Source organism: Triplophysa rosa, linkage group LG1 (genome assembly GCF_024868665.1).
Source record: "Triplophysa rosa linkage group LG1, Trosa_1v2, whole genome shotgun sequence".
NCBI classification, from domain to species: Eukaryota; Metazoa; Chordata; class Actinopteri; order Cypriniformes; family Nemacheilidae; genus Triplophysa; species Triplophysa rosa.
Genome location: NC_079890.1, coordinates 26,066,009 through 26,137,533, shown reverse-complemented (window position 1 = coordinate 26,137,533; position 71,525 = coordinate 26,066,009). Strand labels below are relative to the sequence as shown.

Genomic DNA, 71,525 nt, shown 5'->3' with positions numbered 1-71,525 from the left:
TAGTTAGAGTAGTAGTAGTAGTAGTTTAAAATAAAAAAGACGACGTCTCACCCTGAAACGCTGCCCTTGAGCATCACTGACTTTGTTGGCAGTTTTTTAAATGCGAGCAAGCATGCTAACAGGACTTTAAGCCCACAGGCTAATTTCTTAAATGCCTGAACAGTCTACAGCCATATGCCTCGCCTGCATTTATCATGCTGGAGAATCTTGATTAACAGCCATATGCTTCACAAGTCCACATTAAGTGCTTATCAACAAACGAAAGCAAAGGGCTTGATGACCTGTCTCATTATTCCTGGTTGCATGTAATCAACAATGATACATTTTCTGTTGGAACAGGTGTCGAATAAAGAGCATTCTGGTGACATGGGTATCACTCTGACTGCTCTTGCGAATGCGCAGCCCCTCTAAAGCTTATTTATAGTCCGGCACTTAAGCAAGCGCATTGATCTTCTTTAAAGCATTTCCTCTGTGACCAGCGTCGACCGTGTTCTTTGAATATTAAACTGCGAACGGATGCGAGGTGTCTGGTGCACCGACCCTTGTAAACACGATTCTCAATTCATCATTCTTGGAGAAGCATCGAAACAAGGTTAAGGGCCTTACAGGGTCACTGACAGTATATTCTTGGAGGCAAATGGCTGAAGAAGGTGTGGATGCAGTTTGGTGATAAACGGCTGCAAAATTACTTCATCAATTAATACAGTGGTGTTTTATAGTACACTGGTTTCTTTTGCTACAGAGCTCAGTTTGAGCCGTGGGGATTAGAGACCAGATAGTGCCCGTCATCACAGATGCCATAGTCGTGGTGCCGGCACATCACCATCTGTAGATCTGAACTGACCTGCAGAGCCTGGATCAGAGAAGACGTGTGATGTTTGATAGCTTGATTAAATGTTAAAAGTGATACTGAATAAGTGCAGACTTCGGAGCCTCAGACTAATCCGGTTAAGCTTAAATCCTTTGAGAGATTCAGGGTAAGATTCAAAACAATTACCCCTGCCAACAGCCTGTGTCAACTATGATTATGTTGTTATTGTTTGATCGGGCCACTCTGAGCAGAGCTGCAGCTACACAAAAATATACTCTGTGACAAGGCATGCAGGCAAATGCAAACTCGGTAATGAACTCTCTCGCCGGCTGTACGACAAAACTTAAAATGTAACACCAGCCGAAATAAAAAGCACTTGTGCATAAAAAAATCACATTTAGATGAATCATATTTAGGGAGTAAATCAAACAAGGTTTGTTCAAGCAAACTGTTTTTTATTTGTTTGCTTGATATTGTTTTTGTTTCTGAACTAAACAATTTTAGTGTTATTGTTGACCTTTCAAACATTGATATGACTGAATTGCTTCTGTCTGGAAAATGTGAAGCTATACAGACTAATCTGGTTATTAGGAGATCGTGCAGTCAGGAGAATTTATCTTTATTAGTTTAATGCATTATGTTTTCTCTATAAATGTCTTATATTTTGTCCTATGAAGATAGATTTGAGCTTGTGCACAAAAAGCTTGTGTTTAAAAAACTCTTGTGTATTTAGCAATGCAATAAAGCACAGTAGATCAATGAATTCAGACTGCTTTAGAAGTGCCGCTGAAGTTTTGCTTTGGTTTTGTTCTATTGTGCTTTGTATTGTTATTTACAGAAATTTGCTGCAGCAAATCACTGCATCACAGCCAATACGAGGGATAAAAAACAGATTTACAGCCTAAAGCACATTAATGATTTATAGCTCAGGCCTCTGTAAAGGCTGGGGAACAGAACAAATGGAAGTCTAGGAGAACAGAAATCAGTGAACTTGCACAGTGTTTACGCTTATAAATAATAGATGTCAAATTACAGAGGAATTATGATAGCAGTGTACTGTCTAAGCAGTTTACAGTTCAATAAATTGGATGGAAATGTACAGTCGTGTTTATTTTATTTATGTTATATTTATTGGCACTTATTTTACTTTGTATCCTAATGAATAAATAAAAAGGTAATAAAAAATGAACGTCATATTCAGTAAATATGAACATGGATATTACTGCTACAAATTTCATGTATGATGGAAGCTATGGAGGTATTTAAACCAGCAAGTTCAGGCAGTGAAAAATACTATTATCATTTTTTACATTTTAGTTTAAGGTCAACAATTAATGGGAACTAAATTGGAGTTTCATAAGTTATCACATTTTAAAATCTCTGTCTATCTCCATATTTTGTGGTATTTTTTGTGATGAATCATTATCACCCTTTAAAGGTCCAGTGAAATTTAGCAGCATCTAGTGGTGACGTTGTGAATTGCAACCAACGGCTCACTTCACCCCTCCCTTTCGAAGCACTATGAAGGCTGATGCAGGGCTAAGATGTTGTCACATTTTGAAGTCATGGGGATTGTCTCTTCCATGGTCATTGTATATTGACATCGCTTTCCCTGCCCAACCCAAAACATTTTTACCCAGACAAAATAATTGTTTAGGATTCACTTTAATAATTTGACCTCAGGGGGAGCTGGCTTGTCGAAAAGAATAGTTCAGGCCCTTAGTCTCCCACTGTGTTCACACTATTCAGCACAGACTGTTTCATACGGTGCATATGAGCTATGAAGATTCTTTGTAAGTTTTACAAGACATTTCCAAGCATAAGGTAAGGTAGCATTTAAAATCCAGAACTGCTTGGCTCTTTTCTTATCCAGTGGAGCTTATTCAGCGATCCCTTACTGACATTCTAACTGCAGCAAAACTACAAAAACTGATATAGAGACTTGGAAAGTTTTCTCCTCTTTCTGTCACTTGAGTATGAACATTAGGTGATTATGTTGACCGTGGGTGATATTGTCAGCAGTCATTTCACCAGCTCGAGGGGAACTGCAGGAGACAGCAGATAGAAAAGTGTTTGTGCTGGAATGGCATATTCTCGTCCATACCTCCATAACAAAATTAAATCTGTTTCCACTATAGACTCTCAAGGCCTCTCGAAGGCCCTCATGTCAGCCAGTGAAGGAGGAGCACATCATACAAGACGGCCCTGTTTATAAAAACCCTTCAGCAAGCTTCTGTTTTTTTTTAACTTTGTCTGTTTCAGCACTTTGTTAGCAAGAGATGACAGCTGCACATCTGTTTCCACTTTCGCTTTAAAGAAATCGAGCAGTCAACAGTTTAACTCCACCAGCTGCCTTTTTTAAAACACGAACTGAAAGAGAAAAGACTCCTCACTTAGATCCATGATTGAATTAATCAACTTTCAGCTCATGTTATCACCTCATTGTCAACAGATGTTGAAAATAGCGCCGGTGCTGCAGAGAGCCATATTGATGTGGTCTGCAGGCAGTCAGAAAGCATTTGGAGCCATCTGTTTATGATTTAAACTGGTTGATCTGCATGCTAACCCAGCTTAGTCCAGTATCTGACAGATTGAGTTATTCAGTAGTTGACTGGAGCGCTGCTACTGTATTTATTCATTAAACGCTTTGCAAAGTAGGCTATTTCTTCGCTTTTCCCAGAAGGAGTTTGTGGTCAAATAAATCATTATGTAACATCATAAAAACTTCAAGCATACCATACTGTATGACTTTATGAGCATAGTTGTCAAATAGTCCATTTTTAAAGATTATATTTAGAATAGGGCCAATATGACTTCCCTGCAGTTGGATAAAACTGATTTGACAGAATTGAGTGCCAATCTTTCTCTCTCTCTCTCTCTCTCTCTCTCTCTCTCTCTTCCTTCATCCCTGTCTAGTCTCTCAGCAACTGTTTCTAGTCGCAAATTCTCAAGGGAGCTGTACACCACCTACCTAAGCACTTAATGAGATATTCTATTTAAGAGATATTAATTTGTTTCCATTTTAATATGCTTATTAAAATCCCAGACTGTCCGCAGGCTCTTAAGAACAGCCCCTTTAATTTAATTTAGACACGGTATACATGTTTTATGTCATCACAAAATAGAATTAAGCCTTAAAAATGTAGTCTCTAAATGACAAACACGTTTTATGTGTGTATGTACAGTATGTCCTATAAATGGAATTATAGACTATTGGAACTAATCCAAAACTTTGGAAAAGTGTATGTGCCAGAAAATCTGGCAAAGTGCATGTGCCAAAATACGACTGTTTCTCTCCAATTACACAAGCATCCTGGCAAGTTTCTTCTGATATCAATGCAATGCAAAATCTCATCTTGTACAAAAGGGCAGATCAACGTTATGACTCATGCATGATAAACCTGAATGCATTAGTGTAAACAAAGAGCTGCTTAACCCGGCTTATTAGATCTCGATACCACAAAAACCCTCATATCACAGTCCAGCTCAGCCCTGCCATTCGATCTTTGGCAAACTAAAGGGCCATTTAGTAGTCATGGGGATTGTCTCTTCCATCTGGTCATTGTATATTGACATCGCTTTCCCTGCTAAACCCCTCTTTCTCTACAAAACTGGCTTGTACCACTTGTTGGTCTATAAAAGTAGCTCAGTCACCTTGTTCTTTTATTTTGCCTTAAAGGACCCATTGTATGAAAGTCAAATTTTTCTGTGTTTAAGTGCTATAATCAGGTCCCCGGTGCATCTAGCAACCCAGAAAACATGAAAAACAAGATCCCAGTAACTTTGTTTTGGTAAGCCTTTCTCTGCAAGCATGTGAGAAATCGAGCCGTTCAGATTTCGCTCCTGATGTGACGTAGACGTGCGCTCTTATTATAATATTACCGCCCCTTAATCTACACAATTCCACCCATGGCACTGCCACCTTTGTTGTTTTCACAAGCGACAGCGGTGTACGTGACGCCATGGCTAAAGTTCGTGGACAACATGCAATGTAGTCGCTACACAGAGTCCTAACCTCGGAAGAGACAGGAATGGATTTTTTTATTTTTAGTGGAAATCCCTCAGAAACCATAAGTAAAAACCTGCTTGTTTGCACGAATCACTTCAAGCCGGGGTGCTTTTTCAACCTAGGACAGTACAAGCAGGATTAGCTTCAAAGTTATTCCTCAAGAGGGATCGAGACCAACTGAACGAGACAAAGCTGCCGATGTAAGTAATATTTATCAACAGTCTGAATTGACGTACATGTACCGTATATATAGGAGGATAACGTTAGCATACGATAGCGAAGGGAGCTAAGTCAGTCACGGGCTATGTTCATACATTATGTGCGTTAATATGCTCAGCTGCGGCAAGCTGTTTGTTTTGCTAATGAACAGGTGCGATGCGAACACTGCGGTTAGCTTAGTTTTATACGTGTCAAATCATTCGTCCTTAAGATGAAAAATCTGTCACAGCATAACGTTACTAGTTATGCTCTCACGTTGTGTGTGTAATGTTATAACTTGTCAATGACAAGTGCTAAAATCCACATATTTCCGTTGAGATCTGCAGGTGCGCATTCCGTGGATTTTAGGCAAGCATACACGCACAACGTGAGCGCTGTTTGCTGTGACGGATTTTTTAGTCTCCGGACGAATGATTTGAGACGTTTAAAACTAAACTAACCGCAGAGGAGTTCATGAAACATAATTTAGCTAAACCATGGCAGTACTACACGTGTGTTGTGTTGACACGCCGGACAGAAGGTGGGTGGGGTGCGCTGTAACTCATTATCATTTAAAGGACATGCACCAAAACGGGTTGCTGTGAGCATAGCTGTTTTTGACGAGGCAAAAAGGGTTTTGTTTACACAGCCATTGAGTGTTTTTAAGCAAAAAATGTTCCAGACATTTCATGAAGACCCTAATAAATCATACCAACTGGTTGAAAGTGCTCATTTTATGAGTCCTTTAAAGAGCCAGTCAGTTAAATTTAGCGGCATCTAGCGGTGAGGTTGCGAATTGCAACCAATGGCTCACTCCACCCTTCCCTTTCGAAGCACTACGATGGCTCACACAGCACCTAAATGTCGTCACGTTTTCGCTTCTTTGGCGATGAAGATAACATATTTAGGAAACGCGCTCTGTAGTTTGTCCGTTTAGGGCTACTGTAGAAACAACATGGTGAATTCCATGCAAGGGGACCTGCGGTGTATGTAGATAGAAATAGCTCATCAAAGCCCTTCTTTAACTAATAAGCTAAGTTACTTAAAGCATACAAGCTCCTATTGTTCTACAGTGAGTTTACTGAAAGAGCTTTATCAATGAGAATTACATATGATATTTTAGTGGGTTATTTCTCTTCATTAGGACGCAGCGTGCACAGCCGCCCATGCAGCCATGGAGCGCGTGAGGAACTGAGCTTTTGATTGCATCTTATCTGGTCTCTGATGTGACATGGATCGGGGCTGCAGAATCTGGCATTAGTGTGACTTTATCTATCGTGGTATTTCACATTCTGAAGCCCATAATTGGTCTGTCAGTCTTGTGAGAAAAAGCTCTCCAAAGACTTCATAGCACTCATTGATTTTATGATGTCAGACATTTCCAGTCGTTAAAAATGCCTTTTCTTTCCTGAGTCTTGCATCAGGCACATGGGCTTTGCACTTCAGTGGTCGTACTTGATCTGTCTGACCGCTAATAGGAGCTGGAGAAATGTTGTCGTGCTGATTTTCAAAAGAGTGTTACAGCACACTTTTTCAATGACATGTGCAAGCAAGTAAAAACATAATATGTACAGTGATGGACAAGTCTAAAATGAAATACTGAATTAGTGTGCCAGAGCCACGGGCATCTTTCAACAAATGTGCAAAAGACAAACGGCCCTGCTGGCCATGTTCCTCCGCTCAAGTTCAAAGGGTCTTGTGCCAGTCATTTCAAGTGAAATTGCTGTCTACTTTAATAAATAAATCATATCCTGGCTCCAGGAGTGCTCACTGAGAGAATATTAGAAGAAATTAGTTTATCCCGTTGCACCACCCATACAATTGCTAAACACATTGTGACTGAATTAATATTTATTATTTTATTGTATAACATCCAGTTTTCAAAATTATTTGTATTATATATTTTTTCCCTATGATTTCGAAAACTAGATGAATAGCATGATATTAGTTTTTTTCTGTAATTGAAAAAATTATGGCCCCCGATCCTGTGGTACTTATTGAACAAAGGTGCTTTATTATTTAAGACCCCAGTTTGGTACAATATTGTTAAATTAGTTTTTCCTTTTAGAATGATCTCTTTTACAGTAAATAGTAACAGTAGATATTGTCTTCCACCGTACGTTTATAGATTTTTCTTTCATTAGAATAATTTTGTCATTGACATAAACCACAGCTCATAATGCCTGCAAGGTACAGAGACCAGAGTGAAAAGAACAGTAATCCCATTTCCTGTCATTAGACTGGAGTATTTTCTTCTCTCTGCGGTCTCCTTGGCTCTGTGAAGCTCTAATCCTTTTACATCCTTTTATCAACCTGATCTCTCCTCTAAGGCTACACAGCATCCTGGTGTGCAGCCATCAACAGGCTCGATTCACTCAGAAAGAGCCACAGGTCTCTGCCAGAACAACTGTTTCTCATAATTCAAGTCAGGGGCGTAATTTCCACTGGGGACAGGGGGACATGTCCCCCTCACTTTTGAAAATCCCGTTCGTGTCCATCTCACTTTCAAATTTGTTTGTAATGGTTTTTTAACCACACGCCGTCATCGCCACGGAGAAGTAGACCGAGCATGACACAGAGAGTCTGCCTCGATGCGCGAGTCGCATGCACACGCTAAAAAGATCACTGAAATATTATTTTCAATCACGTGGTTTTGATTTGAATTTAATATAAATTTGTTTTTACGTTGTCGTTGTTTCGGTAGGCTAAGCGGTTTCCTTACAATGGACTTCTATGGGGAAGAAACGCAACGCGTGATTTATTACTTTTTTCGTTTGATAAGGACTCGTTCTTTTAACAGCAGTTAGGGTGCGTTTATATTTTGCATTAACATGCGATCTGTATCTGGATGTTGTCCACATACACATTGAAAAGACAAGTAAACGCGCTTCTGATCGGAATGTCATCCGATCAGCGTGTCCTGATCCAGAGGTAGTCGGGGACGCATTGTGATCGGATCTCAGTGTAATGTAAACGCAATCCAGACAGTTTATCTACATTTACCGGTACAATTTCACAGAAAACCCCGCCCGCTATCATTATTCTCTCGTCTGTCCGAAACCTCTCAGACTGCGGAGCAGCTGTCAAATGCAGCGGAAAGTTTGCTCACGAACGTTGCACAGTCGTTCGTTTTCCCACGAAATTATCATGGATACTTTAACCTACAGAGGATTTATGTCAAATCACACCAGATGTTTTACTTGACCACTTCAGCGCCACCTGTGTTTTAAAACGCATCATTTGTTTATTTTCATGTCACAGACACGAATTGCAACACTATACCAGCTTGTTTCTAACATAGGCCTACGTGTGTGTGTTTACTGTAGCCTATACGGCGTAATCAACTCTCCGGTTCCCCGAGGGCTGCTGTCGCTTGTGTCTCTTACGGCTCTCACTAAATCCTTGGTGTTTCGAGTCTGACGTCATCACCCAAACGTGTTTTTTCATCAATTTTAACAATCATAGGTAGTTTAGATGGTTAGAGTAAGGTTAGGGTTAGGGTGTGGGTTTGGGTAAAGGTTTCGTAAGACTTGAAACACCAAAGATTTAGTCAAAACCAACAAGCCACGCCCACGGATCTGACTCGAAAGTACCGTCCCCGGAAGACAGATTAAGCGGCAGACGGGTAGCTTGAAACGGAGCACTGAATACACCATATATCATTTACACACAGAAACAAGATTGTATAGTGTTGCTTATAGCTGATGTCAGTAAGCACGATATTTAGGGCGCAGACCAAAGAAACAACGCGCTGTCACTTTCAGCCGAACCAACCCAAATAGACGAGAACGATGTAAGTGGTCGCTTTTGATCATAGGAACTTCGGCCTGCGTGCCTGTGCGAGTGAAACCCGCCACAGCTCAAGTACAAAAGCTTGTGTCATTTTACAAACGTCCTCTGCTTATACTTTCACATATATGATCATTAATCGTTTTAACCATGGTTTACTTCCCACCGCTGCCTCGAGTTCAACATGTATCAAATGTGTAACATGCTCAACCTCCCCGTTATACTTGTTGTGTGAAATCTCCCGGCACCGGGGCTATTTTTAAATTGCAGGCTTATTAAAATAATGGGCGGGAAACTATAGAGATCCGATCAGTTATCCAGATGTGGAAGCCACTTGATGACAAGTGTAAACGCGCTGTGTCCTGATTGTCTGAAGATCCGATCTGCTTGTTCGGATCACCGAGATCGCATGTTAATGCCAAATATAAACGCACCCTTAGTGTTTATGACAAGGCTTGACCGAAACGTGGCCTTCCCTGGTCGGTGTTTAGGTACGTTAAACCTCGTTAAGCATTTTAGAAAGTCATCCGGCTCGTCCCCTTCTGACCGCAGATCCAGGTTTACAAGCCAAGTTTTTCCTCCGTTTCTCAGTCAATGCTCGCATTTTCCCCCTTCATGAACATTAACTTTTGCTACACAGTAAAAACACCGTTTGGTTTCATGGTTTAATCAATTTAAACAATCAAAAACAACGCAAAACATAGATATTTTTAATTTGTAATAGGATTCAAATCAAAAACATTTTCCGCCATCTTGTGTCCCTCCCATTTCTCAAACCAAAGTTAAACCCTTGATTCAAGTTAACCTTAAATGTAGACATTAATATCACAATAGCTTGTGACTGGCCCTAAAATAATAATGGGAGCTCCACTGAACAGATTTTCAGAAATCAAGTAGCAAAGTTAAAGGAATGTAATGTAGGAATGCAGGACGTTAGTGGACTTACATAAGACAAGCATTTTGCATTATAGCATCTAGTGAGAACTTAAAGGGTGTTATATCAAGCAGAAAGAAGAACCGCAAGGGCTGCAAAATGCTTTTAATTTCATTTTGGTGAAAACACACGCCTCCGCTTTTATTTTTACCTGTCTTCAGAGCTGAGTCATTTCCATCTTCCATAAAGTGGCCATCTGAAAATTCATTTATCCTGGACCTTCACTATTAGATTCATCTAATCAATTTGTCCCATTTTTTCTGCATGTGACAGTGGCAGAGGGAAATCAGGCCTGTAGTCTAAAGGCTTTTGAAAGCGGTGAGCTACTAATGGTGGAGATGATGTATGAAAAGTAAGTGCCTGAATCACTTTGTTCTGAAATATGTAACCTATTGACTTATCATGATCAGATGTGCAGGTGCTCAGCTGGAGTGTTTGGATGTCAGCGTTCGGTTAAGGATATGTGGTGGGTACCTGCTGTTCTGTGTAATTTAATAAACATCACCCAAGGTTTGTACATTGGAAATGTTCTGAGAGATGGTAGAAGACTGATTGTCTACACATGTACGGTACAATAGTGGAGCATGTTTGTTCATCTCATGCTGCACACACACACACACACACACACACACACCAGTGTCATCTGCACTGAGATGTTTGATCGTGTTGTCTGTCTTTCATTTGATTGCTAGTGGCTTTGTTGTACAATGCCATTCAGTGCAGAATTGAAGAGCACCTGTTATTGATACTTATTAAAGCAATATAAAAAACAAATGAACACGCTTACAGTTTTTTTCAACTGCTTACACACATTTTCAAAAAGCTGCCTCTTTTTTTCAAAACTTTACACACAAATCCAAGAATTGCACACACAAAATGCAAAATTCCTCACATCTCTTTCAAAACGAAGCACTACATTAAAAATATCACAAACACATTTCAAAAGCAAACATTTGTCTTCAAAACCTAAAGCTCTTAGTTCATGAGCTCCTCTGTACATTTCTGTACAAGATTGAAAGAAATTGGCAGAGAGATGTTTAAAATTCACTGTAAAAACAAAAGCCAAACTTTTTATTTCTTGTGTTTATTTATGTTTTTGCTGGTTGTGAATACAGTATTACTGTACACGGTACGGGAAAAAAAATTCTGGAGGACACGATGTATTGTTGAGGGACTCACAGCATTTATGTTTGCAAAAATTGTGGCATCATTACAGTAAGCATATGGTTGCGTATATTTCACGAATTCTAAAAGCATTATTGGCCAAAACCAAATTCACGATAGCCGTCTCTTGCTCTTCAGTGAACATGAAACCTTCGCCTTTCCACTCTGTAGAAGATTCAGGAACAGTGTGAGTATGTGCCATAAACTGTAACATACAGTTTTTGTCCATTGCTTGAACACTTTTTGCAACACTTCGGCTCATTGTGTCAAAACTTTACACACAAGCACACAAGACACAACACTGGGAAGTAAACCATTCACATCTATGTCGAATTGAAACTCTGCTATCAAAACCTAACAATCCTTTGTCAAAATCTCACTCTGATGGCAAAATGATACACACTTGCATCATATGAATACACTTTCAGATTAGCAGCAACACACTAGTGTACTTTATATAAAACACTGCAGTCTTTAATGTTCACTGTTTTATTCAGTTCATCAGTTATCATTCTGTGAAGCTCAATGCAACACTTTCAGTTTTTGTTATGTTTCTTCTCCAACAAAGGTTTTCACAACAACCAAAAATGAAAGTACCGAAAGGTTACAAATGACATCACCTCAATACTGTACATCACAGTACTACACTTTACAGTACAGTACAGTAAATGCAGTAACGCAAAAATAAAACCAAAAATACACTACTGTAAATGAAAAACAGGCCAATTGTGTGTGGGTGGGATTATGGATCCTGCCGTCTGTTTGGGTCTGGCCACGGGATCTCATCAACATCACAAGTGATATTTTCTCCTGCTAAGCAACGGGGAAAATATCGCCTTGTGTGCCGAATCCATCCATGGATTGACCTTACCTCAATGTCTCCGCATGCCTCTTCCATTGCCTGTAGAAGAGGCGTGCGGGCATGTGGTTGGCGGTCATATACGTGCCATCTCCAAGCGGAAAAAATAGGGTTTAGAAATGGTCAGAATAGAATACAGTCTGGAGTAGAGAGTTGAGGACATACCTGTTTTCCAGTCTGAATGTCCTTATGATGGATGCAACTGTGAACCGGCTTAGATGTGGGTGGACTCTCTGCCCAGCTTCCCTCATTGTCAGGCCTTGATTTGTCACATGATCCACCAAAGTCGCTCTAATATCATCTGAAATACTGTTCCGTGCATAGCCTCTTCGACCACGTCCTACTCCTCTCTCTCTTTGTCTTCCTCTACCTCTTGCTCTCCCTGCCTCCATGCTTGCAAAGTTCTCAAAATGGCTCAACTGAGGCGTATTTATGGCTGGCTGATTGGTGTTCAGTTTTGTAAGTAAGATTTTTCAGGTGTGTGTCTAATTGTTTTCAATCACCCAATGTGTTTTGTATTTTGAATAGATGTGTTTTCCCAATGGTACCCATGAGATTTCATTTATGAACGAAGTGTCTTATGTGTGAAATAGTGTGTAGTGTGCAGAAGCAAGTGTGTTGCAGAATTGCAACTAAAGTGCAAAGCAGCGCTTTTGTTTAAGGTTTGGTTACACTGTGTTTAAGGTATAGTAACAAACGCTTCAAGTTTTGTTACTTTGGTCTAAGCATGTGTCTATAGTGTTCAAGCAATGGGCAAAAACTGTAATATACTATTTTATACAATATGGTCAGAATGTCTTCTTACAGTTGGCTGTACTGCTGTACAGTGTGATACCTCACCAGACTGTGACCAATGCAGTGCACCGTAGTAAATGAATGCAAGGGTACTACTGTAAAATACTGTATATGTATTATAGCCTATACTGTTTGTGTACATTAGATCATGTGTACATAACAGTAGATTGTTACATACCTGTTCTCATTTCTAAAGGTTCAAATTATACCTGCCATTGTAAATCGACTCAAATTGGGCTGGACTCTCAGTACAGCCTCTCTTGTTGTTACAGTAAACCGTGGTTTATCACATGATCCCTGATCTCATTCGAGACCACACTTCTTGTTCCTCGTCTTCCTCCTCTTCTTCCGACTCGTCCTCTAATTCGAACTCTGCCTCGTCCTCTGGCTCTCCCTCCAACTCCCCTTACTCTGTCTACATTGTTTGCATCCATTGTTCAAAACCTATAACTTGACCCTTGGCCTATTTATAGGCCTCTTCTAAAGTCATGATTGGTTGGTGTTAAGTAAAGCAATGTGTGTTTGCACATGTGAGGAGTTAATGTGAGGCACTGAGGAATTAGTGTGGCATTTTGATTGGTTGTGTTTGAAAAAGGAAATTAATATACTTCCTGTAAGATTTTTGTGTGTTACATAGATAATTGTGTGTTGTGTTTTGCAAAAAGTGTTTTATGAAACTGAAAACTGAGTCAAAGGTCGAGAATTAGTGATTGGTTTTGCCGATTTGGTGTGTGGTTCTGGTGTTTGAGTGTCAGGTTTCAGAAATTGTGTGACAAGTAAACATTTTGTGTGTAAGCAGTTGAAAAAAACTGTAAGATCAACATTGTTGGATGAGAAGAAAGTGGTGCACCTATTTGAGAAGAAAGAGCTTATGGAGTCACTCCAATTATAAATGTGTGTGTGTGTGTGTGCGTGCGTGCGTGCGTGCGTGCGTGCGTGTGTGTGTGTGTGTGTGTGTGTGTGTGTGTGCGTGCGTGTGTGTGTGTGTGTGTGCGCATGCATGCATGCATGTGTGGTCTCGGTGAACCCTATAGTGTGGAGACCAAATGGCAAGTCATTTTTGACTCTTTGGGGACATTTTTGGTCCACTTGAGAAAATCACCTTATAAGTCATTTAAATGGTGTTTTTTTATATAAGATACAGTTCAACATTTCTCACAGTATCACAGTTTATTCACATTAGTTTAGGAATGATAATAAAATATGACAATATGACTGTGTCTGAACAAATTAATCTTGATAATGTCAGATAACTTTGATTAAAAGGTATGTAATGGATTAGGTTGAATAGCTGTCAGCTGTTAAATATACAGTACGTACACAATTATAACAATAATGATAATACCAATTTAACAATCATAGCATTGCTTCGTTTTGTTTAGTTTGTGGTGTAAAAATGTTGCATTAGCAATTAAAGAAAAAACACTATCAAAACATGGTCAAAGTGTCTGAATAATTTTTGGTCCTAAAGTTTGATCAGTTTTTCTGCTAGTCCACTGTATGAAGAATTTTTGGGTATAACATTTACTTTATTTTACTTTATTAAAATATCAAAAATGATATAATGGTGTCTGAATAATTTTTGACTGTTTATATATAATGCAGAAAGGTTTCTGTGAGATTTAGGTTTAGGGGTAGGGTAAGGGATAGAACATACAGTTTGTCTGATATAAAATTCATTATGTCTATGGAAAGTTGCCACAAAACATGAGGACCCAACATGTGTGTGGGTGTGAAGTGAAAATGAGAAGTCCATTCACAAAGCTCATCCAAAAAGAAAATGCTTCTTGCCAGTCTGTTTATACACAAAGGAAGCTTGGCTGGCACAAACCAACTGTCATCTGTGTGTGTCCTTTTGGCCATATGTCTCATATCTTATAAAGGCCAGAAAAAAGAAAGAACAGACTCTGTTGAGGAGCATAGGAGTTCCTGGGTCTCGCTGAGATCAAAACAATCAATGACTGAGCAGTAAAAGAGATTTAAACAAGGTAGTGTTTGGAGCTGTATAAATAATAGATTTGAGAATTCTGGTTCCATAAAATAAAAGGAGTATAAAGATAAGGCTTTTAATAAACAGTCAACAGTTATGCTTTTAATCAGAATCATAAGAGCTTTATTGCCAAGTGTGCTTGCACACACAAGGAATTTTCTTTGGTGTTGGAAGCTTCTAGTACAGACATTCAACACAATGACAATACAATATAATACGATTTACAGTCTAAAAGATTCTAAATTGTGCATATATAAAATAAAGACTATTTTACAGAAAATGGGTGCAGTGATAGCCGTAAATAATTTTTGGCAGGGATCTAAAAGTGGCCCCTGCTCAATATGCTAAACCAGCGATTTTTATTCTTCCAATTAAACTTGTACATAATGGTCCACACATCTCCATGTAAACACAAGCATAATGGGCCTGCAACCACTTTTAAACCTTGCGGGGAGGGGGGGATGTTTGTTATGTTTGTGTGCGTCCTGCGTGATTCCCTAAGGTATCATGCCCTTTGTCTTTAATCTTGCAGAACATATCTTAAAAATGTTCCAAACATACTCTCATTTATCTCAATGGTCTTTACTGTATAAATATAGCATTTATTTCATATACACAGCCTACTACCATTTATTACTTTGACATCTCCACATTGCTAACATATACAGATCATATATAAAATGTGTCTCACAATATATCATTTCTTATTTATGTGCATTAAAATTAGATTAATTACATTCACCTTATAAGGCATTTCTATAATAAATATTATCAAAAATAATGAACAATCATCATAAACACAGAGAGGAAAATATTATAGTTCTGATTCCTGAAACTGGAGAACAAAATAAAATGAAAACTGTGACTCCTTGCTCCGTGCCCAGTCAGCTGAACCGCACAATAAACAGCTGCCACCGTCTGTCCAGTCTTAACCTGATTCAGCCTGTCAACCCCACTGGAGAAAGAAATCAGAAATATAGTGACATCGCCAGTGCCAACACCCTCAGCACTTTCCCTTAGGACCCTCACATCCAACCCATCTCAGTCCAAACTCTGGGTGGCAGTCAGCATGTTTGGCACACAACTGTCTGAAGGAACATCATTCAAGATTGAATGTCAAAATTAATACATAACACTTCACGCGTCTTATTGGAGGATGGCATTGCCTTGAGGTGACAGTGTGAGATGACATGCTTGATAGGAAAAATCTTACATAACGGTAGTGTCATAAAATGTAAGATGTAATTGGATAGTGCTGCAAGAGTTTAACTTCTTATCAGCATCATTACCTCTTCAAACAGATTAGTAAGTATCAAATACAAATAGCGAGTTCCAACGAGTGTGTCTCCAGTTGGCTACCCACCAGCTAATTGAGTCTTTAATCAGAAGTGTGGCTGAAATCCAGAGTCAACAAATGATTCAAGTTTTAGACTGAATATCCAAAATGCCGTCAGCAAAACATAGTTTTACCCTTGGGCACTCTGAGAGAGCATGCGACTTGCAAATATTGTTTAAAATCTCAGTCAAAGGAATTTGCAAAGCATAAATACGAGACAAAAGTGAATTTGTGAACAGCTGTGACATTATATAAGGCATCTGACTTTCTAACTTAATGAGATGGGATACTGGCTAAAACTATTATATGCTCATAGTTTATTGCAGCTTTTTTAATAAATATAGGTCAGTACTGCAGTATTTGTGTGATGCGCGTTGCCACACTAATCTTCTTTCTGGCAACCTTGGTAATGATATTGCAATCTATTACGTTTGTCCTACGGTATGTATTCTTTCATCTATTGTGCTCTACATCTGCTATATGATAATGTTCACTTTTTATTCACAAATACTGGCCATTGCAAGCTTGGTTGCTTAGCCTTTTGCAGGATTTTTAAAAGTCTCCCTGCGAGAACTTCTGAACTTCTGTTATTGTAAAACAATAACATATCTCCTTCCACTGAAAATGCCAAAGGCACTCACCAGGACCAGATTCAAGTATTATTCCTGAGCCCTGTACAGACCAAATGTCGCAAGAGAGTGCAAATGACCTTCAGGATGTTTTTGTGGAGAGCATTGTGTGTACAGGTGTAGCTTCCATTGTGGGGACCAAATGAGAAAAAAAGTATATGTGTCTGTGTGTTACAAATCTCATCGACTTCGGCTTCTGTCCTAAACTAACAACTGAGTCAATCGTGTCTCTTTATCTAACAAGACATTTCTTAATAACAAATCGGAATATCTGTATATGAAAATGCAGTAATCTGGGCATTTTGGAAAGAAATTGAGATGGTTTAACAGCACCTTAAATAATCATTTTATTTGTATTAAACAAATGAAGAAAAGGAATGATGTCAGAGATTATCTGTTTTCTCTATCGAGTCGACTGGCATTAAATTTAGCTCGGATTACTGCAATCTTTATCATAAAAATAAATGGAAAGTATGCCATGGTGTAACAGTGCCCCCTAGTGGGCATTGCGTCTGCTGTCTTGCGCACCTGCATAAACTGAATTTAAAAACCTGCATAAAAACTAAAGTTCATCAAATAGAAGCAATGCATTTGTCTCAGATTTTCATTAGGCAATATCTGATATATATATATATATAAATAATACATAAAACTATATAAAATCTAAAATAAGGACAGAAAACTAGATCAAAACTAAATGTAATTTAAACACAGGTCGTATTTGCAGCAGTTTTTTGCACCGTAAAGCCCACTAAAGCCTAGTATGCATATTACAGTTAACTACAGTACCTTCTGACATTCCCAGAAACACAGAAGAAGCCAGCGGATGATAAAAATGCTAATCCTTTTGCAGGACAGAGCAAAATAGTGCTGCCAGATTAAAAGCCTTACTGGCTGGAACAGGGCCTGCAATAAAAGCACTTGTCCATTAAATATGGCATGTGATCTTTTTGATAATCTCTTTGTCTATAAATCCTTTGTGATTCAGTCCCTCAAGAAGAGGCTCATTATAAAGTAGTATCCATAAACATATGTTCTGAAATGAATCTGAATTAGTATTAATTTAATAATGCATGCACTAGATTACATCCTCAAAATGCCAAAATATTAATAACATAATAATTCAAATAAGCTAAATGTATTTAATCAGAGCAAAATAGAATGATAAGGAAACAATGGCTTTATAGGAAAGATTAATTAAAATATTGTTATTTATTCCTATCCGTAAATAAGCATTCAACTTTATTCGGTATTCTAGGGGTTTAAAAACACAGAAAATGTCAGATTACTGTTTGTGCTCATGTGAGGCACCTACAGCCACCTATAACAGAAGCAACTTTTTGACCATGGCTGTGCCATGTCAGTTATTTCCTCGAACTTGCTTTCTTAAACAAGAGCAAGGAAATGGACAGAATAATACTTTAATCTATGATTTTCTCAGATATCCCAAATCTATCAAATAGTTTCAAAGTATAGCTCATTGAATGCCACACCAGACTTCATCGGACAGATCAATTTTTATTTAATTAACTAAAACATATGTTTGATGTCTGCTTTTGAGTATTAGCAAATATAAAATTATAGGTGTATATACTATAGAAATAAAAGTTAAAATGTATCATAATAAATAAGTTTATTATTGTTATTTTATTATTAATAATAATAATATTATCACCACCATTATTATTTAATAATAATGATAATTTTGCTGTAGAATCATTTTTAGCGTGACAGCCAAAGGTTTGTTATACCTTTTATTTTGAAAAGCTTAAATAGTGCTTCCGGTTGTTCAGGAAATGCGACAGTTCCTTGCTTGTTTGTGCGTTCCTTGATATATTACTTTACTAATATCGCAGTTTGTTGCATTTTCACTATTATTATCGCTCTTACGACAGCGCAGTAGAAAAAGTCCTCTTTTCAGCGGATTGTTTGTTTCCAGCGGATTGTTTGTTTCCAGCTAACTTATGTCGAGTGGAACGCGACTAGAAAACGCAAATCCTCTGATATTTCAGCGATCAGGAGAGAGACTCGTCACAGCCACTGATGAAGATGAGGATGTGGCTGATCCCATCGATGACAGGGAGATCTTTGATATCCTTCCACACATTTAACTTAAGCTGTGTTATTAAAGCTGTCCTGACAAGTCGGCATTGTAGCATGGCACGAAAATTAGCGATTGTGTTTTACTACTGTTAAAAACCACAGTCCCCACAAGGTGCATGGTCTAGGAACAGGAACCCTACTTAAACTATATTTGTAGTAAAACTAAGGTAACTTAATACAGACGCTAATCAATCCTCCATCAACCCTACCATACCTTTTCTGTAATAAAACCATGGTTCATTTCATAAGGGGACTTATTTGTCAATTTGACAGTAACTCTTAGCGAACTGGTTTTAAGAAGTAGGCTCTAAAGAAAACAAAAATCATTTGGAATCGCACCTTAATCCCAAGAGTACATCTAATCAGGTCGATTAATGATCCGGAGCACCCACTGTCCCTCGAAGAACTGAATGTTGTGGAACAGATGCGTGTTATTGTAAGTCTGATCAATAAGACATTTCCTTTAATAGTTTTGAATCGTTTCTATCCATTGGTTTATATCGTTGTAGATAACCTATCCATTTATCAAATTTTGGTCTGTGAGCAGGTGAATGATCAAGAGAGCACAGTGTCTGTGGAGTTCACTCCTACCATCCCACACTGCAGTATGGCCACCCTTATTGGCCTGTCCATCAAAGTCAAGCTCCTGCGCTCCCTGCCAGACAGATTTAAGGTAAGTTTAAAAGAGATTCTTTAAAATCAAAATGGATTTGTTGGATTTGCTTTTCTCATCTAGGGCATTTGTCTCTTTCTTTGTTAGATTGATGTCCACATCACACCTGGCACACATGCCTCTGAGGACGCAGGTAAACATCCATGAAAAAAAATGTTGAATATGTTCACCCCCAAAAAATAGTTCATCAGAACCCTGCAACGTTGTCAGAATTTTATCATCCTTAAAGGCGGGGTGTCCGATTTCTCTTAGCCGTTGTTGATGTTCAAATCACCAAAACAAACACACCCCTACCCTCATCTGTCGCTTTCGTCAGCACTCGGCTCGGCTAATGTCCGTCCTGTGCACTGTGCACCTTACTGCTGATTGGCTACAATGTTGTTTTGGTACTCGGCCCGACTCAGTTGTCTAAAGCGTAATTCGGAAATCGGTTACCCCGCCTTTAAAGGCAGTCATCATTTGGTGGTTATTAAAATTAAGTTTGTCAGTAAATCACTTGTGTGGACTAATTTTATGGCGCTATTGTCATGTTTTTTTGTGCATTTATTTACTCTCCCTTAAGTCGTTACAAACCTGCTGTTTTTTCCCCCAATAAAGACAGATTTTGGGGTGAACTGGTGAATAGTATTTTGCATTTTAAACTCACCAGTAAAGTTTGTTTGACTGTTTGTTGTTCTACGCCAGTTAATAAGCAGCTTGCAGACAAAGAGAGAGTGGCAGCAGCTCTGGAGAACTCTCAGCTGCTGGAGGTGGTCAACCAGTGTCTGTCCAGTAGAGTCATGTGATCAGAAGAAACCCTACAAGCAAGATCTGTGGTAGTCACTTTTGGCAGACTTTCCTGTTATCTATTATTTGTTTTTAACAGCTCATGTTAGCTTATGTAGTTAACTACTGTTAAGTGTTTCAGTATGTTTTGATATTAGCCAAGAACGGTTATTTTAAAAACCATTAAAAGTCGGAAGCTGAATGTTGAGTCTCAAATAGCCAATTGCGTCTCGTATCTCACGTCCACATCTCTAAGCAGTTCAGTGAGATCTAGAATAGTCTTTCTGTTAACTATCTATTGTAATAACGAGTGTGAAAGGGACAGAACATTCTGTGAGTGCTGGAGAATAATAAAATGAATTAGGAATGTTTTATTGTGCGTGTGATCTGATTTGCTGCTTAATAATAGCATCGGACCATGTATATAAGCTTTATGTCCAAGATTTATGTTTGGAAACTAGTCTTAATTGTATGACTCAAGTTACTCATCTGTGTTATAATTAAACCTTATGTTTTATAATGGCTAAAAGATAATAAAAGAACAGAGGACAATGAAATAGCATTATTATAATAAGTACGATAGGTTGAAATCTATTTAGATCATGCTTGGCTTTCAAGACTCAAAAGTGCTTTCGCTGGCAAGCATTAAAAATGCATGATAGATACGATTTCACGTAATATAGCACATATTCGATCAGGTTTTTTATAAACTGGCCAGCTAATGGTGCAAGATTTTTCATAGGTCTGGAAAATAACTTTCAACATCAGCCTAATAAAATAGCATTAATAAATGTTGCTTGTGGTATAGTAAGTAAATATATAATAGACATATATGTGAAAGACTGCATAAGCTCAATACATGTTGTATAATAGTATTGTCATTGTAATGATGTACATTTAGTCATTTTCATAATATACCAAATCTTCAATACACCCCCACATGTAGGACCAAAAGCAAGGTTTTGCCTACGTGGCTATAGAAGTCATCCAGTGGTTATATTACAGACTTTTGAATAATAGGTGAATTTTGGCTGCTATAAGAGAATATAAAGATATCTTCATCTTCACAAGGCATTACAATACACAAACCATCTTCACATAATAAATCTTTAATAAACCCAGTGTGTGTCATATAACAATGTGCATTCATTGCCTGTTTGTCATTTCGAGGAGTCTCTCTCTACAGTTGATTAATTTTAAGAACGGGGTTATATTAGCAAAAAAAAGAAGTCAAATTTATTTTTCCTTGATGTTAGTACAGTTGTTTTTACTCGTTTGTCTGACTCGGGTTTGATAATGCCACGGCCACCTGTAACAATAGAAAAGTTACTGACCACTAGATGGCAGCATTGAACCTTTTGTAAATGTGCTGCATGTTGACGTACCAACAAACACGTACCAATGTTACAAGGTGTAATTTTGCCCTTGAGAATACATGTTTGGTGTTTGAAACATGCAACAATACCTTGATATTCTGATAATGGATGCTATTGCCGAGGCTATTTGAAATACAGATCTAGCTTAATCTAGTAATGCAGGAATTCATGAAATATTCTTAAAAGCTATTATTTGGACCATTTTGCATAGCTCTACGTGCTTCACATTTGTAATCGAGGCTGAACATGAACACGTACCTTCAGTTATCACATATGTAAGGGGAGGAAAGACCCTCTCTGCTGGACGCCTTCGCAGAATTGTGAATCACACGCGGATTCCGCCCCCTCCCTCATCTCACTCACAGTCATGTTACTACTATAAAGAGAGACGTGATTCTCCCAGGCAAGCCCTCCCTCGGTCTGACGTCACTGACTCCCGATCGCAATAAATACGGGGATCCGTCTTATCACAGACCACAACCGAACACGTCAGGGGAGAAATAACGGGATTTAACGAAAGGATTGTTCAACACTGGAATTTTGACATTGAAGAGAAGACACTACAACCGCATCATAAGTAAGTATCATTTTGACATTCTCCTATGTTTAGAGATTCTGAGTGAGAATTCCTATAATATAATATATAGCGTAACTGTAGCCACTAAAATCGTTTCTGTAATAATTTATCCTACTAGAGGAAAGTGTTGAAATCCAAACTGTATGTATAATAGCCTACACAGAAGTGTTTTTACAACAGTTACGCTTTATATAAACAGATTTGGAGTCATGACTTTAAACAAAGGAGACAAGTTCAGGAACATGGATAAGAGGAGAGGTAGCATGCCTTTTCCCGTCCACCTGCAGAACTTGCACAGGAGAAGCATGCCAGTGGACGACCGGGAGCTGCGCTCGATGCCCGCGGAGGGAACAGGCGAGTTGTCCAGCCTGATGCGCTTCAGTCCCGGAGAGGAGCACAGAAAAAGCTGCGTGTCCGACTCTTCCGACTCGGTCATCTCCTCCGGCAGTGATTCAGAGGGGCAAGTCTACAAGGTGGTTCTTTTGGGCGAGCACGGCGTTGGGAAATCCAGCTTGGCGAGAATATTTGGTGGAGTTGAAGATAGTAACGACTGCGAGGAAACAGGTAATAGTTTGTGATGTATTTTACAACAAATAATGTATATTCCTGTGCGAAAAGCGTTAGACGGTGGTAGAGGTGCATCGATTGAGGACAGCCCATCAGTCACGACTGTTGCAGGCAGTGTTCTTGGTCGTTCTTTTTGTGAAAGGATTACAAAGTCTTACACATTAAATATGTTCACTTACATATTTCACCTGTATATTTCAGGAAACACATATGACCGATCCCTTATTGTTGACGATGAGGAGACATCAATTCTTCTGTATGACATATGGGAACAGGTAAGAATAAGAACATACAATATACTTACAACGTACAACACCAATACAATAATACTTTAAAAAGTCTTTTTTTTTCGTCATGGTAACAATCTGTTTCTTTATTCTTTAGGATAATAGCGGGTGGCTGAAAGACCAGTGTATGCGAATGGGAGACGCCTATATCATAGTGTACTCTGTGACGGACAAGTCCAGCTTTGAAAAGGCTTCAGAGCTACGAATTCAACTGCGCAGAGCTCGACAGTCAGAGAACATCCCCATCATCCTGGTTGGAAACAAGAGTGACCTGGTGCGCTCCAGAGAAGTGTCGATGGATGGTAAGATTGATTTATGTTATCTTTAATTTAAAGAAATTGTCAAACCTCTGGTTAGCTAGAGAGTAGGAACTCAAGTTAGAGGTTTTGGGTAAACAAGTACTCAGCGTCTCCTGAGTTATGATAACACAATAGTCTATGTCCCTGTGGAGTCATTGCTCACCTGTATCTGCATCTCTGTTCTTGTCTTCTCTCCCTAGAGGGCAGTGCATGTGCCGTAGTGTTTGACTGCAAGTTCATAGAGACCTCGGCCTCCCTGCATCACAATGTCCGTGACCTCTTCGAGGGCATCGTGCGGCAAATACGTCTACGCAAGGACAGCAAGGAGGAAAACGCCCGACGCATGGCCAACTGCAAGCGGCGCGAGAGCATCAGCAAGAAGGCCAAGCGTTTCCTGGGGCGCATGGTGGCCCGCAAGAACAAGAAGATGGCTTTTAGACAGAAGTCCAAATCTTGTCATGACCTGTCAGTGCTCTGAAAAACTGGACTGATATGCCTTCTCGTACCCATGACCAGAAGCTGTGTTTTTAATGCTAATATAAGGACTCCATAGCTGTACAGACAAATATTAACATGTTTTGTAAACTGAAAAAGAGATCATATGAAAAAAGATTAACAAAATCATGTTGATTATGAGGCATTTCAATGTTGTTTTATTTAATTTATTTAGATTTTTTATTTTGTGTGTGTTTTTCGCTGCCTTAACATGTATAGTTGTCGATTTTTATGCATGTACATAGGTGGTAAATCCACAAATCACATTGTTCCCTTTTGAGAGCTAAGGTGATGCTTGCTCAGAAGCAAAAGACATAGGTTCTTTTTTTACATGTGTACCATATCTGTACTGATTATCAGATGTGGAATGCACCTCAGAAGATGAGCACAAGTATTTTCTCTTGTTTAAATGACATATGAAATCAAATGTTACTTGAAACTGAGTACGCAGGTTCGTAACTCAGCCAAGACACATAACTAGAAGGTTTGGGTTTCGGGGGGTAGGGCAAGAGGCAATATAATAAGTTTTAATATGAGAAATCTGAAATGTTCAGTCACTCCGACATATGCTCCATGTGCAAATGACATAGAAGCAATAAATAATGTGTTGTGAGCTGTTTTAAAAATGTTTGATTTGCACTTACGACATTGAATATTATTGAGCTGTTAATTTTGTTACATGTTTACATTGGTTTTATAATAAAATTATAATTATGGTTTAAAATCATGTTATATCTCGTCTTTTCCACTACTAACAAAATGTGCATTCGAACACTCCTTTGAAGCTCTAATGTCATGTCGTTTGTTCCCTTGTGAATATGTACGACAGGGACTTGCCAGTAAATTGTATAATTGGAGAAAACAAGGTAGTTAAAGGTGTTCTGAGCCAAATTAAGAAAAGCTAATCATTAATCGCATAGAGAGCAGATGCAATGTTCGTCTAACACCTAAAACCATTCTCACTCTGCTCACTGGACGTGTGGACGAGAGGTAAGAGCTGCACTTATTAAACAACATGAGAAAAGAACAATAGGACAAACAGAACAAGACGCATTACAGAGTTTACTCTTATCTGTAATCCTTTGTAATGTTGCTTAGATTAAGATATTTCTGTTGTAGTTTTACATGATTTGTGTTGTTGTTCTGCATGTAGGCCTAAATAGCATACACTGAGATTATGAGATTGTGATGGGTAAATTATAGAAAAAATGTTTTACATTACTTTTACTCATCAAAATAATTTAAACAATGCATCACTTGTCAAGATTTAAAGTTGAAATGACATTACAGCCAATTTGATTATACTTAATTTAAGGCAGCAACAAAATTATACTGCAGAGTATTAAACCACAAATCAACTATGTATCACTAGTGTTGGTATAATTATAATTAATGATAATTATATAATATTTGTTTATTACATTTTTTTAAAGATTTAAGACATTTAAGATTTTTGTATTTTGTATAGGGTTATCACTGGGTACAGACTTGACTCTTTCAACTGTTTTGTTTTATGAATTAAAGAAAAAAAAACATTTCAATCTTGTACCCATCCGTGTTAAAGCTTAAAGAAAATGCATTTTCCTAATAGCGCTTGTGTAATTTGACTCTTGACGTGATGTTACATTAATGAGCTGTGTTTGCTGTTAACACACTGAGTCAATCATTAACTGCTGTCTGATGGAATTTTTTATTTTGTTCCCCTTTTGTTGTGTTACTTAAATGAATGAAAACATCTGCACAATCAGTGGAAAAACAATTACACCTTCTGTATAAAAGCTCTTTTGTAGTAAATGCTAAAACAATACATATTTTTGTTTTAGGCATGAAGGCCACTCTATGCACAATGAAATCTTTTAGTGCCTGGTTTATTGCACTGAGTGTAAGGTTTTTTTCTCGTTTTGTCTGAAATATCTAGATGTTTATCACTCAGCATGATTTAACATATGCAATTAATTGCTTTCTATTTCAGGTGATGTCTCAGAACATTTTGCTTTCTGAGAGTGCTCATTTTAAGATTGGTGTTCCAGAAAACTATGATGGTATTTTCCCATGGTACCTCACCAAGGTGAGTGCCATCCTTAATGAGGACAAAATGACTCTGGAAAGTTTAAATATTAGTGGCAGCTTTAGCTTGACTTATTAGCCAGTAAATTAAAACTACAACTGAAATTTACAAAATAAACAAATCTATGATAAAAATATATGTAATTGTATATTGCATTGGTAAATAATTATTTTAGCATTTATCTTTATTATTATTAATAATAATAAACTAAAATTATAATACAAGAAAACGAAGGTTGAGATAAAGTTAAAGATAAAGATAGGGTATTCCATAGGTTCATTATGTAAACATGAACTCTAGAGATCACAGTAGGTGTCAATATGGAATGATATTGATCTTTACCAGCTGAACTGTTTATCTTGTGTATAGTTGTAAGTTGTCTAAGTTGTGTCTACTGAAGTAGCCTAGACAGATGGGCTATGAAGGACTGTTTAGAATGAATATAAGGCGATACAAACTGTCAGTGTTTTGTTGGCTAAACTGATGAAAATACAGTTGATAGATGATTGAAATGTTATGCCAAGATTAACAGTTTGCAAAGAAATTCATGTATTAATCATTCACGTACTACCAAAAGACAGTGAAAGAGACATTTGTACATGGTATTTATTAACTTAAAAATTTACTGTCCTTGTCCTTGGTTGTGAATAACTGCTTGGTTCAAAGCAATGCATTAATAACTTCTCAATACAGAAAAAAGTCTATCAGAGATTTCTCAATAAAAGCAATACAGAGAAGCGATTGAAAGGATGAAAGTTATATGTGCCGTTCAATAAACACCACTTCCCACTCACCAGAGCTCTCAGAACTCAAGATATAATTATGAGTATAGGCATTCACACCAACCAGTAGTCACCAAACTAAATATGGAACTCCACAATGGTTTACTTCAACCCAATGTCAGACATCTTAGTAATAGCCCTGTTGCTCTCCAAAAAGCTTTTCACTTTGACATTGTAATTGGTGGCATTTATGAAGGACTGCTTGGCTCCCGGTGCTCTTTGCTTATACGTTTTCTGTATTTGACGCCATGCTATCAAAACTGTCATTGCATTCGCCAAATCATGTATAATGGTCTACATGTGAGTGGGTGGATAATGTATGTTCCCCAAATATTCTGTGAAGGTATGCAGGCTGTTTTGTCAAATTGGAAAGGCAAGCTTCAACGTGCAATTAGCACTTCAGTCAATATCTACCTTTTCTAATAAACAATCACTGGCATGCTATTCTAAATATACAGGGCAAGCAACTACAACAAAAAATATACAGAGATACATTTTTAAAAGCAAACAACAGAATTAAAATTCACTGGTGAGGCTGGTGAGAACTGTTGACATGACACTATGCCCAGTGTTTAAATCATTTGGGCTGTGTGTGACCACATGTACACTCTACTTCCCAAGTATTTACGCTGTGGAGCCTCATGGCCAGCTTGATTTAGCTTTACAGTCTGTACTGGTGTCAATGACAGAGCCACATAACTGCTGTCAACAGCAGCAGCCTCTTCAGCCACAGTACTGCAACACATTTGGTGGAAGGGCCAACAAGTCATAAATATCATTTAAATATCATTGTCCACCAGTACTACTCAATCTGGGAACAGATAAGAAACATTGAGGAATAGAAAACACAATTTAAAGGTCTAGTGTGTAATTTTATGGAGGATCTATTGACAGAAATGCAAAATGATATACGTAACTATGTCTTCAGAGGTGTATAAAGATATTATTATGTTACGTTTTATTACCTTAGAATGAGCTATTTCTATACACCGCGGGTCACCTTGCATATAATTCGCCATGTTCTGTCAGCCGTCGAATATGAAAATTGTCATGGCTCTGCTTCCTTAGTCATGTTTTTCTTGGTCCTGTAGCAGAGCCATGACAAAGTCTTTGGTTATGTGTGGACAGCAGAGGTGGACGAAGTACACAACTTCCTTACTTGAGTGAAAGTACAGATACTACTGGTCAAATATTACTCCACTACAAGTAAAAGTTGTAAAGACAGATTCTTACTTGAGTAAAAGTACAGAAGTACGTGCTTTTAAAAGTACTCAAGTATTAAAAGTAAATTTCCTTTATGTCAGTTGTGCATTGTTTTATTGTCGTATACCTTATGCCTCTGAAGCAACCTACTGAATACACTGAGTAGCTCACAGTATCAGTTGTATTAAAGGAGTAGTTCACTTCAAAATTTGCCCCCATTGACTTTCCATAGTAGTTTTTATTCCTACTATGGAAAGTCAATGGGGGCAAATTTTGCAGTGAGCAACTCCTTTAAGAGTTTTATATGTTTAGCGCATATATGTTTAGTTTAGATATAATCCTGTATGATCATTTAGCCTAATTATCCTCATTAGCCCCCTAGTCCTATATGTATTTATGAGCAGTGTTCTTTTATTTTGTATATTCCCTTTACCAGTTTTAGCAGCAATTTGCCAGTATGTAGTAAGGTTCTTGTATAGTAAAGTGTAGAAGCCATGTGTTTGTTGGATTTATTACCATTTGTATTACCATAATTTAACTACAAACATAAACGATAGCTAGTATAATGAAACTATGGTATTTTTAGTTGGTGTGGTTTTACTAAAGATTATTAATTGGAGTATGGTTCCTATATTTAGAAAATGGTAAATTTGTGGATACTGTGGTTTTACTGCAAATACCATCCCTGCTGAAAAAAAACAATGAATTTTTGAATTAGAATGAGATTTTTAAATTAAATTCCTCTTTGTAGTGTGTTTTGGGTTTTATTCAAATAGGATTTACCATCCCACCAATAAAATCCATCACATACAAGTAGACAACAAGTATCCATAGTACAATTCCCATTATAACCATTAAATCCATTACATTTTATGTTGTATTTTGGGCAGGGTTCTATTGTTTTTATTTCAACAGGAATACTTCAACTATAGTTACTTCAGTAAAAACATCATTCATTTTCCAAATCGCTTTAAATGATACAGCAGCAGATCAGAAGTTAACACGCACGCGTAGCTCAAGGTGTATGTGATGCTTATATACCGTTTAGCCGTTATGCCGATCATTTTCATGACAATGTTTCTACGATCTTTGACTGATCGTAACTCACAGATGATTACACCACACTTTAACGTGTGCCTTTTTCGTCTTTTATTGTTCTATTTGCCTTTTTAGAGCGCTATCAATGGTGTAGCAGCGCGTACGTTTACATTAGTTTAGCGGGGAAGATCCCATAGTTGCCAGATTTGCGTTAAAAAATATCTGCCAAATGGCCATTCAAAGCTTGCCGGAAAAACGCGAGCTTAGAAAAACTGAAATACTTGGCAACAGTAAAAGGTCCTGGAAGATCGCAAGCCAGATAAATTGCGCACACAGGAAAACCCGCTGCATAGAAACCATTTTCTACTTTTGGACCTTTTTATAAATGTAGTGGAGTAAAAAGTATGATATTTGTCTTTCAAATGTAGTGAAGTTAAAGTACAAGTACTCAGAAAAAATAATACTCAAGTAAAGTACAGATACTCAAAAAGTGTACTTAAGTACAGTACTCAGGCAAATTTACTTCGTTACTGTCCACCACTGGTGGAGAGAAACATATTATTGTCCGTTTGACAATAATATACGTTCTCTCCAGTGTCTTGTCATTGGCCCCATCCCTCTTGTTTCCTCGTTATCTTCCCTGAGTGTTTAATGTCTCACACCTGCCCCATGTCGTTATCCCTCGTTTGTGTTTCCTATAAATACCCTCTTGTTTCTTTGTCTTGTGCTCCTGCATTGTATGTGTTTGGTGCCTGTACTGTGTGTTCCTGTACCGTGCTCGTGCGTTCCTGTACCGTGCTCGTGCTCGTGCTCGTGCTCGTGCTCGTGCTCGTGCTCTTGTCCGAGATCCTGTTCCTTGCCTGTTTGTCATCTGTGAGTTTGGTGTCCGGCCTTATTTTTCTCCTCCGTGTTTTTAAGACGTTGTGTCGAGTTGATTTTGTTAGTCTTTTGCCCCCTCGTGGGAAGTGTTTTGTTTTGTATTCCTCCTTTTTGTGCCTTAGTTCATAGTTTCCGTTTCATTTTTAGTCCTGTCTTTGTTACCCCTCGTGGGTGTTTTGTTTTGATTTAATAAAGTTTTGTGTTAACCCCTTCACCGCCTGCCTGCATTTGGGTTCTTTCCCACGTCGTGACAGAATGACCGACCCAATCAGAACCCAGCGGGCAGCAAGATGGACGGCACGGCGTCGTCCTCACGGTCCGCTCAAGCCCGCTTGCTCTAGGTTTCCGCCAGGGGAACTACGGGAATCGGGAGTTCGCCGGGGCATTCTCGGCGGTGGCTGAGAGGACTGAGTTCAACGAGGCAGAGTTGAAGACAATCTTCAACTGCTGCCTCACTCAGCGCCTCACCCCGTCTGAGAAGAGGCTGCTGGGTCCCCTAGGGTTGCGGCAATGGTCAGGTTCGTGGCCAACCGGGACGATCCCGGGGGTGGGGTTCCACGTGGGACTTCCACCTCGCGGTCGATCACGCCGGAGGGCCTCGACCTGACTGCCGCTGCCCGGGGGGACTCGGTACCCTCCGGCTTGAGCTCCACGGTCCCGTTCACTCTGGTGGCGCCGGTAGCGAGCGGAGGGAGGGGATCCGGGGATGACTGTCGGCTGATTCCTCCACTGCGGAACTCCTCCGGTCCCCACGGATTCGCCAAGGTCGGCTATGGATCCGGTGGTGCGAGAAGGAGGGAGAGGCGCAGCGGAGGAGCGTCCACGTCAGCCGGTGCGGCCGGCGTCCAGTCCGGTGCAGCCGGCGTCCAGTCGGTGCTCTGGTGTCCAGTCTTGTGTCCAGTCCGGTGCAGCCGGCGTCCAGTCCGGTGTCCAGTCCGGCGTCGTCCAGCCGGCGATCCAGTCCGGTGTCCAGTCCGGTGTCCTAGTCCGTGTCAGCGGTCCAGTCCGGTGATCCAGCCGGCGTCCAGTCCGGTGATCCAGCCGGCGTCCAGTCCGGGTCCAGCTCCTCCAGCCGGCGTCAAGCCCTGTCCAGCCGGCGTCGTTCCAGCCGGCGTCAAGCCCTGTCCAGCCGGCCCTGGGAAACTCCAGGGCCAAAGACTGTTCCCCCCGGACTCCCTCCTAAGTCCCCCAGGACTCAGCGCCCTCGAGCGCAGCCGGGGACTGGGACTGTTCCCCCCAACCCTTTGGACTGCCCCCTATGCTCTTGTTTGTGCACCACCCCCCTCCCTGTTTGTTATTTTTTTATGCACACCCCCCTGTGGTCTTGTTGTCCTGTCTCCCCTTGTCATGTTCACCATGTTTGTCTGGTTTTTGTCTGTCTCGTCGTCTTGTCTGTCCGTCTACCCCTTGGTGAGCACCTGGAGGTGCTCATTAAAGGGGGGGCTTCTGTCATGGCTCTGCTTCCTTAGTCATGTTTTTCTTGGTCCTGTAGCAGAGCCATGACAAAGTCTTTGGTTATGTGTGGAGAGAAACATATTATTGTCCGTTTGACAATAATATACGTTCTCTCCAGTGTCTTGTCATTGGCCCCATCCCTCTTGTTTCCTCGTTATCTTTCCCTGAGTGTTTAATGTCTCACACCTGCCCCATGTCGTTATCCCTCGTTTGTGTTTCCTATAAATACCCTCTTGTTTCTTTGTCTTGTGCTCGTGCATTGTATGTGTTTGGTGCCTGTACTGTGTGTTCCTGTACCGTGGTCGTGCTCTTGTCCGAGATCCTGTTCCTTGCCTGTTTGTCATCTGTGAGTTTGGTGTCCTGCCTTATTTTTCTCCTCCGTATTTTTAAGACGTTGTGTCGAGTTGATTTTGTTAGTCTTTTGCCCCCTCGTGGGAAGTGTTTTGTTTTGTATTCCTCCTTTTTGTGCCTTAGTTCATAGTTTCCGTTTCATTTTTAGTCCTGTCTTTGTTATCCCCTCGTGGGTGTTTTGTTTTGATTTAATAAAGTTTTGTTAACACCTTCACCGCCTGCCTGCATTTGGGTTCTTCTGCCAGTCCGTGACAAATTCTGTCATCATACTCACCTTTGTCATTTCAAACCTGTATGACTTTCTTTCTTCCGCAGAACACAAAAGAAGATATTTTGAAGAAAGTTGGTAACCGAACAGCACTGGCACCCATTCACCTCTATTGTATGGACACAAAACCAATGCAAGTGAATGGGGGCCTGTTAACAACATTCTTCAAAATATCTTCTTTTGTGTTCTGCGGAAGAAAAAAGTCATGACATAAGTGTGATTAAATGATGACAGAATTTTCATTTTTGGGTTAACTATCGCTTTAAAAAATTGAAATGCGTGCAGCATAACATTTTATTCAATATTCTGAACAGTCTTCAAGCCGTCAACTTTAGTTAGCTAAACTATAGTAATATAATGATAAAATATAATGATTTTACAGCTGCCTGATCTTCCCCTCGCCTACTCGGATCTGACTGTGAGTGGTGGTGATGAAGGGATATTTGGGGTGGAGTCCGGCTTCCTGTATGCCCTCAAACCTTTGGACAGAGAGAGGCAGCCATCATACTCCTTACAAGTGAAGAATCATATGGATTTTTTTATTTGCACTTACGGCATTGATTATTCTCATTTTCTCATTTACAATGTTTCATCTGTCATATTTAGGAATGAGGAAATATATTTTCCTGAAGGCCAGTTTTAAACGGCATATTTCAAAATGAAAACAAATGTATGCTTTTTTAAAACCTTTTTACGGAGTTACAACTTTAACATAAATTCTGGCTGTTCATAAAACCCAAAGTCTACATTTGTCTTTTGTGAAACAGTCAAAAGCAACCATGCCCAAAATGCCATGAAACAGCCAAATATAACTTAACAAACACTGATGAAAATTGCGGGGCGTAATGAAATTTGAAGCAAAATTTGAAAAAAAAAATAGTTGGACATGCTGCTTGAGTGCTCTGACCTAAGTGCTTTTTCCCAGGTGTCCTTCACAAAGTCCATGCACACACAAAGCTTTACTGTGGAGGTGTGCGTCATCGACAAGAATGACAACGTGCCTGTGTTCTTGGAGGAGAGCATGAGAGGCAGCGTGCAGCTGGATCTTCTGAAAGGTGGGTGGGGATAACTCAGCAGGGCTACAAACTTCCTTTTCTCGATGTTCAGCCTAATTGCCTTGACTTGAATCTTACAGCCGTGAGAGGCTAAATGAGCTAAACTGTTTGAATGTCATACATTTCCTACACCAGACCATAAATTAGATAATGGATTAGTGGAGCTCGAAATAGAAAAACTAGCTTTCTGTGATGAGACATACAGTATGACAAGCTTTTACATCTGTTATACATGAGGATACGTTGTTTTACAAGTTTGTACTGAGATGCGTACATCCGCTGTGATGTAAGAAATGTCCTTTAAGTCCCTCATCTCTATGTAAACTACTTGAATGTCAATTATAAACTTTAAATCATAATCCATCAATGTTCAGAGACTACTCATTTATTTTAAAAGTATTATTAGAACATCAAAAAGAGCCTTGTGTGCTCTGAAGGCTTCATCCTGAGAAAGACAATGAACATGCTTTTCACTGATTCAAACTTGATTAGCAACGTATCATAGATGAATTCATCATCTTGTTGAATACACGTTTTAATATAGAACATCATTGTTGTAATTATCAGGTAATTATCAAGCTAGTTGTGAGATTGTGAATTACTTGCAATCAGTTGATTGCAATCAAATATTGAGAATGTCACAATTAAAACAATGTTATGAATTTAACCTATTATGATCCAAGTCTATCAACATCATCTGACGGTGAAAACCCCATAGACAGTAATTTCGTAGCTCGTTTGTGGAAACTTTTTTATGATCAGTTCCAGACAGGTCGGATTAAGGATTTCTCTCCTCACAAACCCGAAAATAACGTCCGGATTTAGTAACATTAAAAGTATTTAGTAACATTAATCATTACGTTCCAGAAATCATTTCCGAGTTGAGGCGGGAAATATCCTAAATCCGATATTTTAGGTGTATCGAAATCTGAGTGCCTACTCGTTTAGGAATGCATGTGGGGGCGGACTTTACAGATGGGGACCAATCAATTAGCAGTCTCCCCATTGTATTAACCAATCAGAAGTATGAGAGTCAAACTAGAGTATTGAAACAACACGGACAAAGGCCAGACATTGTTTTCATTGCTATATATTCGCCAAATATCATGTAAAGGAGTCATATGACATGCTAAAACGAATATTATCGTTTGTTTTAGATGTATTGCAATGTGTATACACGATTTAAGGTTCGAAAAGCTGTATTTTCCACATACTGTGCATGTTTGTATCTCCTCTTTGCCCCCCTCTCTGAAACGCGCAGATTTTTAACAAAGCTCATCGCTCTGAAAAGCGAGGTGTGCTATGATTGGCCAGCTAACCAGTGTGTAGTGATTGGTCGAATACTGCAAGCGTGTGCGGAAATGTAACGCCTCTTACCATATTTGGAACATCAGGTTCAAAAGCAATTATGCTGACAGGTACCCCCACCTTACTTGTGTATACATTTGGGCGGTCTTAGTCAAATCATACCACGAACTGACGTAGATTTGTGGGGGTGTGGTTACACGAGGTGTTTCAGGCAGGTCTGGGTGAGCATTCGCTTTTAGATAGAATGCATCTGTTGTTCCGACACTTAAATTTTTGAATTTTTTTGTGTCTAATACATGCATGGACAACTTATAACACACCAAAGACACAGAAAAACACGTATTCGCGCCATATGACCCCTTTAAGAGTACTAAAAAGCACGTACAATGCTTTATGCCCTGTTCAATTTGGTTTAATCATTTGTAAATATAATGTCATATACGTTATTAAAAGACATATTTATATTTAATTTGTCAAAAAAACCTGTCAAAATGATTTTCTGAATTCAGGTTACCGTTTGTTATTAGTTTTGAGAGGTTGTTATCTTTGAATAACGAACCTGCAAATGTCGCGACAGAATCAAGCATTCCAACGAGCTGTGTAATAAAAACGCATTAAATCCATTATAATTTTACATTTTGTCCACACTGGATGCGGCGCGACAGTCCCATTAGAACAAGCCATGTCCTGAGCTTGTGAAGCAGAAGTAAACACGACGACTGCTGTCTTTTATTCTATAAACAAGTGCCTAATTTTACAGTTAGTAGCTAATGCTATATAGAACTGATAAAGTTTCACCACATTGTATTTTCTCATTTTCATTTCTAAATGTAAAGCACTGCAGCAACAATGAAAAATATGAAAAAGCGCTAACGTTACAGAAATGCATTTGACTTGAACTGAAAATACCCAAGTATCTGATGAGTAGTATAATGGCTGGAATACACAACAAGACTTTTAAAATCTGAACACATTTTTTTAAAGCTAGACATCATACACTTGCAGACTTTTTGAAAGATTCAGATAGAAACACACTAACTGATCAAATCTGCAGACTGGCACTAACTGATCAAATCTGCAACAAGTCCAGACTGAAAATCTGGGCAAAATCTGAGCAAAAGTCATGTATTTTAGCCTTAAATATCTACTGATCCGTTTCCTTTCCTGATTTCACTTCTATACCACTTCCTGTCACCTATCGAGGTACATGAATAAAATTCTTACAGTTCTAATAATAGGCAAATAACAACGTATACTTGCCAGTCCAAATGTCTCCGATTTTGGTGAGTTCATGCACACATGTGAAATAATCGTTATATATGTGTGTCTCATTCTTGCAGGAATCCCGTTCATGCAGGTGGAGGCATTGGACCGAGATGACCGTAACACCGCCCACGCGGACCTGCGCTTCAGTCTCCTGGACCAGATACCTCGCATCCCTGCCAGCCACATGTTCTCTATAGATGCCATCACTGCAGAAGTGTCTCTTACAGAAGATGGTATTAATCTAATTTCTCTACTGGTCTTTGACTGCCATTAAGTGTTGGGTAAATCATTGATTTATATAAAGGGGGTTCCAGAATGTCTCAAGTAAAAATGCTAGTAATTTTTATGAATTGTATAAGCAGCATAACAATTTGACTAAAACGTGAAAGGAGAAACTAACATGGATTTTTACGGTTTGCTAATAACTGCATTTGCTGGTATGCATTATATTAGTTTGTACCATTAGTTTGAACCATGTTTTCCCAGTATGGTTTGAAAAAGAAGCATCTTTCATTATTTCATTGGAGGCAACGAAATATGGTTAACATGATGTAGCATGGTTCAATAAAACGGGAAGGAAGGAGGCGGGAGCCGGCGAACATTCAAACATTTTAATCAAAAATAAATAAACAATAAACAACAGCAAAACAGGCCGGCACGGATGACTGCCGGCCACATAAACAAAACTTAACGCATGTCCGGGCCCGGTCCTCTCTCGCCGTATACTTCTGCCGCTCAGCCTTTTATGCTTCCGATCTCCTCCGTGAGAGATAAGAGGCCGTTGTGGCGCCCAGCTGACGCTCATTAGCAATCGCATCACCGGCCTCGCTTGCTCCTCCCACGGCTCTCGTCACGCCTCCCTCGTCACACATGATTATTTTCACAATAAGGCTTTTTTAGTTCCTAACCTAGAAATAGTAGAGACTATTTATATTTTTTTATTCATGTTATGATAGATTTTTTTATGTTTTTTAAAACTGTATATTCTCTGTATATGAATCTTAAGTTATTCTTGTGTAGCCCACTGTATTTGAATGAGTAATTCTGCATCAGGAAAAAGTCTGCATTAGATAAATCCTTGTCCCCTAAGCATTTGTTTTTCTCTCATTGTCTCAAACACATTATTTAAACCTCTCTGAATCCTGGAGCAGTGTCCTCCTCTTGCCCTTTTTGTGTCTTGTTACAAACCGGAAAACAATATTTCTTCTCATCTCTATTTCTCATCTGTTATTCCTTTCATCCTTATCCCACCATGAAATTAACTAATAACTCGCTGTTTCACTCGACCAGTCCAACACGCTCTGCTTATTCCATAGTTAACACGGCTGTTAACAACAATGGCCACCTTAAAAAAATATATATAAACACTAAATGAAAATGATTTTGTACCTGGGCCAACTCTCACAGAGCCAGAAAAGCAAGCCGTTTAATTCGAATGACTCATCGAGAGCTCAAGCATCAGGTCAGATCAGTCAATTCTGGGGCCAGGTCCAGATGCAATCAGAGCAGCCTGGCATTTGTTGAGAGAGAGAAACAGAGGGATTACAATGTTTGCACACTGTGTTTGTATGACTTTTCCTGTGGCAGTGCAGACAATAGAAGGATTTATAATGTAGGTCTTTGAGTCCAGGGTTGTTTATCTCATAGTAGACTCATCCTGACCCAAATTAACTTTTTTATTAAATTAACTTTTTATTAACAAATTAACCAAATTAACAAATTAACTTTATTAATCAACTAGGTGACGAACAAATAAACATACCTTTTTTTGCGGTTTCTGTGTATATTAGATGTTTTTGAGTTTTTTCTTAAATGTGTCTTTTTGCTATCTAGGTGCCTCAACTCTAGATCCAGAGATGTGCGGCCGCTATAAGCTCTCAGTGATGGTGCAGGACATGGCTGGCAAGGCCAATGCTTTCTTCTCCACTGGAACAGTATTAGTGGAAGTGACTGGGAATACATGGGCCTCACCTGACCTAGTGAGACTGCAGGAGAATCTGCCTGGGCCATACCCCATCCAGATTTCCCAGGTATGAATATGTGAACAACAACTGCATAAAAGTGCATGACAAAAATATTGTGCATGCTTTCACAGACTTTTCCTAGTTATGTCTGCTATATAATACCACCCCCCTTCCCAAATGGAGCAACAGTTTGTATTTTTCAATTCATTCATTCAGGATGTGTACTTGACATCTTTTATGGGCAAGCTTAAAAAAAACGACTTAAATATTGTGAATAAACGTACAATAGTGCAATATAAAAAATAAATGTAGGACTTGATCGTAAGTATAAAATGCTATCTTCTAGATATTTATTGTGAAATAGGCCTATTGAATTATGTATGTTGCAGGGTATAAATATGGAAGGTCGTTGCAGAGTTTAGTTCACATTTCTATGATAAAGGGTGACTTAATCGATAGCAAAATAAAAACAAGATTGCTCATAAGAATTATTGGTTGTGTAGTTCTTCGCTGGAATTTTGGCTATTAAGCACAATTTTTATAAAGGAAATTAGAAATCACACTGACTAATTTGTTTAAATAAAATGAGAAGGATTTTTAATTTCTGAACCCCACTGCTGCACTCTATTGCTCATGGGTGTTGAAATGTAATGAAATGACCTTTTGCTTGTTTCATTTTGTGATATTAGTCACGACATTTTGTGATATTAGTCCCAACATACAGTTGCTATTTCTGGAAATCCGAACGAATTTTTTTACATTTAATCTGATAGCAGAGTTGAAAGCTGTTCTCGAAAGTGTAGAAACCTACCATTTCACATCAGATTAAGGCTTGAATAAAGCCTGCAACATTAAAGTAAAATGATGTAGAGTGGAAAGAGGTGGATGTCTAATGCTCTTTTACAGTCACAAATTTGCTTTGGCAAATATATTTTAAGAATCTTCATCCATCTTTTCCTCCTCTCTCGTTCGTGGATGCCTCCTACACACACCAACATATTTCCACCCACTTAAATTGCCTGGATCATAAACAGTCCTTTCCTTTGTCGCCTTCTGTATCATTAATTCCAAAGAGGTACGTGAACCTCAGAGGGTATTAAAGCAGTTTTCTTGGGAATATTTGGAATTTGCCTAAAAATATTGTCAGACTGTCATTAGATTAAAATAAATAACATTTTTTGATTGAACTGTGTTTTGTAAGAAAGAAATAACAAAGTATGTCTGTGCAAATTTATGAATTTGCATGAATGAAAATACTGTTTTTAACCATCAAAGTATGTATGTTTTTGTGTAATGTCAGAATTCAATTGAAAAATATGAGTTCAAGAAAAAAATGGTTTGTTGTCATTGAAGGGATACTACATTGATAAACTGGATTCTTGGATCTGTGGAAGTAAGAAAAAATAGGAAACGTGCTGTAATGTAGCATTATTTTGACATATGCAATAATTGTTTCTTACAAAAAAAAGAGGTATGTTTTTTGTAATATATTTGAGAAATATACTTAAAAAACTCTTGATATAAGGGAAACGGATATGTGCATTTGCAGCGTGTGTGGTGTGGTTCTGGATTTTTTTTCTATGGGAATAGCCTTTTTACACCCACTCATGTGTGTGCCGTGATACGCATGTGGGTGGCTGGAGTCATACTGGTTATGAAACCGATTAGTGGTCATGAAGGACTCAGACTCTTCCATAGCAACACTGCAGGACTGTGCCTGCTGCATTTTATCTTTAGCTTTTTTCCGTTTTTAAAAGGCATAAAAGTCTCAATCCTCTTAATTCCATTTGCTCCCGCAGAACACTGCTGGTATTTCATATCAAGAGCTTTATTTGTTCGGAATGCTCGGTGGATGACCTTAGCAAGTGATGTCAGCTTTGTTTGTTTGCTCGTGCTCATCCTTCATGCACAGGTGACACAACTTTGGAGAACGCAGCCCAATTCATCTGTCGTGTTTCATCCACATTATTTACCTGATGCCGAAGTAGTGCAATCCAAATTTTTTCCACTTGTTTACATCTACGAATGGTTTCTAATAAATGATGTCTGATATCTTTGAGTGATTACTAGATATTATATATTAATTAGAAATAAGAAATCTTTATCAAAATGAAAGCACTCTTTAAATGTTCTCCTGTAGATTTTCAATCTTGCACAACATCAAATGCATGCCCTGTCTTATCACTTCTATCCAAAACAAGCCATGGAAACTAAATAGATGACATCATCTTAGACTGGTGCTCACCATTTTTAAAACAGCAGGACACACGCCAATCTCTTCAAAGCTGTCCTCCCTCGACTGTTCATAACAGTGTGAGCAGGTCATCTTTACAGAGTCTCACTGATGTATACAAAGTGCTTGAGTTTGGAGAGTCATCTCCATAACATACTGCATCAAGATGAGTTATTAAGAAGATACAAGTGCCCCCCTCGCTATGCTCGTTCCAGGGTCCTCTCCTTCTTCGGTGCTATTCCACACCCTTTCCAATGCCGTTTGGATCGTTTGTCGCAGCCAAGTGGAAAATCCCTCCATCGCGAGGGCAGCTGGTTTGTTTTGGCTGGAGCTGGCCTCATCGTACTTATCAGCCAACTCTCAGCAGTGATCAAACATCCAGGGTTTACCTCAAACACTGTATCTCATGATTGTTTAAATCTGATGTCCAAACCAGACCTGTGAACATGAAGGAAGAGATTTTGCCTTTGCTGGATGCTTTAAGTACACTTTAATTTCAGTTACATTTGCATTTATGTAGAAGCTGTTGTCCAAGCTGCTCCTACAAGCAAGTTCAACTGCCAAAGTTAAGTGTTAAGTGCCAATATTCTCTGTGGAATTGATAGATGTGGATGTATGTCTTTGCAGGTGAAGTGGAGTGGAAGTCCTGTTGAGTACAGTCTTGAAGGAGAGTTTCCAGAAATGCTTTTCACTATCAACAGGGAAGGAAACATTTACCTAAATGCTCCTCTGGACAGAGAAACACAGGATCAGGTGAGACATTTAGGTGCATATCGATAACACTAAAACCTAATGTGCTAAAGTCTTGTGATGATAAATGTCTTGAATAATGTCTCTTAAACATGCAAATGTAAGAACTGCACTGGATTTATTAACATCTCTGTACTGGCCGTCTGTGTGTGTGTTTGTGTTTCATGTACACACATTATATAATCAGCCTGTTCTCTCTGTGAAATCCACTTCACTTCCACTCAGATGAATTGTGAAATCAGCTGTAAAATGAAAGTCCTAAATAGACCGATGGATCAGCGTAAATAATTTGACTTTCTGACAGCCAAGCATACATTTCTTTGTAAATAAAACCGTGGTATGGTAATATAATGGTATGTGTTTTCTGGAGTAATAGGCAGGTGTTTTATAACTTTTTTGCTTCACCCAAATGGTGTTCAGCAGTATGAATGTCTGTACTGGGCAGTATAATGACCATAACACTACATATAATGGCTTGAGGAAACTAGGTCAACTTTGATCCCCATTCATTATTGCAACAACCAGAGAGAGTTAATCGCCAAGAGATTAGCCTGACTCTGCTTCACAGTACACTGTCCTAATATGCCTCTGAAGGCTTGCGGTCATCCATGCCACTGCACATTTTGGGTGAAATTCAGGTTATATAAACTTGCAGATTTCGTCACTAATGCAGGGAAATCCCAGACATGTGACATCTAACAGTAACAGATTGATAACAAAACACAAATTATGGCCTAAATAATTCATGATAGAAATGTTTTTGTAATATCTTTGAAATTTTGAAAATAACAAAATCATTTACTCACCCTCTTGTTGTTTCAAAACTGTATGACTTTCTTTCTTCTGTAGAGCACAAAAGAAGATATTTTGAAGAATGTTGTTAACAGACACCCATTCACTTGCATTTGTTTCTGTGTCCATACAATAGAAGTGAATGGGTGCCAGCACGCTCTCCTGTTTTTTCTCTCCTGGGACAACATTTAAATCAAGCAATCAGATTTCAGAAATACGTTTACAGTTTATTTTCAGAATCAGAATCAGAATCAGAAGAGCTTTATTGCCAAGTGTGCTTGCACACACAAGGAATTTTCTTTGGTGTTGGAAGCTTCTAGTACAGACATTTAACACAATGACAATACAATATAATACGATTTACAGTCTAAAAGATTCTAAATTGTGCATATATAAAAATAAAGACTATTTTACAGAAAATGGGGGATAATAACATATAAGAGACATTGTACTGGGTAGTATATAGTAGAATAAACATATTAACAGATTGTATGTACACTTGTGCAAATGAATAATTTAGTAAGTAGAGGTAGTGTTATATACATGTATACATAAGATGTAGATATAATAAGGCACATTAGTGCACACTATAGGAGTAGTGGAAGTGGAATATTGCTCTTAAGGAGCAGTTATCTGTTTAGGAGGGAGATTGCCTGGGGGAAGAAGCTGCTTCTGTGTCTGGAAGTCCTGGTGTTTGGTGCTCTAAAGCGCCGGCCAGAGGGCAGCAGATCAAAGAGTTTGTGTGCTGGGTGTGTGGAGTCAATGATGATTTTTCTTGCCCTGTTTTTCACTCTGGAATCGTACAGGTCCTGAAGTGTGGGCAGAGGAGCACCAATAATTTTCTCAGCACTACGAACTGTCCGTTGTAGTCTTCGTAGGTCTGATTTGGTGGCCGAGCCATACCAAACAGTAATTGAAGTGCACAGAACAGATTCGATGACCACTGAGTAGAACTGGGTCAGTAGCTCCTGTGGTAGGTTGAACTTCCTCAATTGACGGAGGAAGTATAACCTCTGCTGGGCCTTCTTTACAATGGAGTCTATGTGGGACTCCCACTTCAGGTCCTGAGAGATGGTGGAGCCCAGGAACCTGAATGACTCCACAGTATCCACAGTGCTGTCCAGGATGGTGAGGGGAGGAAGTGATGGAGGGTTCCTTCTGAAATCCACTATCATCTCCACTGTCTTGAATGCATTCAGCTCTAGGTTGTTTTGACTACACCAGGCAGCCAGCTGAGCAACCTCCTTTCTGTAGGCAGATTCATCACCGTCTTGAATAAGGCCAATGACTGTGGTGTCATCTGCAAACTTCAGGAGTTTGACAGAAGGGTCTGTAGAGGTGCATTCGTTTGTGTAGAGTGAATATAGCAGTGGAGAAAGAACACATCCTTGAGGAGCTCCGGTGCTGATGGTACATGTGCTGGATTTAAATTTTCCCAACCTCACTAGCTGCTGCCTGTTCGACAGGAAGTTAATAATCCACTGACAGGTAGAGGTTGGCACAGAGAGCTGGGTAAGCTTGGGCAGGAGGAGGTCTGGGATTATGGTGTTGAAGGCCGAGCTGAAGTCTACAAACAGGATCCTGACGTAAGTCCCTGGTCTGTCTAGGTGTTGCAGGATGTAATGCAGTCCCATGTTTACTGCATCGTCCACAGACCTGTTTGCTCGGTAAGCAAACTGGAGGGGATCAAGAAGTGGTCTGGTGATGTCCTTCAGGTGGGCCAGTACAAGTCTCTCAAATGACTTCATGACCACAGATGTTAAAGCAACAGGCCTGTAGTCATTAAGTCCAGATATTTTGGGTTTCTTCTGTACAGGGATGATGGTGGAGCGTTTGATTTTAAATTTTAAATTTAATCTTCCAACCAGGATTAGGTGCTTTTTCATTGTTTTTCACTTATCATTTCCCTCTGATTTTAGGGGTAAGTTATAGTTAGGGTTGGGGTTTGGTGTGGGTTTAGGTTTTATTTATAAAAATGTTGTCCTTAGGTCTACAAAATATGTCGTCCTGAGGACATCAACCACTTGGCAAAATCAGGTCGAGCAGTGCCAGCACTGTTCAGTTACCAACTTTCTTTAAAATATCTTCTTTCGTTTTCTGCAGAAGAAATAAAGTCATACAGGATTGAAATGACAAGAGGGCGAGTAAATGATGACATAATTTAATGTGTAATTGTTCACCCATTGGCAACAAAACACAGACAATATGACTCAGTGTCACTTACCGCATGCCGATCATGTCCGGCATCTTTTAGTGCTGTGAACGCGCCATCTATCAGTTTCAAATGATCTCCAAATCAAGCGTTATATCCACCGTTTATATAACATCCATCACTGAAATGCCATGAACAATCAAACACACCTCAACTTCTCACACTATCGCAAGAGTAACAAGTTGCAACTGCAGGCCCTCAGCCCAGCCAATCTTGATGGTAAGCGGGTCTTCCTATCGCTCGTCGGTTGATGCGTGGACAGGCAATTTCTTTCGCCTTGCCGTGGGTGTGCTTTTCCGGGAGAATTGCCCAACATGGGACTAAGAAAACTTTCCGAAACCTATACGAATGCTGGGGGAGTGTATAGAGCACAGAAATACTACGTCATACGTCCAACTCGTTTTTTGACAAGTTGACCATGTCAAGCATGAGAAGACAGCACATTTAAGATTGTAAAGAAGTCAGAATGCATGAAACATCGTTGCACATCCCCTTTAAGTCTCTTCTTATTTTGACAATTTTCTACTAAAGGTACTGGATGATTTAAAAGGTTTTTATAAGCATGTACTCTAGGCCATAGCTGATTCATTATGACATCAACAGGCAAAATAAACCTAACAAATATCTGATTAATTTGTTTGTGATGAATCATGAAATCATTTGAATTACCCGTCTAACCCCATTTTGTTTTTTTCTCTTAGTTTCTTATTAGTATAGTGGTGGAGAGGCCAGATGGAAGAGAAATCGCTAAGCCTGTTGAGCTGAGGGTGATGGTGGGAGATGCCAACGACAACAGGCCAACTTTCCCACAGATGCAGTACCACACCGTAGTCAAGGATCTTGCAACTAAAGGTCACACAAATGACATGATTGTTGTATGAATAAGTTAATTTCACCATTCCTGTTTTGTGTTGAGGTTTACATTCAGAGTATTCTTTCTGCTCACAGGGACAGAAATTCTGACAGTCCAAGCAGCAGACAACGACGATCCAAAAACAGACAATGTGCGGATATTTTATCGCCTGGTGGGCCAGATGCCCGAGACTCCACGGAATTTGTTCCGTGTCGACAGAGACTCGGGAGTGATCACGGTGCAGGCGGACAGCATGGAGGGAACCGCCCCACAGTACACGCTTACCATCACGGCCGAGGATGCTAAAGGTTGACACCTGCCTGATATCTAAAACAATAAAACTAATAATTTATCGAATGTCTTGAACTGGTTGACTAGAGATCTGTGCAGAGTTCACATTAGGATTTCCGTGCATAATGTCCTATAGTGCTTGAGATAGTTATTATAATTACGCAGCTACAGTAACAAGTGTCTGTCTTTTTATATACCTCAATAATACGTTACTCTTCTTTTCAAACACTCACTAGTGTGCTTGTGTGTCAGCCGTCACTTTGCTCACATGTAATATTCCATGAACATGACATTAAGAACCAGGTATGCAGTCAATTACTGTCATGAGATCTTGCAACAATAACTTGTCAGGTAATGTTACTGTGATGTGTTATGAATAGAGAATCAATATGCTCTCTGATGTTCCTCAGGGCTGAACAGTTCCTGCACTGTCATAGTCAAAGTTCTGGACGAAAACAACAACCCTCCAATCTTCTCCCATCATGAGGTAGGGTGTGTGCAAATGAGAGTTTGTGCAGCTCTGCGCACTTTTCTGTCTGTGCTTTGAGATTTGTTTTTTTAAAGATGTTGCTTTGTGAAGAAGTTTGCTTTAAACACTTTAGATGCTGCTGCTGTCCCATAGTCTCTCTGTTTTTCTCATCTTTTTCTCTGTCTTTTAAAGGTGTGTGTTTTTATCTTTTGCTCCTTCTTTATCTTTACTCCAAATGGACAGCTTTCACTACAATTATTAGAAGAGCTTTAAAAATAACCTTGTAATGTAATGTTTTTGTATATGCAAAAACAAATTGAGCATAGCTAAAACTTGGCAGCATTTTTACGATTAGTAACGATAAAAATTCTTTAAGATCAAGCAATTTGCATATTATTCAATTTAAAATATTTTTTTAACTAATTTAAATGTTTATTTGTCAGCTCAACTATGCCATTAGCTCTAGTAGATATGTAAATGTATTACGCTCAGTAACACACAGTACATGACATATCTGATGTGCTATATTTTGAATAATTTCTTAACCTGGGGTGATGTTCTAAAAACGATCGCTTGCTAGTTTGTCTATTTATGGTACACAAGCACGTTCACTTAGGCACAAGAGCCCTGATTGTCTTTTTGATGTCATCGTCTTTGTGCATTGAAATGTCTGAGCTGAATAATATACAGAGAGTGGATCTCTGAAAAAAAGTGATGGGGGTTCAGAGAAGAGACGTGAGGAAGGAAGGATGCAGAGCAGATGTAGGACTGAAGCAGGCAGTGGTTCCTGGTTTCTGGAAAATACCCTGTGTGTTTACGCCCACATGTTGTGAATAATACAGGAGATGTACGTAAGTGCAGAGCGGGTGCTGTTGTTAAGATGGAGGGCAGGAACAGTTGAAGGGTACAAAAAGCAATCTTGGCATGAATTCTGTAGGTATATTTAGAATCCGCTTTGAAAGAAGGGGAAGACGCGGGCAATAGAGAAGACATGCTCTGTTTTGCATTCTGGATACATCAATAAAGTTCACCCCTCTGGCTGTGTGCCTTTCATTTCATTATGCGTTCCCAAAGTTAGTTGACAATGAAGTTTAGTCTCTATAAAGTGCAGCCAAAACATTTGAAGATGGATGATGTGCTGCTTTGAAGGGTAATTGCTGCATGCATAAATGAACAGCAGTGTTAGCAGTAATTCTTGCATATGTTTTCTATTTTTAGGTGAATTTCATGTTTCTCTGTTTTGTTTATCTGTCTTTCTGGAAGTAGAAAAAGTGAATGTTTGAATAGCACATTAAAAAAAACTGCACTATTGACTGTGTTGTAGGGTTTAAAGGGGTCATATGACACGGCTAAAATGAATATTATGATTTGTTTGAGATGTAATGCAATGTGTATACACGATTTAAGGTTCAAAAATGCTGTATTTTCCACATACCATTCATGTTTGTCTCCTCTTTGCCCCGCCTCTCTGAAACGCCAGATTTTTGACAAAGCTCATTGCTCTGAAAAGCGAGGTGTGCAATGATTGGCCAGTTAACCAGTGAGTAGTGATTGGTCGAATACTGCAAGCGTGTGACGGAAATGTAACGCCTCTTACCATATTTGGAACATCAGGTTCCAAAGCAATTGTGCTGGCAGGTACACCCAGCTTACTTGCGTATACATTTGGGCGGTTTTAGTCAAATCATTGCAAAAATTAAAGTGTCGGAACAAAAGATGCATTCTATCTAAAAGCGCACCCAGACCTGCCTGAAACGCCTCGTGTAATCACACCCCTACGTACGTAAGTCATTTTGTGGTATGACTTGACTAAGACCGCCCAAATGTATACGCAAGTAAGGTGGGCGTACTTGTAAATCTCATTGTATCGTCGCCGCCGCAGCCATGTCGTGGAGACGCTGTGTGTTTCATTGCAAAAAGAAAGCGTCTTTGTTTGGCCCTTCCAAAAGATGAGACAACTAAAAACGAATGGTTACATTTTATTTACAATACTGTTCCAGAACAGTACAATCTGAATATTCAAGTGTGTGCAGCGCATTTCACAGATGATTGCTTCATGAACCTGGGAGAGATCAAGGCCGGCTGTGCATGAAAGCTTTGTTTAAAAACTGGGGCAATTCCAACCATTACAACTTCTCAAGGACAGTCTGGCACTTCAGATTTGCAGCCTGTAAGTATAGTTTCATTGTAAAAGACTTTCTTATGGACTAACGCGAGTTAGTCTCAGCCTCAGACGTCACGCCCACGATCCGTTGGCACACTTTTCTGGAAACACTTCAGCACGTTCGAAGTCGTCATCTGATTGGTTGAATTTCACAGGATTTCCGGGAGACATGCATGTCGCATTCTTTAACGGTCCGCCTGGAAACAACAAAGCCTTCTGATCTAAGAAGTAAGCTGTCGTGTTTACAACGGTTGCTATAAGAATTCATCACGTTCGACTAAACGCTCAATTCTTAAAAGTATGCGAAGTTCATGGCATAAACTTTGTTTATCATTTATCATAATCATTGTTGTTTCTGTTAACTTTTGACACGTTCATGAATGTACATCATCTGTTACTGCGGGGACATTTCCACGCCTCTAAACATGACGCGGCACAAAACGAAACGTGATTGGTGGCTTTACCTGTCAGTCATATGGCCTCTTGGGCGGGCCTTTCCAAAGAAAGTGGCGATGCTACGCGAGACTAAACGTGAGTTCAGTTTGTCGTGTGTTTGTGACCTGCATATGCAGACACGTGCGCAACGTGAAACAAGACAACATAAGTCCTAATAATCAGTAATAATGTTCCAACTAGAGGCAACAAATGTTGTGTTTATAATGGGGTTTATTGTCTTTGTTGAGTCGCAACGAGACATGGCGTAACACTGGTTGATCACTAATGGCAAATCTTTATAACGTCGTATATAAAAGTTAGCTATAGTTTTTAACTATTTAACATAATATATTTTTTAAAAACCTTACCAATCCTTTACATTCTGCTCAAGTCGCACTGGCAAGGTTGATGTATCGGCTTGATCATATTCATTTTCCGGATCAGATTCGGGCTCGAGTTGATAAAGAATGTACCGATGACATTTTATCACCTGTCAGTGCAATTGCTTGGGAACATGATGTTCCGAATATGGTAAGAGGCGTTACATTTCCGTCACACGCTTTGTAAAAAATCTGCGTGTTTCAGAGACGCTGGGCAAAGAGGAGATACAAACATGCACGGTATGTGGAAAATAAACATACCTAAATTGTGTATACACATTGTATTACATCTAAAACAAACCATAATATTCGTTTTAGCCCTGTCATTTGACCCCTTTAATATCTTTGATTGTGTTCCATGACCCCTTTAACATGAAAACTGTTAACATCACATAACAAACAAGTATGGATTTACACTAGACAAGAAAAAAAAACAAGTCTGTCTATATCATCCAGTCTACCTCTGTTTATTCTCCAGTTTCTGTTTCTCCCGATTAAAAGTCTTATGTAATTTTAGTCTAAATGTTTATTTCTCTTTCATTAGTATGGGCCTTTCCACCTGACTGAGGATTCTCCAGTGGGCACTACAGTGACAGTAGTGTCAGCATGGGATGCAGATGAGTGGGGTGGAGACAGCTGGCAGGTGGACTACCGGCTTGAGTCTGGAAATGAGGAGGAGGTTTTTACTCTAGTCACAGACAGGCAGACTAATGAAGCTGCTCTCATTCTTGATAAGGTATTACCTCTGCATTATGAACAATAGAATCAAGATATATTTACCTACATACAGTACCTCATATAAAAAGTAGACTATAGGCTACAGTGTCTTAATTGTTTAATGCTCTATATAATCTGTTCTTTGTTTCTTCTGCAAAAAAAAACTACAGTAATGTCACCTCTTGTTTGGAAGGGATCTCAATTACACCTTAATTTGTGCTCAAGTTGCCAAAACATCACTTAAAAGCAGTGTTGGGCACATTACTTCAAAAAGTCATTAGTTATAGTTACTAGTTACTTCTCACAAATAGTAATTGAGTTAGTAACTGAGTTACATCATTATAAAAGTAACTAATTACCAGGGAATGTAACTATTGCGTTACCTTTTAAAAAATGTTCAAATATGTCAAATAACTTGGATGCGCCCAATATTAAATGTTAAATAAATGAAATGGAAACTAAATAGAATAAATCATTTGTATTAAACATTGTACACTAATCTACACTATTTTAATGTTGCTGTGGGTCAATGTAAGAGACACCTATTAAATTCAATATTTTATATATCAAATTCAATATATTTTTATTGTAAATATTTTAACCCATTTACCATGGTTTTACTACAGTAGCCATAGTTTAACCATGGTATATTTACTATAACTATGCTAATACAACAGGTAAATATATATAGCATTTTATACAGTGAAAGTGTAATAACCACTTTGTTTTTGGCAGATTGATTACCAATTGAGTTGTGTTGTCTGTTGGCCTGTAGAATACGTGTAACAGTAGCAGCCATTTGTACTGCTTAAAAAACCACCGCATTTATTGATATCTAAGTTCTTTAACTTGAGCAAACATGTTAATATACATTTTAGATAACAAACAGAAACAAAACACAAGTCTAATTTGTAAAACAATCACCTAGACATACTTGAGATCTGCCTCCTCTGCTCTACCATGACGATCGATCTCTTGTACGCAGTCTGCGACTCACACTGATGATGTAATGAGGAAGGCATGCCCAGACCCGTTATACACGCCCCAATCCATTGACTCCGCCCCCACGTCAAACCAGTGCCACAAAGCCAAACGCACAGAAAAGTGAAGAGCAAAGGAAAAACTGACCCTGCGTTCCAATGGTTTACCCTCCGGAGTGAGAGCTTTGAAGGGGTAAAGGGTGTAGGGGACCAAACAACTCTTTCTGGAAGTACCCCTCGCGTCATCATCCCACGCCCATAAGGAGGTGGCGTCACCATGCAAAGAATCTGCGCAAAGAATCATGGGAGCCCGAAGTGACCATCAGTTGTGCCCTTCGAAATCCTTCGTTCTGGTTTGGAACGACCCTTCAGTATGGCTGCCATGATTGTTGTCACTCCGAAGGGCCCTTCGGAGGGCGATATATCCCAGTTGGAATGCAGGGCGAGTTGCAAAAGCACAGGTGGCTGAAATGCAGAATTAAAGGGGTGGTGCAAATGAATTAGTAGGTACTGCAAAGGAAAAGATGTGTTGCAAAATCATTGCTGCTAAAGTTTTTCTTTGGAAACTTAATTTTTGTTTGCAACATTTTTTTTTTCTCTCAATACCAATTTTTTATTGACAGCGGCCATTTGCACTAAGTGAAAATAGTGACAGATGCTATTTACACTAAGTTTAAATATTAGTAAGTTCTGTTTACACTAAGTGAAAATAGCAGCATTTCTTAGCGATATGCTATTTACACCAACCAAAAATAGCTGTAGGGCCTATTTTCTTTGGATTAAGTTAGATGCTTTTTACTTATAAATAGTGGCAGATAACATTACTATTTGCACCTCAGTATTGTTGTGTATTAAACATTATGCAATAATAACAGGCAGTAAATCAATATATTTATAAAAATTATTAAAATGATGGCAACTTATTGAGATATTAAAGCCCTATACCTACCCCTAACCTTACCCTAAACCTAAAGTTTATGAATAAAAATTAATTTTAAGTCTTAAATCAATTTTATTAAAAACAAATGCCTTTATGATCTGTAAAGTAATAAAAAAGGTTAAAAAAGGTTCTCATGCAGGATTAGAACCCCAGTCTCCCATGCCCGCGCTATACAGACTTTACACTTTATGCCACTCAAGTCACTGTTTGAAATGCAGTTGAATTTCTTTTGCAAAATTTTTCTTTTGCAAAACTTCATTTTCTTTTGCAAATATATGCGGCACTCAATTGACTCCATAGTTATGTAGTTATCTCCCACACACACACAAACCAATCAAAATCAGTTGAAAAAAACTTTGCAGGTCCTTTTTCTCCTTTGGATGAAAGCCTACTCGGATGAAAACTGCTTCAGTGAGCTCAATTATAGTAACGCTGAATTTTATTGTCAGTAACGGTAACGACGTTGTAACGGGGGAAACAGTCATTCGTTTGATTACTCGTTACTGAAAAAACTAACGCCGTTTATTTATAATGCCGTTATTCCCACCACTGCTTAAAAGGGACAAACCCAACTCAAAATGCTGGGTTATTTTCAATAAAACCCAGCGTTGGCTCAAAAAGGGACGAACCTAGATTTTGGGTTAAATTAACAAAGAATATGTTTATATTTGACCCAACAAAGGTCTAAAACAATCCAGCATTTTGGGTTGAGTTTGTCCCTTTTTGACCATAGACTGTTTAAAACATGGATGTAGTGTCCCTGGCGTCTTGGCAGTAGTGTCTTCGCCATCTTTGCGGCTCGTCACTGCGCTTCACTCTCGGATAATTGAAAATGGGCAAAGAGGCGGGTTTGGGTGGATCTGAGATGCCTGTTGGTAGAGACAGCAATGTCAATCCACCTGTCACTCAAGTGGCCACACCCTTAATTATGCAGAATTTTAATACTTAATATGATGTCGGCGCAAATAGTCATGTGGTTAGTGCGCCAACATATAGTGCCAGTGCACTTGCGGCCTGACCTTAGTTCGATTCCCGTCTCGAGCGTCCTTTGCCGGTCCTACTCCCCCTATCTCTATCCAATGCTTTCCTGTCCTTTCTCCACTGTCTTTTCCAATAAAAGGCTAAAGTCCCTAAAATATATCTTTAAAAAAAGACTTAATATGATTTAAATGGATGAGTTATAAAAAAACTCACCCTCCTCACGCTTGTAATGAAGGTAAAATTAGTTAAATAGACCAAGATAATTTTTTGTACCAGGCTGTAAACATGTTTTTTCTGTTATAAAGTTTGGCATTTTAACATGGGGCTTAATGAGATTCTGCTCTCTTTTGGTCACTAGCAGCCAGTCAATGAATTGCAGTTTAAGTCACTTCCTTGTTGGTTTCACGAGAGAGAGCGGAAGGTTGCCGCTTGTTTTTGACCCAACACTGGGTTGAAAATGTAATTTTTCTATACATTTCATAGACTCTATTTATTTATAGTGTATTTATAGACTATTTATAGATTTCAATTGTCTTGGTAACAACGAAAACAACAGACACACAGTAGATACTTAAATAAAACATAACTGAGAATTACAATAAATCTCTTTTAAAACCCTCTGGGACTCTTCGATCATTTTTGACCAAAAATTTGACATTTTGAAATGTTAAAAATCGTAGCTGCATCGGAATGTGATGACATTTGAAGACTTTAGTCATTTAAGCTCTGTTAATACACAAAAACATGGATATGATTCGTATATGTCAAAGGGTCACAAAAAAATAGTCACACTTCGCTCCTTCGCGGTCAAAAATGACCGACAAAAGAAATGAATGGGAAATATGAAAAAATATGAAAACTCTGAGAAACTTTTGGTGGTACATACTACAAATCAGCCACTGTGCAGAAAAAAAGTGCACAGCAATCAAGGGGTGACACTCTAAAATATCACGAGTGCAAAATAGTCACCCACGCAATCTCACACACACACACACACGCACAGGCTTTGGTTGACTATCCCCGTGGGGACAGTCCATAGGCGTAATGTTTTTATACTGTAGAAACTGTATATTCTATCCCCTATCCCTAACCCTATCCCTAAACCTAAAGATCATAGAACACTTTTTGCATGTTTAGATTTGTAAAAAATATTGTTCTGTACAATTTATTAGCTTTTTTGCCCCTGGGGACCTCAATTTTGGTCCCCACGGTGACACGAGTCCCCATGTGTTGGTGTGTATTCAGGTTTAGGTCCCCACCGGGATATACAAACATGAACACACACACACACACACACACGCACACACACACACACACACTCACAGACAAACACACACACTCAAAAAAATTAACTGGTAAGGCCATGTTCAGACTTGACTTATTTTTTTGACAAGAAAAAGTTGACAAAGACGCTTTTTTTAGTAAAAACAATGTTGGCAGCGTTTGGTTACAAATAGCAGCCGAACGCCATGACTTCGGAGGCAGCGTCTGTGCACGAAGGCAGCACAGAGAAACAGATAGGCAGCGTAACGGAAGTCTATTTGAATTATAAACAGAGAGTGTCTTGCAATAACTAATCACATATTTAAAAACTACAATACTAATTTCTCGCTAGAAATGCAATCAGAAGTTGTTGAAAGTGAAAATTAAACTTACATTTATACAAAACTATGCTCCAATGGGCGTTTCGGCCACCATTTTATTTTTTCGAGCTTGAGCCTTCTCGAAAAATCACGTTCCTCGCATGTTGTTATGGAAACGACAGGTCTCTGTCATTGGTTAGCTGTGAAAAAGGTGCTTGGGGCGTTTTTTTAGGGCACTTTTTTCAACCTCAAAAGACACCCTGAGCTGGAGAAAAAGACAACGGCGCTGGCTGTAAAAAAGCACTCAGGATGTTTTTTGAAAACAGGGTTTACTCTACCATAGGATTACAATGTAAAACAGATGCTAGCAGCATCAAAAAAAGAAGTCAAGTCTGAACACGGCCTAAGGCTGCATATGTTAAATAAAATCACTAAATGAAATAAAAATAAATAAATACAGCTCTCTCTCTCTGTCTCTGTCTCTCTGTGCACATACACACACACCCACACACAGGAACCTACAAGTTACACCATGCCATTACACATGTTTTTACTTTTTTTACAACCAGATGGCACTAATCTGCTTTTCAAAGATTGGATTTTAACGGCCTGGTATCTATTTTAACCTGAAATAATTCATTAATTGAAAAATTATATTTAAAGTACTTGACAATATTGTAAAAATATAAATGTAAAAAACCTTTTTTTTTTTCAACGGGTAGAAAAATGTATAATAATTATAGCATAAATATTAATGAGTACCATAAAATTCTCTCAAAATGCAAAATAAGACAGATAAATTTTCCTGAAAAATGTTACAGGAGCCAAGTGTGACCGCCAAGGAGCCAAGTGTGACCCCTAAATGAAGAGGCCCAGTAAACTTAATGAAATAACAATTAATTGCAAAATATTTATATAAAGTGTTTGATTTATCACTATCCATTCCTTATTTTGTTAGATATCTTAATTATCAAATACTGAGTAGCAAAAAGGCTTTCCATGTGTTCCCTTTATAACTAAATTCTAATGTTTGACTGTAATCATAATGCAAAACTTGGTCCTTATCAAACAAAAAATATATAAACGTTGACAAAAAATTGACAAAAAGTTGGAAAATAAACTTATTTGAAATTGTCTATATGTACATTAAGATCCACAAATCCTAAGTCATATCTGAACAGCTAGGGAATTCACAAACTAGTCTATAGAGGGCTATACTGGAACCTAGTGGTTACTCCATTACACATGCCACTACACATGTTTTTGCTTTTTTTACAACCAGACTCTAATAAAAAAATTCCAAAAAATGGATTTTAATAGCCTGGTCTCTGTTTTAACCTAAAATAATGCATTAATTAAAAATTCTTCAAAAGAATATTTAAAAAAATTGTTTATTGTTTTCAATGGGTAAAAATGTGTAATAATTATTGCATAAATATTAATTAGTACCATCAAATTCTCAAAAAATGCAAAAGAAAAAACATTATTAAACAAAAATGTATTACAATGTAATATGTATTAAAAAAATAAGTTACATTTTTAAGGCTTCGGTCACTTTTGACCGCAAAGGAGTCAAGTGTGACCCTTAAATGAAGAGTACCAGAGGGTTTTAAAAGTGGCAATACAATTTTCCTGCGAGTGGAATTTCAAGATATTTAGGGTTAATCCTTATATATACCGATATGTCAAGTAACATCTTGGTTACGGATGTAACCTCAGTTCCCTTATGGAGGGAATGAGACGTTGTGTCGAGCCGACAGACGGGGTTCGCTCTTGAGAACCTATCAACTTCTGACTAGTTTAGAAAAGGCCAATGAAATTGGCGAATGAAATTTGCATGCCGGACTCCGCCCCCGGATATCCGGGTATAAAAGGTAGACGGCGTGCTGCATTCATTCACCTTTTGGTCTGAGGAGCCTGAGCATCCCTCGACTGCTGCCGCGGGCGGCCAGCGTTGTGGCAAGAAGGACACAACGTCTCGTTCCCTCCATCAGGGAACTGAGGTTACATCCATAACCAAAACGTTCCCTTTCTGTCAGTCTCTCGACGTTGTGTCGAGCTGACAGATGGGGTTCCTATGGAAAACGCCACAGCGCTGTGCCACGTCACAATCTCCAGCGGAGCAACGCTGACTGGCCTGGGCGAGTCAGACAAGCGCTAGCGCGAAATTGTAACCGTCCAGTGGAGAGGTAGGGGGTCCCAGAGCTTTTGAAGAAAAGGCTGGAAGCCCCTGCCACCGGCCGTTACGGGCGGAGGCCTTGATTCCCTTACAGCGAGAAGCCGCCGGCACCGTAAGGGCCACTGGGTAAGCATTATTCCCCGCTGGGGGAAAAATGCTACAGAGACCACTACCTCCGTAGGGAGGAATTAGTGAAGGCACCAACATGGTCTCACCATCAGGGGAGAACTCATGGGAAAATGTGCGGACTGAAGGAGTTAACCGCAAGGTGGGAGTCCACCTAGGGAGGTCATGGGTTACCGAGGTGGGAACCATTCATGAGGATACGTCAGACGGATCCGCCCACTGGGGGGGGTTACCACGTCTGGAGCACTAGGTCTGGTTAGAGCTATGTGGTAGATAACCCAACTGTTCCCCGGCCTAAGGGGGCAGGGCTGCTCTGCCCAGCCTGCCCCCAGGAAGGTGCTTAGTGATGGATGGAATGCCTGTTCTTTACCCAGTGGGGAAAGAAGGGAGGCGGAAATAGCCGCTGACCCACCTAAGGAAGGGGGAAGGGCTTTCGCAGGCGTACGCCCTACCAGCTGCCGGTCCTACATGTTGCCTTGCAGGACGTGGGCTCACACCAGTTCCACGCGTAGGTATTAGAACCTCGCGAAGGTGTTGGGCGTAGCCTAACCCGCAACTCTGCAGATGTCTGCCAGAGAGGCGCCCTGAGCCAGTGCCCATGAGGAGTGTGCCTCACTCCTAATGGGCAGGGGCGATCTTGAGATCAGTATGCCGTAGCAACGGCATCCATGATCCAGTGCGCCAACCTCTGTTTGGAGACAGTCCTCTCCTTCTGCTGACCTCCAAAACAGACAAAGAGCTGCTCAGAGCTTCTGAAGCTCTGCGTGCGGTCCAAGTAGAGGCACAGTGCGCGTACTGGACACAACACGGATGGGGTCGCACTTCCTCCCCAGTGGGGAGCGCCTGCAGTTTCACCACCTGGTCTCTAGGGGGAGTGGTGGGAACTTTGGGCAAGTAGCCGGGCCGGGGTCTCAGGTTAACGTGAGAATCACCGGGCCCGAGTTCTAGGTAATCTGTGGACACGGAGGGTGCTTGTAGGTCCCCTACCCTCTTGGAGGTGAACGCCATCAGGAGAGCCGTCTTTATCGTGAGGTGAGAAAGAGCGGCAGCTCCGAGGGGCTCGAAGGGGGGGGCCTCTTGAGGCCCGCCACCTAGGTCGCAAGAGGGTAGGGAGCGCGGATGAGGCAGTCGCCTTCCCGCGCCCCTTAGGAACCTAATGACCAGGTCGTGCTGTCCCAGGGGCTTCCTAGCAACTGGGTCGTGATGAGCGGCCGTAGCGGCTACATACACTCCCAGTGCGGAGGGGGGAGAGGTTACTCTCCAGTCTCTCTTGAGGAAGGGACAGTACGTTCCCGATAGAGCAACTCCGTGGGTCTTCTCTTCGAGAAGAGCACCAGGACAAGAAGAGGCGCCACTTATGGGCGTATAGCCGCCTAGTGACTGAGGCCCTAGCCTGAGTGATGTTCCAACCACGCAGCCGCTCTCAAACCCGAGATACTACTACTGCATCCAGCCGCGAGCGTTGGGAGAGGCAGTGCGGTGCACTGCAACCCAATGCCGGCGGCCCAGGAAAGCATGGCTGACATTTCGACGTCCGCTTCGTCCTGGGCTCGACCGCCCGAGGGAGGGAGCTCCGAGGAATCGTCAGAGTCCGATGCCAGTAAGTGACCCACCGATGCTGCAACGGACATCTCATCATCACGCACCATTACCGAATACGTGGTTGAGGAACAAGACGGTGGGACTGTCTCATGGGGAATGGTCAGACGAGCGAGACGAGGTGCGAATGGTCCGCGAGCCAGTGGCTGACGGATTAGCCCTCACAGTAATCATCATATCACCCTCGCTGCTCGCCGAAGCGGGCGTCAGGGCCGTAGTCCTGCCGTCACGGAATGGGAAGTAGACGAGGTGGTGGCTGAGTCCCGTGGGAACACAGCCACCCGTGACGCAATGTCTGAATCGTCAACCGCCCGCAGTGCGGGCAGGACGTATCCACAAGGGCTGCCCCAGCGTACTGGAAGCACAACTCATGTCCGTCCCCCTCCTCGATGAGTGTGTTGCACCCACGAGAACAGCGGGACATGCCACGCTGGAGAAATTTGCTCTTTTAGAGAAAAAACTCGAACACTTCTGGAACCGCCGGGACAACCTGGGGAAGTCGCCGCAGGAAGGGACAGTCTGCTGCACCACGTTGTAGAACCAGCAGTCTTGTAGTTGCTATTTGTAGCAAAGTCTGTTGATCATGAGCGAAGGCTCCGAAGAACAAAAGGTGAATGAATGAGGCACGCCGTCTCCCATTTATACCGGATATCCGGGGGCGGGATATGTCGGGAAATTTCATTTGCCAATTTCATTGGCCTTTTCTAAGAAGTCGGAAGCGATTGGTTCTCAGGGACGAACCCCATCTGTCGGCTCGACACAACGTCGAGAGACTGACAGAAAGGGAACTACACTGGTTTTGTGCTCTGTCTGTATTCTTATTTGTCTCACACAGCTCTCCCATGGTTATCATCTGTTGCTACTGTGGCTCAGCAATTGTGTAATTGTATTGTTCTCTTAATTAGGAGGTGCTAATTACACTATGTCATGATTGCACCATGGGCAGCCCAGGCTGGAATCCACTTTTTTTTGTTAACATCAGTAGGAAATGTAATTTGCCTTAGCTTTGAAGCATGTCAGAGTGATGAGCTGATGTTGTTACAGTTGTCAGGAACTATGAACAGTGTTTTGGTTTTAGATTTGTTTATGCAGGGATTGACTGAGGATTTAGGGGCAGCTCACATCTTTTGCAGTGTGACAGGTGTGCTGAACACACTCAATTATTCTGAGTGGAGCAGTAGGATGGGGATTACACACACACACACACGTGTACAAGATGCTAAAGCACTCATTGGAAGAAGCATTAAGCGTTGTGTTTTGTTTTTAGAGAAGCTATGTTTTAAGAATTAAAATTCTTTTAGATTAAAGAAATGAATCAAATATCAGCATGTAGTTTGCTATCAGAATACAGTCTGCTTGTAAATATAAAAGTGAATTGAGTGATGTAATGAATTGATGGAAGTTTGAATGGAAAATGCTAGTGAAGGGTGTCATTTCAGCAGCACTAGCATCACAAAAACCTTGTTTTCCTGGAAAACATCCCAGCATATGACATACGGTCGGTGTGACATCAGTGGGATTTGTACATCCAGCAAAATCTATAACATTGAATCTGACATCAGAGCATACAGTGTGTCACGCAGAACTCAGACATCCAGATTTAAACACCTATTACCTTCAGAAATGTAGTTTGACGCATTGTGATGACACTCAGATTGTGATTTTGTACAGGACGCTGGTATGTCTTCTATTAAAAGCCAAAAGCCTGTGAAAAATCAGAACATATCTTTATTTTCCCATTTCATTTCGATGATTGGTGTTATTTTCTATTTAAAGCGGTAGTTCACCAAAAAATAAAAATTCTGTCATTGTTTATTCGCCCATATGATATTCAAAACCTGTATGACATTTTTTCACCCGTGGAACACAAAAGAAGATATTTTGAGAATGGATTTTGTATCCCTACAATGGAAGTCAGTGGAGGCCAGTGTTGTTTGCTTAGCAACATTCTTCAAACTATCTTGTGTTTTGCAGAAGAAAGTCATACAGGGTTGAAATGACATAAGGGTGAGTGAATGATGAGAGAATTTCCCTTTAAGACATCCTGAACATGTATAATATTATTGAGAAAAATCTCACCTAAAATGAATAACATGTCCATCTATGTGTAGGTGCTGGACTTTGAAAGGGAGAATGAGTACATACTGGTACTGAGCACTCAGAACCCAGTTGCTCTGGTACGAGGAAGATATGGACCCGCATCCACAGCAACTGTCACCATCTTTATTGATGACATCAATGAAGGTCCTGTTTTATCTCAAAGCCACTATGAAGTCACAGTGAGAGAGGGGGAGGAGCCAGGACGTGTTATTGCCACCATCAGGGGTTATGACCCAGATTCTCATCCAATCAGGCAAGTGGATATTACGGTATCAGTCGATACATACTCTCTTTTTTCTTTTTTTATATTCAAAACGTGCAGTGTTGGGCTTTTAGTAGAGACTGTATGTAAACTCAATCTCATGGTCAATCTTTTCCTTTGCAAACAACAAGCCAGACCTTACCGCCTCTTTTCTAAATCCCTCCTATACGTATAGTGAACATACAGTATGTCAGTCTAATGTGAGAAAGGACCAGAAAACCACAAACATGGCTTGAAAATCACTCTTTTTCTGCATTACATTTTCAGACATTAATGGTTTAAAAATCTATAATGCAAAGGGCAAAGACAAAAGCATCAACCTAGCATGTAAAGTAGTTTTTATCTCATCAAATTCCCATCTTTTTAAAATGGTGGTGATATTCTGTTGCACCTCAGGGGACATGATCATTTTGACTAAAATAAAAAAGTATTTGCTATTTTGTTTTCAATCCTCAATTCATAATCGAAGAGAAGGAAATGTTTCTGATTTATACTGAGCTCTATTAATAATTGATTTCTATCAGGTATTCACTGAGAGGAGACACTAAGAAATATTTCTCTATTGGGAAGTACTCTGGAGAGCTGAAAACAGTCCAGGCTTTGGACAGAGAGGAGAACAGCACCTACACCATGGAGGTGGTGGCCGAAGATGGGCGTAAGAGATGTTTCACTCTCTTCTCATACTGTGCATTCGATGTGGAGGGCTGTCAATACATGCTGTTTGTTTGAATAAACACGTCCATCAAACTGAAGCTATTATACAGAGCAGGCACAGAAAGAAAGAAACAAGCTGACAGGGGGTGAGGCTATCAATGCGAGACATCTGGGAAAATCAACATCTCTCGGCTTTCTCTTTTTCGAAATCAAAAAGTGTTACCAAGACACTTGACATTTCAGAATGCTGTGACAGCCTGTGTTCGGGTTTGAAGTCTCATTGAAAATTCTGGGCCACATCCACATGCAGTGAGAAAATTCTCAGGCATTGTAACTAGCAGCAAATGAGTCACCAGCTGATGCATTGTGGATAGTGAGGGAAGGAGATTGTGTGTGTGAGAGAGAAGGGTATATAATTCAGCATAATTCACGCACACACCCTTAAAGGGATAGTTCACCCAAAAATGAACATTCTCTCATCGTTTACTCACCCTTATGTAATTTCACACCTGTATAAATGACTTTGTTCCGATGAACACAGAGAAAGATATTTGGAAGAATGTTAGCAATTTTCAGTTCTGGGACATCATCCACTAATTTATACAGGTTTGAAACAACCTGAGGGTGAGCAAATGATGACAGATTTTTCATTTTTGGATGAACTATCCCTTAAAGGTAGAGTTGAGGTGTAAAAGTGGCGCAGTTCACCCGCCAATTACCTTCTGCCCTCATCGGGGATCTCAGATGAGATACCAGTTCAATCCAGAATGCTCGGTCACAAATGTTTACAGAGAAAGACAAGTAAGAGAAATTAAATAAGAACGAGGGAGGTATGACTCACTACCTCTGTCATGCATGGTCTTGAGTGTTGAAGGAGGGTCGAAAATGAGACAGACAGAGAGAAATGAATCTGTAGATGAAAGAAAAAATAATACACATACTTCTGTATCTGAGAGCCTTTGACCTTCAAAGAATTGTGTTTTAGTTAGGGCTACAGAGAGAGAGATGTGAAAAGAGACAGGGAATTGGAATTGTGGGGAATTCACACTACAAGAAAATATGGGTTTCTTTATATGTCTGATTAGAAATGTTAAAAAATCCTCAAAATATTTATTCAGGAAAAAGTAATGATTACTTCTTGTTGCTATTTCATATCTTATCATCAGTATACGAAGAATCAAAATAATATGAAAAAAGCATTTTTTGGCCATCACCTTTTTAAAAAATACCATAATCTGTATGATGGATGCTCTCTGTTTATTTCAAGGGACATTTTTGGGGGACATTTTTTCAAATGACATTTATTATCTTAATCTGCCATTATTGACATAATAATCAAATCTCATTTTCTCTATAAAAAGTAACAAAATAAATCTGGTCTGCTTTATCATCTCATTATAATCTAATCCGAGTTGCAGTAAGAGCTGTTCATTGTAAAATTACATTTAAATGATAAAGTTTGTGATGTTTATCGGTTTTAAGTGTTCCAAAACAACAGCATTAAATTGGTAAAACACTGACCGATGGCACTAAACTCAATCTACACAGCTTTTAATGCAGTCCCTGTTCAATATTTAGCATCAGCTTAATGCCTGCTTTAAAACTTCTTTTGTACTGCAATAAAGAGAGTGCAAGAGAGATAGCGATAGAAATAGAAACATTTATTTTATCCAGCCTTCTTTTGCCAACAGAAGATTAAATCCACAGAGCACAGACGGGAGTTTCACATTTCTTTATATATGTCAGTAATGCATGGCGTGATCCACAGTATTATGAAGCTTTCGTACGGTGGTTTATCAGTGGATTATCAATTTCCACATAGCAGCACACTAAAATACACACAAAATGCAGCCAATGCAAATGTAACAATAAAACACAATGTCAGATGTAAAGGCATCTTTGTGTTTTGTGTCACCAGGCAACTCCTCTTTGTCGGCCTCCACACTGGTCACAGTTCATATTCTGGATGTAAATGATAACAGCCCAGTTCTGGTTGGCGATTATTCCTGGAAGTACCTGTGCACACCTCGCTGGGAAGACCAAGCTCTGGTTCTGGCCTCTCGGGACAGCGATGGACCCCAGCACGGAGGACGGCTTAACTTCTCCCTCCGCAGTGACGCAGCTGTCCGTCGTAACTGGAAGCTCACGCCCATTAATGGTTAGTCTATTCCTGATTGGCCACCCACTTGTAACATAATACCTGGTTCATGTGTGAGGTGTTGCAAATGTCTTCTCAAACAAGAGTTATGTGACCAGTCGCTGAAATTTCACCTGCCAATTCTGCCCTCATCGGGGGTTTTCTGATGAGATACCAGTTCAATCCAGAATGCTCGGTCACAGATGTTTACAGAGAAAGACAAGTAAGAGAAATTAAATAAGAACGAGGGAGGTATGACTCACTACCTCTGTCATGCATGGTCTTGAGTGTTGAAGGAGGGTCGAAAATGAGACAGACAGAGAGAAATGAATCTGTAGATGAAAGAAAAAATAATACACATACTTCTGTATCTGAGAGCCTTTGACCTTCAAAGAATTGTGTTTTAGTTAGGGCTACAGAGAGAGAGATGTGAAAAGAGACAGGGAATTGGAATTGTGGGGAAATCACACTACAAGAAAATATGTACGTCGTAACTGGAAGCTCACGCCCATTAATGGTTAGTCTATTCCTGATTGGCCTTTCAAACATTTCATGTCAAAATGTTTCATAATTCCCATAATGTTCCCAAACCTCCCACGATCACAATGGGCTATATGCATGCGTGACTTCTGCGTTTCTTCCTGCGGCACACCTCAGTGGTATATAGAAGTGCTGTTCTATGGTATTTGAAATGATACTTTCATAAGTTAATGTCAATGTCAGTTTTACTTATATAGCACTAATTAAATTCAACCGAGGTTGACCAATGTGCTGCACAATTTTACACATAATTAAAATACATACACAAAACAGATACAAATACAAAATTAGTTACAGAAAGCCAGGTCAAAGAAATATGTTTTCAGCAGAGACTTAAAGGAGGAGAGTGATGGAGCTGTTCTTACAGAAAGGGGCAATGCATTCCAAAGTCTGGGGGCAGCAACAGTAAAGGCACGATCACCCCTAGATCTTAGCCTAGACTTTGGGATACATAATAAACGCTGGTTGGAAGACCGAAGAGGAACTGTGGGCCTATATTCAGTTAAAAGGTCAGATAAATATGAGGGAGCCAGACCATGTAATGCTTTGAAGGTTAGTAACAAAATTTTAAAATCGATTCTATAGCGAACAGGCAACCAGTGTAGAGAGCGTAAAATTGGAGTGATGTGCTTACGTTTCTTTGTACTTGTTAGTAGTCTTGCTGCTGAGTTTTGAACTAATTGTAGGTGGGATATGGCTGAGTGGCCAATCCCGTAATACAAGGAGTTGCAGTAGTCCAATCGAGCTGTTATAAAAGCATGGATAACCTTCTCGAAATTTTTTCTAGATAAAATAGGCTTGGCTTTAGCCAGTAGTCTAAGTTGGAAAAAGCAGGACTTTATCAGCATATTAATCTGTTTATCAAATTTAAGACCTTCATCCAAAATAAAGCCCAAATTTTTAACATAGGGTTTTTTCCAGGAGGTCCAATCCCCTAGGTTAATATTTGGAGTAGTTGAGTTCGGCGGACCAAACACTATAGTTTCGGTTTTATCCTCATTTAGATTTAAAAAGTTTAAAGATAACCAGGTTTTAACATCAGACAGGCACGATGCAAGTGTGTTCAAGTCGATTGAGGTTTGCTTTAGGGGGAGATAAATTTGGGTGTCGTCAGCATAACAGTGGAACGACAGACCGTATTTCCTAAAGATGGAGCCCAAGGGAAGCAAATATAAGGAGAAGAGGATGGGGGCCGGAATGGATCCCTGGGGAACGCCGCAAGATAGGGGAGCCACTTCGGAGGCAGAGTCACCTATCTTAACTTTAAAACAACGATTTGTAAAATATGATTTAAACCAGTCTAATGCACACCCCGTTATCCCTACACAGTGCTCCAACCGTGACAGCAAAATTGTGTGGTCGACAGTGTCGAAGGCGGCCGACAGGTCAAGTAGCACTAATATAGAGAGATTACCAGAATCACCATTTAATAGCACGTCATTTAAAACCTTTAAGAGAGCAGTTTCGGTGGAATGATATTTTCTAAAACCTGATTGAAAAACCTCAAAAATGTTATTATCATCCAGAAACGTTTGAAGCTGCCGAGAGACTACCTTTTCTAAGATCTTAGACGTAAAAGACAAATTAGAAATAGGTCTAAAATTTGACATAACAGTGGGATCCAGGTTTGCCCTCTTCAACAGAGGTTTAACTGTGGCAAGTTTTAATGCATCAGGCACAACACCGGTAGCCAAACAGCGATTTATAAAAATTACCAGATAAGGACCCACGACATCAAACACATCTTTTAAAAAATGAGGTGGAATGGCATCAATACAAGAGCCAGGCGGCTTTAACTGCCAAACTATCTCATGAAGAAGTGACAGGGAGATTGGTTCAAATTTGGAAAACTCCACAGTAAAGATAGGGCAAACAGATGGGTCCCAAACATGTTGAGGGATGGCCAATCTAATGGCCATAATCTTACTTAGTAAGAATCCAAGGAAATCATCACATAGCACATCAGATGCAATAAGAGGCTCAGAGACAGTTGGGTTCACAATTGAATTAAAAATAGTAAATAATGTTCTGGGTCTATGCAAGTTCTTATCAATGAGCTCAGTTAAAAATTTTGATTTAGCTGCTTTAACAGCCTTCTGGAAGTGAAACAGGGAGTCTCTTAAGAGTTCAAATGAGATCTGGAGACGATCCTTCTTCCACTTTCGTTCTGCTCTTCTACAAACCTGCTAAGCGAGCGAATATGATCATCAATCCAGGGCTCTGACTTAACATTTTAACATTTCATTATAACATTCAAATACGGTAGAACGGCACTTCTATATACCACTGCTGTGTGCCGCAATGTACAGCATCCGCTAAATTGAACAATTTTCTCATTTTTCCATTTCTCTCTGCTTTAAGTCTCCCCAACCGGAAACTGCCTAGGGTTCTTCCTGTGAAACACGGAAGTTACGCATGCATAAAGCCTATGGGGCTGTGTCCACCGAGGCGCATTTACACGGCTGAAAACGGCAGCATTGCCGTTGAGCATTTTTCAACTCTGGGCGCCCGGTCGAATGCTGACGCTGATCGTGGGAAAAACGAATAGCACCAGCGCAGAGCGCGGAAAAAAAACGTCAGCTGATGGCTTTTTTTTAAAAGCGCGGCGTTTCCGTAGGAACCAATTGAAAAAACACGCTGGCCGCAGGCGTGAACGCCTCGGTGGACACAGCCTCTATAGCAGTGGTCACCAACCCTGCTCCTGGAGATCGACCATCCTGAAGATTTCAGCTCTAACCCCAATCAAACACACCTGAACTATCTAATCAAGGTGTTCAGGTTTGCTTGATAATTACAGACAGGTGTGCTGAAGCAGGGTTGGAGCTGCAGTCTGCAGGACGGTCGATCTCCAGGAACAGGGTTGGTGACCACTGCTCTATAGCATAGGTGACCTTTTCTGACAGTGACGTCAAAATGGATCAAATTGGAGATTTAAAAGACTGTAGCTATAGCACCTATCTAGTCAATTCACTGCATCTTGTGAATTGGATGTAACGTTTCCCACCTGCTGAATCACACGGTGAACATCGAGGGAAGGGAGCGTGCTGACAAAAAAGGAAATCGTCCTTCATGTCTAGTGTCTGCAGACGGATCTGTGTTGAATGTAATAAGGGTAATAGTTCTCTTCCCGCTGCTTTAGACGTCATTAATGTGCCTTAATGTTGGTGAACAGTCCGAACTGGGTGCATCATCTGAGTCACTGTATGGATCAGCTCTAAAATTGACTTGGTTCTGTTTTTTCATTCTTTCTTCTCTCTATATTTTTTTTTCTTGTGAGTTGTTAATGGATAAAAAGGCCCCCTCTAGTGACATGGGATAATTATATTGCCTTTAACTGATATGATGTCACAGCTGGGGCGGCTTGGTTGAGAGACTAAAATGGACTTTTCCTCTAATTGAACAGATGGACAAATTCCATTTTGTAAATATAAATGTAGGGCTGGACTGTTTAGAACAGACGGAAAACAAAAAACAGACTGTCCCGATCTTGTCAAGAGACTGGATGCTAAACACTACAGGGCTGACCGTGACACATACTGTATGTAAGAAATGTCATCCTTGGATGCATGCGGCAGTTGAATAATTTAAAATCAAAGGTATAATATTAAATTATCCTAGGCTCTCAAAATAAAACCAGGACATGCCATCCAGGCAAAAATTGTTTTCTTGAACTGTTAAAGGGATAGTCCCCAAAATGAAGAATTCTGTCATCATTTACTCACCCTCGAGTTGTTACAAATCTGTATAAATTTCTTTGTTCTGATGAACACAAAGGAAGATATTTGGAAGAATCCTTGTAACCAAACAGTTCTTGGCCACCATTAACTACCGTAGTAAGAAAAATTACAATGGAAGTCAAAAGTGCCCCAGAACGGTTCGCTTTTCTACATTTGTTAAAATATCTTCTTTTTTTGTTCAACAACGTTGAAGAAATGTATAGAGCAATTTTTCAAACTGTAGTAGTCAATGATGGCCAAGAACTGTTTGGTTAGAAGCGTTACTCCAAATATATTTCTCTGTGTTCATCAGAGCAAAGAAATGTATACAGATTTTGAACAACTTGAGGGTCAGTAAATGAAGACAGAATTTTCATTTTTGGGCAAACTGTTCCTATAACTTCTAAAGTGCCAAACTTATAATTATTAACTCAGGTAACCTCTAATGTCACTGTTTTTACAGATACTCACACCAACCTGTCTTTAAATGTCCCATACCTGCCCCCAGAAGTCTACATCGTACCCTTTACCATCTCAGACAGCAGCTCTCCACCCAGAAGCACATTCATCAATCTACCAGGTAACACACTACATTTAGAGCTGACTGAATGAAAGGAGAGCAAGCTTGCACAACTGAGACGTAACACATTGACGTCATTTAAACACGTACCTTCATACATTGTATTGCTCATGCCGCTGACGAACACAACCAATGTCTCAAACTTTCAATAGAGACCCAGATATTCATTGGAGGTCACAAATGGCATTTACAAATTCAGATTTTCTGAATTCTCAAACACAAAAAAAGACCAATTTGACTGAAATGTTTCTAATGATCTTTTAATCTCAAGGTTTATGCTTAAATGTCTGAAATTACTTTTGTAGACAAAAGTGTAATTGTGCCAACATGTTAATTTCTTTCATTAGAAAAACAGTGGGGGAGACCTTTCCCAATTTTCATTTTATTAGCATTTCTAGATGTATGGTGGTCATTCCAGTCCAGTGTCTATTGAATTTCAACCAAATTAAACCTCAGGAGTGACAAAGTCATCCAACAGCAATGTGAAAGCATGGCAGCATGACATGAAAAATATGTTAAAAACGTAGTTATCGCTTAACTTTTCCTAAATATGTGTACATAGATTACTGTTGTATTGCTTAAAATGAATATGAACTTGTTTTCTTTGCAGTATTTTTGACTGTTATTTTGACCTGTTTCTCCAGTTTTCATTTTCTGCAAACAAATGCAAATACAAACAATATTTTTACTTGAAATTTGGGAGAAATATTATTAGTAGTTCACAGTTCACAGACTGAAACAACATTATCCTTTTACCTAAACATATACACATAAATAGTAAATTCAGAAATACTGAAAATAAATTTGAAATGTTCTCTTATTTTTTTATGTGGCTGCATATATACATTTAATATAAATTTTACCACATGTTTTATATGTTACCACATATTTTTTAAGTTAATGTACCTTTTAGTGGCTTTATCCTTTAATGGCTTTTCTGTAACATCCTGTTCAGTGATGCATGGCTGGGCCACAGGTGCTCTCTCTCTCTCTCTCTCTCTCTCTCTCTCTCTTGCTTTCTCTCTCTCTTTCTCTCTCTTTCACTGTCATTTTGTCTGCTCCTGATGCTAGTTTCCTCCGAGGCCTCTCCAGAGCTATCGCCTTCAACTAGTGGCCCATAAATATGACCTCCTTATCTGACTGCAACCTTTGCCTCTAATGCATTTAAAAAACAGCTAAATTCTCATTGTGTTTGCCACAGTGACGGTTTGCCCATGCAATGTGAGGGGCAACTGTAGGATGGCAGCAAAACAGCTTGAGGGCATGCCCACTATTCAGTCAACAATAGGCGTCCTTCTTGGAACTCTGGGTGTTATAGGTGAGTCATGTGCACAGTTTCATTCAAAACACTTGAGATTACTAAAAGGGAAAGAGGAAAACACAATTCTCTTTTTATGTTCTTGTTTACAGGTATTATATTGATTATTATATTTGTGAGACTGTCCTACCAGAATCCCACACCACCAAACAAAGCCTGTCAGGAACGAGTGCTGCTTCGAGTCTCTCTATAATATTTGACATGCTTTCTAGACTGCTACCTTTTTATCAAACTCATTAAAGGATTTCTCTCATTTAAATTCTAAATATGCTTTAGTTTTTATACAGTATGTTTAGATATTTAGTTATGTAGGATTTAGTAAATAGTTAAGAATATGAAGTCATGCATACAAAATGTCTGTCCGCGCAATATATTCTGTTGTTATTTATTTCTTTTTTTTGTTTTTATGCTTTGTAGTTATATTATCCTTTATGCAATTGTGGTCTTTTATATTTAGTTGTGATTGAAACGTCTGGATAATTCAAATTTCTTTGTTGAACTGTATTTTATTCCACTGAAATAAAGACAATGAGAAAAATAATGGTCACTATATTTGTGTTCAGAGAGAGCAAGAGAGCTTAACCCCATTCAGGTTCATACACTTGTCTTGTTTTTTTAAACCATTACAGAGATAGAGATTAATCATCCCATCCCGGGGATAATAACCCTGGCTACGCTATAGCAGTTTTACATTTATAGAAACAGAGAAGATTACCCACAATTGCTTTGAGGCAGCCATATCCTGTTTATGGTGAGATGATAACAGCAAAACGTGACCCAAATGACCTTACAACTATGCTATATATAGCTACGCAACGAGCTAAAAATAGTCACACTGCTGAGTGACGCCAAACAGCAGCCTTCCCACTATGACTGTAAATGAACCCTGTTTGGCATTGAACATACAGTATTGTGCGCTATTAAATGTTCTTTATGTACCTTCCCTGAGGTGCTCAGAATGTCAGTAACCTCAGCAGGGAAGCGTGTCACATTACCTCATCCACTTCCTGTTATGTAGGTGCTGATTTCGCCGGTAGGCAGTAATTCACAGACAGGCTTCTCTTGAAGCGTACATGAGCAGATAAATGGTGTAATCTCTCTGGATCTCATTCATGACTGTTTGGCTCAGTTTGCTCATCCGTTGAGACGCTCCATCAGTGCAGAAACGCACAATCGTACTGTCCAAAAACAACATGGTGATTATTTACCTTCATGCAGAGTTCTTGATACTGACGTTTTATAAACGTTCCCTGATGTAATCTTAAAATACAACAAGTATGCAAATGACAAGAAAGCTTATATTGCTTTTGGAACTGTCAACACATTATTTGGTTGAGAACAAGTCTACGTGTATTTTTTGAAGGGCAAAAATCCCTGAAGAATATTTACAAAACGCCACAGTCATTGGAAGGTCAAGCCTATAACACTGTGAAAGGCAGAGACTATATTTAGTTTCTCTGGCCTTGTTTTAGCTCTCTTAGGATCAAAATAGTACATCTGACTAACAGACCGGCCACGATCAGTTTTGCCTCCTAGTTGAACCAGCCACCAGCTCAAACTGTGAGCTTTCGCATGTAACCTTTGTCAAAGTTTAGCATGTTTTGGTAGAAATTTGTGGATGAATAAAGGGAAATAGCTCTCTCTGAAAGATTCTTGTGAAAATATGTGTCGTGTCTCAGTCAGCTGTAAGCTCTGCTTCTATTCCTGGCCAGAAAGAGTGCAGCTGTGAGCTCTTTCTGACACATGTAAACATGTTCCAGGGTGATGAAGCACCCATGATGCTATTAGTTTGCTGAAAATGACTTTGTGGAAAATATTCGTCATTTCCATTCGTTCAGTTCCTGTGTGCTGTCTCTTTTGGGAGCTGGATAGTGTTCTCTTCCAGTTACACTGTCAGTTCCTCATCACTTTTCCATGGGGCTTTTTAACTGCACTTAACCCTGTGATAGTGTCTTTTTAAAGTCCAAGTTAAGCAATTCTGCACACTATAATTATAGTTTTGAAAGGTGTTTACAGTAGTACCAGTTTAAATAATTGGTTTTAGATGGTTTCAGCGGCAACAAGTTGAAGTTCAAAGTTTATTCGTCACATACAAAACCATACATAGTACGACATGCAGTGAAATGCTTTTTCGACTGTCCGAATAAAGTAGAAAAAGAGATAGGAAAGGAAGGAAGGTTAAACTATATATAAACATTATATAAATATAAATAGTGTAGGGGAGTGGGGAAGTGTCTGTGTATGTGCAGGTGCTGTGCAATATATGTATATATATCTGTAGTATACAATAATGTACATTGTGCAATGTATGCATATGTGCAACAACATAAACAAACGTTATGTTGCCCAAACTTTACTCCCAGTAGACCTCCGCAAAGAATCAATAATTGTGGAGTAGCTTTAATTGAATGTATTGCAATTAGATTCTTCTTCTTTTTCTTTCGGCTGCTCCCATTATGGGTCGCCACAGCATATCATCCCATACCACTGATTCGCATTTTTGATTTGCCATGTTTTACAGTCTATGCCCTTCCAAACGCAACCCTCCCCATTTATCCGGGATTGGGACCGGCACTGAGAATGCACTGGCTATTAATTAATATTATGGGTTTAAACAATATATCAAAGTATTGTATATCGCAACACAAAAACATTAAGATATGTATCGTAGAGCTATTAAGATCTGTATTGTAGAGCTATGGCAATATATTTTAAAATGAAATATGATTTTTATGTTAAAATTCTGTTTTATTTTTCAGTTACAGATCGATTCCGTTTTTACTAGTTTACATAAAAATCGTTGAATTAAACCTTGAATGTTATCAATTCTTCAACAAAATTACAAATGTTCTTAAAATTGTTAGTGTTTTGGGGAAATCTGTCATTTCAGTGTCAGTTTCATATTTAAATTTTTTTTACAAATATTGTGATTGAATCGTGAGCTGACCATATCGTTACACCTATAATTAATATTAATATAAGTTAAATATTAAATGACTTATTACTAGCTAGACCAATAACCGTACACAGACTGGAAGTTAACTTCGGTCCAGGCACGTACGTCCGATGTAACGGTCTACTAAACAGCACTGCTTGCTTAGTGCTAGTATGTTTGGTGTGAATAATGGTTTTGATAGTGTAAAATAAAAAAAGGTTATCGTTTCATTTATAAAAATGGTTATATTTATAACAAAAAAACGGTTACCCAGGGTAAACTTTAAGCTGTATGAAATATGGAAAG

The 71,525-nt window shown here is 39.5% G+C and overlaps 3 protein-coding genes across 4 annotated transcripts; all 3 read left to right on the top strand.

Annotated features, from left to right (window-relative positions):
- The first annotated feature begins 18,290 nt into the window (after positions 1-18,290).
- ciao2b (cytosolic iron-sulfur assembly component 2B) lies at positions 18,291-20,424 on the top strand. Its single transcript, XM_057345743.1, has 5 exons — positions 18,291-18,607; positions 18,976-19,053; positions 19,165-19,290; positions 19,378-19,423; positions 19,975-20,424. Exons 1-5 carry the CDS (start codon positions 18,479-18,481, stop codon positions 20,073-20,075), a joined length of 480 nt encoding a protein of 159 aa, XP_057201726.1. The 5' UTR covers positions 18,291-18,478; the 3' UTR covers positions 20,076-20,424.
- A 1,464-nt stretch (positions 20,425-21,888) lies between these two features.
- On the top strand, positions 21,889-24,372 carry rrad (Ras-related associated with diabetes). Of its 2 annotated transcripts, none has more exons than XM_057345720.1 (5): positions 21,889-22,008; positions 22,208-22,572; positions 22,777-22,850; positions 22,960-23,164; positions 23,362-24,372. In XM_057345720.1, exons 2-5 carry the CDS (start codon positions 22,218-22,220, stop codon positions 23,637-23,639), a joined length of 912 nt encoding a protein of 303 aa, XP_057201703.1. In that variant the 5' UTR covers positions 21,889-22,008; positions 22,208-22,217; the 3' UTR covers positions 23,640-24,372. The 2 variants fall into 2 exon arrangements, with proteins under 2 accessions (XP_057201703.1, XP_057201713.1); XM_057345730.1 differs by having other exon boundaries at positions 21,919-22,008; positions 22,296-22,572.
- A 1,112-nt stretch (positions 24,373-25,484) lies between these two features.
- Positions 25,485-68,644, top strand: cdh16 (cadherin 16, KSP-cadherin). The gene is made up of 17 exons (XM_057337459.1): positions 25,485-25,538; positions 25,629-25,724; positions 32,083-32,217; positions 32,626-32,755; positions 35,404-35,562; positions 37,163-37,359; positions 40,154-40,279; positions 43,982-44,132; positions 44,229-44,441; positions 44,835-44,911; positions 48,417-48,608; positions 59,089-59,330; positions 59,864-59,994; positions 61,912-62,151; positions 66,850-66,966; positions 68,168-68,284; positions 68,377-68,644. The coding sequence occupies exons 1-17, from the start codon at positions 25,503-25,505 to the stop codon at positions 68,475-68,477; spliced, it is 2,460 nt and encodes an 819-aa protein (XP_057193442.1). The 5' UTR covers positions 25,485-25,502; the 3' UTR covers positions 68,478-68,644.
- Positions 68,645-71,525: the final 2,881 nt, after the last annotated feature.

Bases quoted from the DNA above. Each gene is read 5' to 3' on its own strand.
- cdh16 (XM_057337459.1), top strand. From the start codon at position 25,503: ATGAAATCTTTTAGTGCCTGGTTTATTGCACTGAGT. The intron at 32,756-35,403 runs GTGGGTGGGGAT...TCATTCTTGCAG, and splicing joins GCAGCTGGATCTTCTGAAAG to GAATCCCGTTCATGCAGGTG. The intron at 44,912-48,416 runs GTAGGGTGTGTG...CTCTTTCATTAG, and splicing joins CAATCTTCTCCCATCATGAG to TATGGGCCTTTCCACCTGAC.
- ciao2b (XM_057345743.1), top strand. From the start codon at position 18,479: ATGTCGAGTGGAACGCGACTAGAAAACGCAAATCCTCTGATATTTCAG. The intron at 18,608-18,975 runs ATCCTTCCACAC...CCAAGAGTACAT, and splicing joins ATGACAGGGAGATCTTTGAT to CTAATCAGGTCGATTAATGA. The intron at 19,054-19,164 runs GTAAGTCTGATC...GTCTGTGAGCAG, and splicing joins TGGAACAGATGCGTGTTATT to GTGAATGATCAAGAGAGCAC.
- rrad (XM_057345720.1), top strand. From the start codon at position 22,218: ATGACTTTAAACAAAGGAGACAAGTTCAGGAACATGGATAAGAGGAGA. The intron at 22,573-22,776 runs GTAATAGTTTGT...TGTATATTTCAG, and splicing joins TAACGACTGCGAGGAAACAG to GAAACACATATGACCGATCC. The intron at 22,851-22,959 runs GTAAGAATAAGA...TTTATTCTTTAG, and splicing joins TGTATGACATATGGGAACAG to GATAATAGCGGGTGGCTGAA.